This window comes from Microcaecilia unicolor, chromosome 1 (genome assembly GCF_901765095.1).
Source record: "Microcaecilia unicolor chromosome 1, aMicUni1.1, whole genome shotgun sequence".
Classification (NCBI taxonomy): Eukaryota; Metazoa; Chordata; class Amphibia; order Gymnophiona; family Siphonopidae; genus Microcaecilia; species Microcaecilia unicolor.
This window is the reverse complement of record NC_044031.1, coordinates 235,967,148-236,039,236: the sequence shown is the minus strand read 5'-3', so window position 1 is coordinate 236,039,236 and position 72,089 is coordinate 235,967,148.

The following is a 72,089-nucleotide window of genomic DNA, read 5'->3' as shown; positions in this document are numbered from 1 at the left end:
ACATTATTTGCTCTTCCTACAGGCCTGCCTATAAAGTCAATATGCATCAAAATACTTGTGCCATTTATTTCCAGCACCCTAAAATCCCTTATAGATTTTAATTATATCCCGTGCTATGCTACGTCTGGAAATGAGCTCTGTCATAGGTGTGACATTCCTGTTTTCAAGTTTCAAGTTTATTTAATATTTGGTGTACCCCCCCCCCCCCCCCCCAAGGAGGTGTCCAAGGCAAGGCATTAGTAGAATCTCTTAGTGTTATAGGTCTAATATACCCTGAAAAAGAAAGGACTAAAAACTTATCTTAAAATTCTGGGCAGAACACTCAAACTGCAGATGGGAGGGAAGAGCATTCCTTAATGAGGGACCATGACAGTAAGACCCAAATTCTATAAATGACACCTTAAAAATCGGTGCTGAAAAACCATGCTCTTAGCGCGATTCTATAAAACTTGCCTAGATAGGCATAGTTTATAGAATACGCTTAGAAGCTGTTCTTGCGCCTAAAATCTAGGTTTGGCTAAAATCTAGGCGCACCCACTTAGGCCACCTAAAACCAGGCCTACATAACTACACCTAACTTTAGGCACAGATCAGGTGTACTCTATAACAGTGCACCCATAACCTGCCCATTTCATACCCATGACCACACTCCCTTTTTGGCTGCACGCATTAGAATTGATGCACACCACTAGAATGGTTGTGCGTGAAAATTCTAATTCTTGCCAATTAGTGCCACTAATTGGTTAAGTGCCAATTATTGGTGCTGATTGGCTTGTTAATCAATTAAGTCATGTGGCCATTTATAGAATTTGGGGGTAAATACTCATGTTCTGACAGTGATTAGACAGAAAGAAAGGACTTCAAGGCAATTTTATCGTGAAGATCTAAATGCTTTGGAAGGGGTATCAGGAATTAGTAAACATGATAATTCTTCAGTAATGTACTTTATATACCAGCATAAGAATTTTAAATATGATTCTGTGTGATATAGGTAACCAGTGTTCCTCACAAAGTAAAGGGGTCCTATGGTCAAATTTCTTTGAGCCTGTTACTAGCTTTACAGTCATGTGTGGAACTATTTGCGATCTTCTAATATTTGTAACTCGTAACCCATTCAACCAGGCATTGCACTAGTGAAGGTGACTGATGATAAGGAAATAGGTAAGAATTCAAAGACTACTTGTAGTGAACAGATTTCTTACTGAATAAATCTTCAACATAATTAAACAGGGCTGATCCATGCTTGAAGTATATGGCTAGAAACTCAAGCTCTGATCCAACAAGAGATTCCCCAAATCTTTACCGAGATCCCAAAAGGTATTACAGAACCTCCAATTTGGATAGGAGTAGAAAGAGTGTGGGGGATGAAGAGGATTTTCATGGAGAGTAAAAGGCCTCTAGATTTCTCAGGCTTTCATTTCAGTCTACGATGTCCAAGCTAATCTACTACCCTCTCAAGATTGCTGTTTAACTTGAGGATATCATTTATGATTAAGACTTTATCTCCATCTCTCCCTGCCAATTTTGGGGCACAGACTGTAGAAGTCTGCCCGGCACCGATCCTACTTCCCAACTATTGGAGTTGCTGTTGAAGCCCAATTAAGGGTACCAAGTATGTTGATGTCATCCAACTTCTCTGTTATAGGCAGCCAACTCTGGAACGCCATACCTCGACATATCCGAAAAACCAGCGAACACCTACCCTTCCGAAAGCTGCTGAAGACTTACAGTACCTATTCAAACAAGCCTACCCAAACGACCTTACAAAGTCTCGAACCTAACCCACACCACAAACAATACCCACACTCCAATCCTTTCCCCACATCGCATACTATTGTCCCACTCCTTATAACTGTGTTATCTCCATGATACTTTGTACCGTACTTTGTATTATCTCCATGATACTATGCACCATACTTTGTAAGCCGCACTGAACCTGCTATTGAGCGGGAAAGAGCGGGGTATAAATGCCACAAATAAATAAATAAATTAGCATATACATAGGGGGTCAAATTGAGGGACTGAATGAGACCCAGCAGTGGGGCCATAAAGATATTAAAGAGAATTGGGGCCAATATAGAGCCCCAAGGGATTCCACATTGGACAACATATGGTTTTGAATAACATGAGTATTTTGCCAGAGAACAGTGTTTGTTTGACCTGAGAGATAAGAATAACATTATCAGTACTTTATCAGTGACATGGATGCCAACAAGATCAAACGTGGTTGAGAGATCTAATGATATGAGTACTACTGTGTTGTCCTGATCAAAGTTATAATGAATGAAAGTAGTAAGGCCAATAAGAACATTTTCGGCACGGAGGAGTCAAGATGGTGGCATGAGCGGTGTGGTGAGCATGTCTCTCAGTGCTGTCGTTTGTTTCCTGTGTACTCCACTGTATCTCATAATAAATGCAAAGGGGTGGTTAGAGCCAGTCCCTCGCTGGCTAACACCTCCTTGCCACTCCAGCTGATTTTGGACTGCTATGCCACCAGGATCCCCCAAAATAAGACCAGAGGTGAAGGTCCCACTGAGCCTGCAGTTAGAGGAATGGCTGCAGCCCTGGGCGCTGAGACATCTTTATCTCCGGTGCTTCTAATACTGCCGGGTCTGGCAATATCTTTGTCAAGAGCATTGGAGTCCTCTGGTACCAAAGGGGTTACAGGAGGAGCCTTTCTTGAGGGGCCCAATCCAAAGAAATTTGCTGTAGACAGAGAATGTAACGGCGGATTGTGAGAAGGAGAAGGTGATGTGATTCCCATGGTGGTGACTCTCAATGCGATCTGGAAGGTTCCTCAGAGGCTGGAAGGTACTGTTTCCAAATCAACTTCTGAGATGATTGCATTAGTGAGTAAAATGGATGTATTGGCAAAGACAGTCTCTGATATAAAGAAAATTTAATCTCAATTGCTGGAAGTTCATGAAGAAATTAATGCTCTGCAATCTGTGACTGCTTCATTAGTAAAAGATAACAACTTGATTCATAGGAAATGGGAATTTGTTGAGAATTACAATAGAAGGTTGAACTTGCAATATTTGAATTTACTAGACCACCTGGTATGGCCCCAATTGATGTTTTCTGCAAATATGTTACAGAAATTTAAAAAATTTCCTCACAGAATAAGGTTTATTTTTTATTTTCTTCTAAGAGTCATTCTGAGGGTCTATCTGAGAGCCAGATATAAGAAGAAAGGATAGATGTTAACAATATATCCACAATATTGGAAGATTCTATTTCACAAGTAATGGAAAGAGCTACTTTGATAGCTTCATTTGTTTTTGAGCAAGACTTGAATGCTGTTTGCAGATTATACTTCCAGAAGGCCCAGACAATGTTTTGTAGTCGACGTATATGGATATGTCCTGATGTGAATAAAAATACTCAGGAGAGAAGGAGGTCTTTCCTTGCATTAAGACAGGAAATGAAGAACATTGGAGCTACTTTCTTACTACCATATCCTTGCAAATGTTTAGCTTGTTTAGGTGGTGTTAAATATGTTTTCTTTGAGCCAGAGCAGCTGAAGGCATTCATAAATCTGAAGATCTCTATTGGGAATACTGGCTCTACAGGATAATGGGAGGATTTTGTCTCATGGTAAAGCCTGTTTTTAATTTCTAATTTCTTTATTATGGCCTCCTATCTTTTCTAGATTTCCTCTTCCCTCTCTTTTTCCTTTCTTAGTGGTCTAAGAAAAATGATAATTGTTTCTTTATTGTGATTTAATTTTCACTTTTTTTCTTTGCCCTCTGCTGAAGGAGCTCATTAACTGCAGACTGAGAACTCAAAAGTATAGCTTTATTAGCCTCCGTAGTGGCAAGACTGAACCGCCGCCTATCGGAATGCACCTGAGATTCAAGAGCTAATATAGCCTTATCCTTCTGTTTGTTTTGATGTGAATGGTAAGCAATAATTTTCCCTCTCAAGACCACTTTAGCAGCTTCCCAATAGAGAAGAGGATCATCAGCATGACTTCCATTAAACACAGTGTAGTCTGCCCACTTTTGTTTTAAAAATACTAAAAATTGGGGGTCTGTGTAGAGTTCCGGAGGAAATCTCCAAGGTCAGATCTCCCTATTGATGGAGCCAACTGTAATTGCATCCATACCATAGTGTGGTTGGACACGTCATAGGGGATAATCTCAGCAGTTAAACCTTGGCCCACAGATCATGAGATCGTAAAATATAATCTTTATGGGCTTGGGTGTTATGGGCCCTGGAAAGGTGAGAATAGTCCCAGCCATTTGGGTGTAGTATACGCCAGACATCTGTCAGATCCAACAAATCATATAGCATGGGCACCCCCTTTTGCTTGATTAATCGGAGCTATGGGAGAAGCCATGGGAGGAACATGTGGGGTCAAACACTCCATTAATGTTGCCCCCTAAAATAAGTGGGGCCTCCCCAAAGTCTTTAAGAGAATGCAAAAGATGGGCATAAAACTCTTATTATAGACATTAGTTGCATAAATATTGCAGAAAACAAAGGCTTGTTTAGCACTAGTTAGGTCAGCAATAATATATGTACCTGCCTGATCAGATAATATTCGTGTTGAGGTAGTATCTAAACCTTTACGGAGTAAGATGGCCACACTCACTTTCCCCTACAGCTGGGGATTCATAACAAGCTCTCACCCACCATCAAACCAGTTTTTGATGTTCCGCAGAGGTCACGTGTGTCTCTTGTAAAAGTACTATAGATGCCTTATGTCTGTTAAGGGCCACTAATATTTTTTGTCTCTTAACAGGAGAACCAATGCCTCCTACATTCCAATAGATCAACTTAAGATCATTAAGTAATCCCAGGCTGAGAGACATACTTGGCAGGCAAAAACAACTTATAGTCCCAGAGGGCATGTCCCAGTCACCTTGCTCCCCAACCAGATTGAGCAATGAAGATCAAAAAAATCATAACTCTATCAGAATGTCTACCCCCACTTTCCCTCCTCCCCCTCCAGAACAAAACAAGTAGCCAACCAAACCCTTACACCTCAAAGGGCCAATAACCCCCCCCCCCCCCCATCTCAAAGTACCCATAACCACACTGCCATTAACAGGGACTAGTTCGAAGAGATGCGGCACTTCCCCATCCCTCCATCTAAAAGATAAAAAATAAAAACAACCCCCACCTCATACATTCAAAACACACATCCAACCAAGCCACTCACACTACACTGGCACCAAAAGAAAGCCACCCTACTAAATGTTCCAGCCAGCTGGAAGTGGAAGTACCACAATTTAGCCTAATGTCCATAGCTGTGCAGCACCATTCCAACTAAAGGATCCCAATATGTTGCAGCTACCACGGGAAAACTAGTTGCAACATCCAGTTGTTATGAAGGGAGTAAAGCTGTGAAAAGCCCATCACTGGAGCACCAGAGAAGTAGGTCATATGGAATTAGTGTAGGTTCCAGAAGTGGTGCAGTAAGGCCTCCAACCATTCCAAGGCCATGTGTGAACACAAGCCCCTGCTGCAACAGGCTCACAAGGGCTGTGCAGCAACAAAATAGGCGTCAGCAAGGCTCCAAAGCTACCAGCACAGAAATTATGGCCAACTAGCCATAAGTAGCACAGAACTGAAGAAAGAAACTATCAGCTGACAATCCAAGAATCAGGTTGTTGGCCAAAACTGTAAGTAACAATACTGGCGGAGATAGCAGTTGCTGTTGAGTTCACATAGCAGAGTGAAAAAAGTCTGTGCCTCCGAGACAGTAGAAAAGTACTCGGTGGATCCGGCATGTACCACTCGTAGCTTTGTAGGATTCATAAGAGCAAAGGGAATGCCTTTAGAATGGAATGCGGAACATAGTGTAAAGGCCTTATGCTGAGCCTGGATGGTTGTGGAGAAATCCTGAAAACGCGTCACCTAGATAGGATTCTAGATAGTGCTGGGGAGGAGTCGGCTCTCTTGGTACATGTGGGTACCAATGACGTAGGAAAATGTGGGAGAGAGGTTCTGGAAGCCAAATTTAGGCTCTTAGGTAGAAAGCTCAAATCCAGATCCCCTAGGGTAGCATTTTCTGAAATGCTACCTGTTCCACTCGCAGGGCCCAAGAGACAGGCAGAGCTCCGGAGTCTCAATGCGTGGATGAGACAATGGTGCAGGGAGGAGGGTTTTAGATTTTTTAGGAACTGGGCAATATTCTGGGGAAGTGGGAGCCTATTCCGAAAGGATGGGCTCCACCTTAACCAGGGTGGGACCAGGCTGCTGGCATCGGCTTTTAAAAAGGAGATAGAACAGCTTTTAAACTAGAAATGGGGGGAAGGCAGACAGTCGCTCAAAAGCGCATGGTTCGGGATAAGGTATCTTGCAAAGATACCTCACAAACAGGGAAGATAGGGTATCTGGATAGTGAGGTTGCGCAACAGACCGTGGTAGGTCAGGTGCCCTTAAATACAACTAAAGATCGGACAAAAGATGGCAAATCAGTAGTGTCCAGTACTAAGCATCATGCAAATAGGAACAACAAACATACTTTGAAATGTCTATATGTAAATGCTAGGAGTCTAAGAAATAAGATGGGAGAGTTGGAATATATTGCACTAAATGAAAAATTGGATATAATAGGCATTACCGAGACCTGGTGGAAGGAGGATAACCAGTGGGACACTGTCATACCGGGGTACAAAGTATATCGTAGTGATAGGGTGGACCGGACTGGTGGAAGGGTAGCATTGTATATTAACGAGAGCCTTGACTCAGATAGATTACAAATTCAGCAGGACACAAATCACACCCTTGAATCATTGTGGGTTGAAATTCCCTGTATAAAAGGGAAAAGGACGGTGATAGGAGTGTACTACCGTCTGCCTCGCCAGGATGAGCAGGTAGACGCAGAAATGATAAAAGAAATCAGAGACGCAAACAAAATAGGCAATGTGATAATAATGGGTGACTTCAATTATCCAAATATAGACTGGGTAAATGTAACATCGGGACACACTAGAGAGGTACAATTCCTTGATGAAATCAAGGACAGCTTTATGGAGCAGCTGGTGCAGGAGCCGACGAGAGAAGGAAAAATTCTAGACTTGGTCCTTAGTGGAGCGCATGATCTGGTGAGGGACGTTATGGTACTGGGGCCGCTTGATAACAGTGACCATAATATGATCAGTTTTGATATCGACCTTGAAGTAACTATACACAGGAAGTCAAATACATTAGCGTTTAACTTTAAAAAAGGAGACTATGATAAAATGAGAAGAACGGTGGAAAAAAAACTTAGGGGGACACCTGAGAGGGTAAAAACTGTACAACAGGCATGGACGCTGTTCGAAAATACCATCCTGGAGGCCCAGGCCAAACATATTCCACAAATTAGAAAAGAAAGACGGAACTCCAAAAGACAGCCGGCCTGGTTGAAAAGTGAGGTGAAGGAAGCTATTAGGGCTAAAAGAAATGCCTTCAGAAAATGGAAGAAGGAACTGTCTGAAAATAACAAGAAGCAGCATAAGGAGTGTTAAAGCAAATGCAAGGTGCAGATAAAGAAGGCCAAGAGGGATTATGAAAAAAAGATAGCATTAGAGGCAAAAAAGCATAGTAAAAATTTTTTTTAGGTATATTAAAAGCAGGAAGGCGGCAAAAGAATCGGTTGGGCCGCTGGATGACCGAGGGGTAAAAGGGGCAATCAAGGAAGACAAAGACGTAGCGGAGAGATTGAATTAATTCTTTGCTTCGGTCTTCACCGAGGAAGATTTGGGTGGGATACAGGTGTCGGAAATGATATTTCAAGCGGACGAGTCAGAGAAACTTACTGACTTCACAGTAAACCTGGAGGATGTAATGGGGCAGTTCAGCAAACTGAAGAGTAGCAAATCTCCTGGACCGGATGGTTTTCATCCTAAAGTACTGATAGAACTGAAAAATGAGCTTGCGGAGCTACTGCTAGTGATATGCAATTTATCCTTAAAATCGAGCGTGGTACCGGAAGATTGGAGGGTGGCCAATGCAACACCCATTTTTAAAAAAGGTTCCTGGGGAGATCCGGGAAATTATAAACCGGTGAGTCTGACGTCGGTGCCAGGGAAATTGGTAGAGGCTATTATTAAAAACAAAATTACAGAGCACATCCGAGGACATGGATTACTGAGACCAAGTCAGCACGGGTTTTATGTGGGGAAATCTTGCCTGACCAATTTACTTCAATTCTTTGAAGGAGTAAACAAGCATGTGGACAAAGGGGAGCCGGTTGATATTGTGTATCTGGATTTCCAAAAGGCGTTTGACAAGGTACCTCATGAAAGGCTATAGAGGAAATTGGAGGGTCCTGGGATTAGGAGGAAAAGTCCTATTGTGGACTAAAAACTGGTCAAAGGATAGGAAACAGAGAGTGGGGTTAAATGGGCAGTAATCACAATGGAGAAGGGTAGTTAGTGGGGTTCCTCAGGGGTCTGTGCTAGGACCGCTGTAGCCTTCCCTTTCTCTTCCATTTCGGGGTTGAGAGTGTGTCTGCAGCATGTTTTTTCTAAAAACTGTAAGCTGACTTTGCTGTACCCGTTGAATACTCCCCTTTCATGCTACTGTAAAATAACCAAGTTTCTACTACTACTACTATTTAGCATTTCTATAGCGCTACAAGGCGTACACAGTGCTGCACAAACATAGAAGAAAGACAGTCCCTGCTCAAAGAGCTTAAAGCATCTACTCTTCTCAGCATTGTGCTGAGGTATCCAGGCTCCCCTGGTATACAGGGTGAGCTGGTAGAGAACAGACTCCCAGTTCTGTAAGGCAGAGACTCTTGCCCAGCACATCTAGCTGTAAGTTATTTCCCTTTGCTGAATTTGCATTAAAGAAGATTTTGGTTCAAGAGTTCTGAGTCTTCACTGTCATGTTCTATATTTTGGTTATCTGCATGCCAATCTCCTGAGTATAGAAAGCCTATCAGGAGAGAGAGCAGACTATAAATTCTAATGCGTGGATCACAAAAGGAGGCATATCCATGGGAGGGGCAAGAGCGGGTTGTGGGAGTTCCTGAAAATTACGAGCAGTGTTACAGAATATGCCCAATCCGTGCTTAAATAAGATGTAGGCATTTATACCAGGTTTTAGTTGGCATAAGTAGTCACACCTAAATTTTAGTCATGGGACGGCTGCTACATGTATTCTATAAACCATGCCTAACTTTAAGCGAGGTTTATAGAATAGCACTAAGCGTGATTTTTTTCAGCGCCAATATTTTTGGCGCCATATATAGAATCTGGTTCATTGTATGTGCAATTTGCAGAATCCCAACTAAGGTCAGCTATGTGTGTAACTGCAAATTACTGCCAATTTTCACCAATTAACACCATTTATAGCCAATTAGCAGCTAATTATATTAAGTTATGAGCATAAGTGACATTATTCTATAACTTACACACAAGATTATAGAATTAGGGGGTTAGATTATAATCTCTTTTGCACAGGGACCTATTGTACCCAAATAATTATTATGATTGTACAGTGCTGCATACATCCAGTAGTGCTATACAAATGATAAGAACAATTATTTACTTTTTGACACAGTTGTCCCTTGATAAAAACATTTGCTTAAACATAGCTATGCCACCGATTTTTGTATTTTAAATGTTGCTTTTTATGCTGAATACATGGGCTGGAGTGGGGCATCAATGGCAACTCAAGTAGTTGGGGAATAAGGCCAATGCTAGGCAGACTTCTATGGTCTGTTCTCTGATTATGGGTAGACAGATCTGGATGGGCTGATGTGGGCTTCAACAACAGCTCCAATAGTTGGGAAATAAGACCACTGCCAGGCAGACCTGTACAGTCTGTGCTCCGAAAACGGCAAGAACAGATCAAGATAAAAGTATGCATCTATTATATTGCATCATTCCGTATGCCATGTGTTTATCTTGTTGAGCAGGCTAGATGGACCCTGCAGGTTTTTATCTGCCATCATCTACTATGTTACTATGCACACAATATTCTTTACATTGATTGATGATTATGCAAATGATATGTTATTGCATCAGGTAAGCTCATTTGTTATGACTCTCACCTCTTGGCCTTTAACTAGTGAGTCTCTCATTTATGATGAAGCCAGTGGCGTACCAAGGTCAGGGAGATGGGTGCAGTCTATCCCCGTGCAGGCAGTAGGGGGTGCACTGAGCAGCTGTGTGGCTGTCGGCTCTGCCAGTCTCCAGCCCTCTCTGATGTCAACTTTCTGTTCCGGGGCAGGGGACTGGCAGAGCTGACAGCTGTGTGACTGCTCAGTGCACCACTTTACTGCTTGAAGGGAGGGAAGCGACGGGCGGCGGGACTAGGAGGAAGGTGACACATTTGGAGGAAGGGGGGATGCTTCACACCAGGTGGCAACCAAGCTAGATGCGCCGCTAAATGAAGCCATTAACCTTGTCAAGAAAAATGCTTTTTAACTAGGTATCCTGTCTGCAGTTTTTATGGACTATAATTAGACAATGGAATTCCTCTTTTAGCTTTGTATATTACAGTTAAAAATAAAAGCAAACAATAGCACATATTGACTGTACTGCCTTACAGCTCTGTTCAACTTTTCACTGGAAGCAGGGGAGGCTCAAAGAGACTGGAAAAGAGCTGGTGCAGTACTCTGTCACAAAGGAAAAAAGCAAAGGCACTGGGATACTCTGATATTAGCAGTGTGAGCAATGCCTGTTTACCATTGAAAAGTTTATTGCTATTTGTTTAATTTCTAAAATTTTCAAGAAAAAAAATGAAGTAGAAACACTACTGAAATTTTAAAGAGTAAAATAACTTAAAATGAACGGATTACAGGACCCCAGACAACATAGGTGGCCAAGTGGCTCACTTCTTTTAGAAGGCTAAAGCATAGAAACTGCGAAGGGTGACACTGGGCTACACAGAATTTCTCTTTCTTACTACTATTACTTATCATTTCTATAGCGCTACTGGACGTACGCAGCGCTGTACACTTGAACATGAAGAGACAGTCCCTGCTCCACAGAGCTTACAATCTAATTTCTTCACTCCTCAACCCTCTGTCCTTTGTCAGACTCACACAATCTCCCGATTTCTCCTTTCTGTGCCCAAGAGTAAAGGCTGACTGCTTAAGTTGGTAGTACACCAAAAAATTTGCTGCTCCTATGTGATTTGAGAACAAATTAAGCACATACTAATTATTTGAATGAGGGATAATGAGCTTCTAAGCATATATCCCCATAAGCATTAGAAAATATTGTTTCTCATAGCCATGTAACTATGTGAAAATTATTAGTATCAGGGTGGGAGAGTGAAACTCACCCAAGAGTATCTGATATCTCTAGGCAAACCTATAACCATCTACTCCCCCATCCCATTTATGAAAATTAATATAAACAATACATTTGGTCTGAATAACTTCAAAATGTTATTTTACATGACATGAAATGTTGATAATGGTTTGCATTCTTATTACATTAACTTAAACTCCCACTTGTCTGACTCAAAGCAGATTACAGAAACATTTAACAACATACACTGAGAACGTTAAATGAAAGCAATAAACATTAAACCAAGGAAAATAAATATTCAGTGAATTAATTGTTTTAACATAAGACAAAATAATACAATTTAATTTCATTTAATTGAACATGGGTATTTATATTTCACTTTACCTGATGGGTTCTCCTCCAACTGTTCACCTTCTAGTTTCCTTGCCTCTGATCATCCCTTCTCTGATCACCATCTTATAACTTTCACACTTAAATCTCCTCCCTCCCAGTCCCGTCCTATCCTATCTAATTTATCTAGGAATCTTCACGATATTGACCCTTCATCTCTATCCTCCCATGTTTCAAACCTCCTCTCTACTGTGGCACCATCCACGTCTGTCAACGAGGCTGTTTCTTCTTACAACAATACTCTATCCTCTGCCTTAGACACTCTTGCACCTTTGATGACCCGCCCTGTAAGGCGTACAAACCCCAACCTTGGCTGACTTCTAATATCCGCTACCTACGTTCCTGTACCCGCTCCGCAGAACGTCTCTGGCGGAAATCTCGGGCCCTTGCTGATTTCTTACACTTTAAGTTCATGCTGACCTCCTTCCAATCTGCTCTTTTACGTGCCAAACAGGATTATTATATCCAACTGACCAACTCTCTTGGCTCTAATCCTCGACTTCTCTTCACCACATTGAACTCTCTCCTCAAGGTGCCCCCTCCTCCAACTCCCCCCTCATTATCTCCTCAGACCCTTGCTGAATTCTTTCACAACAAGGTTCAAAAGATAAACCTTGCTTTCTCTACCTCACCAGCTCTCCCTCCACTAGTCCGTTCCCCTCTCTCTCCTTCCCCTCATTCCCTTTCCTCCTTTCCTGAAGTTACTATTGAGGAAACTACACTTCTCCTTTCTTCCTCAAAATGTACCACCTGTTCCTCTGATCCCATTCCCACCCACCTTCTTAATGCCATCTCTCCTACTCTTATTCCTTTTATCTGTCACATTCTCAACCTCTCACTTTCCACTGCGACTGTCCCTGCTGCCTTTAAACATGCTGTGGTCACACCTCTCCTTAAGAAGCCTTCACTTGACCCTACTTGTCCCTCTAATTACCGACCCATCTCCCTCCTTCCTTTTCTCTCCAAATTACTTGAGCGTGCTGTTCACCGCCGCTGCCTTGATTTTCTCTTCTCACATGCTATTCTTGACCCACTACAATCTGGTTTTCGCCCTCTCCACTCAACCGAAACTGCGCTTACTAAAGTCTCCAATGACCTATTACTGGCTAAATCCAGAGGTCAATATTCCATCCTCATTCTTCTTGATCTTTCCGCTGCTTTTGACACTGTCGATCACAGCATACTTCTCGATACCCTGTCCTCACTTGGATTCCAGGGCTCTGTCCTTTCCTGGTTCTCTTCCTACCTCTCCCTCCGCACCTTTAGTGTTCACTCTGGTGGATCCTCTTCTACCTCTATCCCTCTGCCTGTCGGCGTACCTCAGGGTTCTGTTCTTGGTCCCCTCCTCTTTTCTATCTACACTTCTTCCCTTGGTTCATTAATCTCATCCCATGGCTTTTCCTACCACCTCTATGCTGATGACTCCCAAATCTACCTTTCTACCCCTGATATCTCACCTTGCATCCAAACCAAAGTTTCAGCGTGCTTGTCTGACATTGCTGCCTGGATGTCTCAACGCCACCTGAAATTAAATATGACCAAAACCGAGCTTCTCATTTTCCCCCCCAAACCCACCTCCCCGCTCCCCCCGTTTTCTATTTCTGTTGATGGCTCTCTCATTCTCCCTGTCTCCTCAGCTCGAAACCTTGGGGTCATCTTTGACTCTTCTCTCTCCTTCTCTGCTCATATCCAGCAGACCGCCAAGACCTGTCGTTTCTTTCTTTACAACATCCGTAAAATCCGCCCCTTTCTTTCCGAGCACTCTACCAAAACCCTCATCCACACCCTTGTCACCTCTCGTTTAGACTACTGCAATCTGCTTCTTGCTGGCCTCCCACTTAGTCACCTCTCCCCTCTCCAGTCGGTTCAAAACTCTGCTGCCCGTCTCATCTTCCGCCAGGGTCGCTTTACTCATACTACCCCTCTCCTCAAGACCCTTCACTGGCTCCCTATCCGTTTTCGCATCCTGTTCAAACTTCTTCTACTAACCTATAAATGTATTCACTCTGCTGCTCCCCAGTATCTCTCCACACTCGTCCTTCCCTACACCCCTTCCCGTGCACTCCGCTCCATGGATAAATCCTTCTTATCTGTTCCCTTCTCCACTACTGCCAACTCCAGACTTCGCGCCTTCTGTCTCACTGCACCCTACGCCTGGAATAAACTTCCTGAGCCCCTACGTCTTGCCCCATCCTTGGCCACCTTTAAATCTAGACTGAAAGCCCACCTCTTTAACATTGCTTTTGACTCGTAACCACTCGCCTCCACCTACCCTCCTCTCTTCCTTCCCAATCACATTAATTGATTTGATTTGCTTACTTTATTTATTTTTTGTCTATTAGATTGTAAGCTCTTTGAGCAGGGACTGTCTTTCTTCTATGTTTGTGCAGCGCTGCGTATGCCTTGTAGCGCTATAGAAATGCTAAATAGTAGTAGTAGTGGTAGTAGGGTTCAAGATGGATTACATAAAAAAGAAACATTCAGGAATAATCCCTTATTTCATATAAAATCAAAACACTGTACAATAATCTCCTAATTCAACAGCTATACTTAGTACCATCCCCTGTTTAAATCAGTTATGCTTGATAGAGTCAAGTTTTAAGCTTTTGTCTAATATCTTATGATGCTCTTATTTGAAAGGTTGACCACAAACAGTAGTACCACAACTACTGCTAAGGGTCAGGGGCACCATTTTAGTTCCCAGGGCTGGATAGTGTGGGAGTGGAGGAGGACGACTCCCAACCCACACTACTAGACCCCCAGGATCCCCTCCTCCAGATAGGCCATGGAGGTTGATGGGGGCCTGGGGATACCCTGGGGGTGGAGGGAGGGTTCAGCACACCTGGGAGGGGCTTGCCATCAGGTAGGGGAATTGGAGTTGAGGGGGTTTTGTTTTGTGGGAGGTATCACACTGAGGGCCTGGGGGCTTGGAATGGGAGAGCAGATGCCAGGGGAATTCTGAGTGGGGGGAGCTCAGTTCGGCCCATGAATATGCTGTGGCTTGGCGTTCATTTGGGCAGGCTTATCTCCTGTGCAAAGCAGCACCTTGCACATTTATTTGTTACATTTGTATCCCACATTTTCCCACCTATTTGTAGGCTCAATGTGGCTTACATAGTACCGGAGATGCCTTTAAAGGCTCCGGTGTGAACAAATACAGGGTAATGTTGTGGTAAGATCAAGTTTATGTGAACAGCCACATTAGGGAATTGGAGAACGGAAGAGTTGTGTTATGTCCATTACGTGCTTTAGTTTGGTTGTTTTGCAGAGATTAGGCATTTAAGTTGGATCGGTAGGGTATGCCTTTCTAAACAGATTGGTTTTTAGTGATTTCCGGAAGTTTAGGTGGCCGTACGTCATTTTCAAGGCTTTTGGTAATGTGTTCCACAGTTGTGTGCTTATGTAGGAAAAACTAGATGCGTAAGTTGTTTTGTATTTAAGTCTTTTGCAGCTTGGGTAGTGCAGATTTAGATAAGATCGTGTACAAAAATACCACAGCCCCTTAAGGTGGTTGTGTGCTAGCAATTAAGGAGTGGTAAACTGGCTGAAAAACGCTGTTCTATAAGCTGCACTTAAAGTTAGACACAGTTTATAGAATAGCATTTACGCCCAGGAATCGTGCCTAACTTTAGGTGCAGCCATTTCCACCAACTGAAACGTGGTGCAAATGTATGAGCCTACGTTAGGCACATATCCCCATTATTCTATAACAACGTGTGTTAATTTTAGGAATGCCCCCGCTCTGCCCATGACCCTCCCATTTCTGCGCCCCTTTTTCAGGTCATGTGTAAACTTTAGGCTTGTATCCTGCACCTAAATTTAAGTTCAATTAAATTTTAATTAGTGGCAATAATTGCTTGTTTAAAAGCCAATTATTGGTGCTAATTAGGTTGTTATTTAATTAAATTGCTTGTGCTAATTTTGGGCGCATGCAAATTTGCATGTGTAATTTTTGGCTACTTTTACGGAATTAGGGGGAAATGCTTAATTTGGTTTAGTAAAAGGGCCCCTATATATCAAAACTCAAACAGAAGCAGCCTTACCTATCAATAGGTAGTAATACAAATATTATACCTCATTCTATAATATCAATACACCCCCTATTGGAAAAAGAATAGGCTTGATTGATCCTTACATAGAAACTTTATGTTAGAGATCTTATATTTGCCTTTTGAAGATATTCAAGTCAATATGCAAAACCATTTAAGCAGACACAAGATGCTCCTTCTCACTTAAATCATGCTCTTTGGGCTGGCTTCTGATATTCAGTGGCAAATAACTGGACAGTGTCACTGTGCCTTGTTCTATCCACTTCTCCTTATAGATGATTTTATCTCATTCTCCACTGATGCAGTCACTGTTCCCTCTAAGCTGAGTGTCTGTGTGTGTGTGTTGGTTGGTGGTGGTGGGGTAGTGTTTCAATACGGTGTTTTTAATTGCTAGGAACAAGCAAGTTCCCTGGAGTCCTGCAGAGCTTGCCTGCCCCTCACTGTTGAAAATGTGAAAGTGAAGCAGAACCCCTCCCCCTACACTGGCAGGACTGTAGGAGAAGGATTCCCGCTCAATTTAGAGGGAACAGTGGATACAGGTTTCATTCAACACGTCTCCTGCCCTACGCATTCAGAAGGTAATATCTTGAATTTCATCTTCTCTTCTTCATCCTTGGACACAGCCGTCTCTTCGCTCTCCTCTCATCCACTTCCCTGAACCGATCACCTCCTTCTCACCTTTACACTCACTCTCTCTGCCCCTTCCCATTCTCAGCCTTCCCATGCTTGCTCCTCCTGTTCTCTCCCTGAATCTACCCTTGCCCTTGCTTTGATTTGTCCTCTGATACCTCCCCACTCCATGACTTGGCTCAGTCTCTCAGTCACTTGCAGCCATCCTCGACCAGCATGCACCTTTATGTAACGTGGCCAGCAGGCGAGATCTGCCCCTATGGTCATGCCCCTTCTGGCATGCGCCCGCTGCCACATCCCACAGGCTAGATGCTCTAAAATCGATGGTCTGAGGCCTCACTCAGGTGATACAAGTGGGCAGGCATCCCCTCCAGTGCCTGCAGAAATACAGTAGCACTCTCAATGGCTCTCATGTGCTAGACTCCCTAAAATAAATGATGCAAGGCCTCACTCAGGTGACACGAGTGGACAGGCTTCTCCTCCAGTGCCTGCAGACATACCGTAGCACTCCCGATGACTCTAATGGGTCTCACAGACTAGAAGCCAGGGGCGTAGCCAGACCTCGCCAGGAGCGGGGGCCACAGCTCTAGGTGGGGGGGGCACTGTTTAGCCCCCCTCCCGCTGCCACCCCCCCACAGCCGACGCCGATGCCACATTGCACCCCCCTCCCGCCAACCCCCCCGCCGATCCCCTTGAACCCCCCTCCCGCCACCAACCCTCCCCCACCGTCGCCGCCCGCCCTGCCGCTTCAAATACCTTGTTGTTTGCTGGCCCCACCAAAGAGAATCTAGTTCTTCGGCGCCGGAGTAGCGCCTTCATTCAATGCAGTTCCTGGCGTGATCAGCTGTTTCTGACGCCGTACGGGGAGAGTTGCTGGTGGGAGGGGGGTTCAAGGGGATCGTCGGGAGGGGGCCCAGGCCCCCTCAGGCCCCACATAGCTAGCCACTGCTAGAAGCTCTAAAATAGATGGTCCAAGGCCTCACTCAAGTGACATGAGTGGGCAGGTGTCTCCTCCAGTGTCTGCAGAAACACTGCCTCACTCCTGATGACTCTCCCTTCTATCCAACTCTCTAGTCAAGGGATTTAATCAGATTCATCTGACAAGAGCTACCTCTAGCAAACCTATGCTGCCTTGGGTCTTGCAATCCAGTGAATTCCAAAAACTTTACTATTTTCTGTTTTAGAAACAGTTCCATTAATTTACTCACCATAGAGATCAGACTATCTGGCCTGTAGTTCCCAACCTCCTCCTTACTTCAGGGGACCATGTTCACCCTTCTCTAGTCCTCCAGGACTACTCCGAACTCCAGAGAAGCATTGAAAACATCAGACAGCAGAGCTGGCAGAACATCCCAAAGTTCCTTCTGTACCCTCGGATGTAACTCATCCGGCCCTTTCATTTTGTTCATTTTTAGTTTAGCCAGCACCTCATGAACATAGTCCTCTGAAAATTATTCAAGGCCTACCAAACGTCCAATCCTATTTGCGTTTGTTTTCTGCAGTCCTACTTCCAGTCCTTCATCTGTGAATACAGAATAGAAACATTTGTTAAACATTCCTTATCAGCTTCTACATATTCCCCCCTTCCCCCCTTCACACTTTTGCACTTCCTCCTATCACTAATATATCTGAAAAATATCTTTTCTCTCTTTTCTGTACTGGCTATTTTTTCTTACATTTGCATTAGTCCCACATGCATGGTGCTTATTGTTTATTTGGTACTTGATATAGCAGCGATTTACAATACATAGCAAAACTTTGCTGGGATATAGAAAAGAACTACATAGCAAGAACTGGACAGAAAAGGTAGACCGACAAAAGACTGGAGATAAAACAAATGAACAGGAGCTGCTGTCAGCCACAGACTCACCCAATACTAAGGCCCCCCTCCCCCCCCCCCAAAGTCAATATAAAAAGGTGGGCCTTCAAGGTGGCCCTAAATTTAGGATATGACTGTTCAGACTAATACTGTAAATTATGTGTGTGTCTATTACATTTACATACTCACAGTGATGCCTGGTCTATGGTTGGTGTAACCGCAAGCATGTAAATGTAAGGTGTGTCAATACTGTGCAAATTTTTCCAAAAGAATGTGCACACATACCCTCTAATTTTATAAAAGTTGCCAAAAATTGTGCACGTGCCCAATTTGTGTGCGTAATTTAATTGAATAATGAGTTAATTATCACCAATAATTGGCTTAACAAGCAATTATTGGCACTAATTAGATTTAATTGGAACTTCTGTGCATAAATTTTGGCACGGAAGCTGTACCTAAATCGTACGTGTGAGTAAAAAAAGGGGTGCGGAAATCGGAAGGTCATGGGCGGAACGAGGGCATTCCTAGCATTTGCGCATGTTGTTGTAGAATAATGGGGGATATACACCCAATTTAGGCACATACATTTACACATTTCAGTTGGTGCAAATAGCCAGGCCTAAAGTTAGGCATAATTCCCGAGCTTAAGTATTATTCTATAAACCACGCCTAACTTTAAGCATGGCTTATAGAATAGTGCTTTTTTCAGTACCATATATAGAATTCACCCCTTAATGACACTGGCCCTTAAATGAAAATGAAGACTAAAGACATAACACTAACCCCCGGATTCTATAAATAATGGTCAAATTTACACAAGCAAAATTGCACACCATCTTGAGATGTGTGTGCAACTAAATTGGCTAACGAGCCAATTATTGCCTATAATTGGTCACTAACCATGAATTATTGACATTAATTGGCAACAAGTTGCAATTGTGTGTGCATCGTACTATGCATTATTCTCTAAAGATCTGCATGCAAATCTTATAGCAAGCAACTCAAAAGGGGGCGTGGGTCGGGGGCATTCACTAAAGATGCATGCTGTATTACTGAATACCGGGGATCTGCACCTAACTTATGTGCCATGATTTACACGTTTCAGCTGGTGTAAGTCCTCGCACTCAAAGCTGGGTACAGAATTAGGTGCTCACTGCTATTTTATATAGAGGGAGCGCTTATCCTGGAGCACCCTTTATAAGACAGTGCTGGGCACCCTTTACTGAATCTAGCCCTAAACGATCAGTGGAGGGTTAACATATTACAAACAGGTACTTATTTTGTACCTGGAGCAATGGAGGGTTAAGTGACTTGCCCAGAGTCACAAGGAGCTGCAGTGGGAATCGAACCCAGTTCACCAAGATCAAAGTCCATTGCCCTAACCACTAGGCTACTCCACGGGAAACAAAACAAAATCAAATGCAAATTTTTGGGCTGTCCATCCTTGACCATTTTGCCTTTCTGCCAGCTAATTGGTTTAAGAACAGTGTAAAAGATATTTTCTCTTAGTTTAAAGCAGAGTTATTTTCTTAACGCTTTATCATCAGTCATTCACCTACAGGCAGATGTGAAAATATTGCCCTAACAATACATACTATAACTGACTTCAATGCAATTCTGCCAAAATAACAGCAGCGAGTTCCAGGACTGGCAACCAGAAGCATGAAACACATGTGAGAAGCAAATAAAATTGCCCAAATAGAATGGTTTGTACAAAAGATTTAAAGGGAAAGCAACCAATAATCTCATATCTAGGCGCCAGCTGTGCAGTTGATATCTGAACACTCCCAATATTGAGGAATATCCTTCACTGTGTCCAGTGAGGGGTATTTTGTGATGAGTATAGAAATGTCGGCTCCTGTCATCCTATACACAAAATCTGATGCAACTCAAGGTGGATTCACCAAAGGGATTGGAATGGAAGAATACTATGGAGGAAGGAAGGAAGGCGGCATTGAAACAAGTACAGTAATACAAAAAACACATTGGAAATATAACATCTATTTCCTCAACAAAACTGCCAGATCTCAGGAAGTTTCTGGTTAAAAATAGGCTTAAAGAGACTTGCATAACTTACTTATTTTTCTGCATACTAACAAACATAAGGCTTTGCAGAGTCGGTCTTCCTTTCTGGACACAAAATACCACAATGTAGTCTCAGAAACTGCCTTCAGAAAGGGGTTCACCTGGGAGTCCTGCTACACAAACTTTGAAACTGTAGTAGGAACAGCCTTAACCATTATATCCAAATAAGACACAGAGCTGGGTGAGGCTTTTCCAGTGCAATATTCAGATTCACATTCTGGTCGGCAGTTGTTACAGCTGTGTGGCTTGATGTCCCTGCTACCATGAGCTAATGTGTTTCCACTGTGGCTCCTTGTACAAAATCTCCAGTCTGGTACTGGGTAATTTGGCATGTCTAAATTTGATCTGGGAACTGTAAGTATTGTGGAGGAGGAAGGGGGGGGGGGGGGTCTTCCGCCAGGGTCTCGTCTTCCGCCAGGGTAGCATTACTCATACTACCCCTCTCCTCAAGTCGCTTCACTGGCTCCCTATCCCTTTTCGCATCCTGTTCAAACTTTTTCTACTAACCTATAAATGTACTCACTCTGCTGCTCCCCAGTATCTCTCCACACTCGTCCTTCACTACACCCTTTCCCGTGCACTCCGCTCCATGGATAAATCCTTCTTATCTGTTCCCTTCTCCACTACTGCCAACCTATAAATGTACTCACTCTACTGCTCCCCAGTATCTCTCCACACTCGTCCTTCACTACACCCTTTCCCGTGCACTCCGCTCCATGGATAAATCCTTCTTATCTGTTCCCTTCTCCACTACTGCCAACTCCAGACTTCGCGCCTTCTGTCTCGCTGCACCCTACACCTAGAATAAACTTCCTGAGCCCCTATGTCTTGCCCCATCCTTGGCCACCTTTAAATCTAGACTGAAAGCCCACCTCTTTAACATTGCTTTTGACTCGTAACTCACCTCCACCTACCTCCTCCTTCCTGTACACATTAATTGATTTGATTTGCTTACTTTATTTTTTGTCTATTAGATTGTAAGCTCTTTGAGCAGGGACTGTCTTTCTTCTAAGTTTGTGCAGCGCTGCGTACGCCTTGTAGCGCTATAGAAATGCTAAATAGTAGTAATAGTAGTAGTAGTAGGGTGTCAAGACCACTAATAGTGTGAAAACTTCAGAGAGCTCTGATCAGTTCCAACACAACTGTTTCAGCAGACTCCTTGGATACCGGAATCACATTAAAACCACAAAGAATCAAGCAGTGCACAGAAACTTCTCTCTCAGGCATGCACACATGCACCCACAGGTATGCATTCGCTTGACTGATGCCTACCCCTTCTTAGTTTAATGCCAGCAAGCAAATTAAACATAACTAATTCACCAGCAGTGCCATTTTCCAATACATGTAAACTAAAAGCAAGAGGTTTGATAGGGTAGTTGTCCATCATCATTCTTTGAAGAGCAGACTGCAGAGGCATAAATGTGCCAGTGGGTTGTGTACAAAGGCATTTCAGAGCAGCCCCTCTGGGCATCTTGTCAGGATGATGGTGATCCCAGCTTGAATACATTTTTCAGATGCAGAAAGCAAGGGTCCTTATCCTCACAACATGCCCAGAGGGCTGCATTGAAATGCCTTTGTGCACATCACTGGCACATTTCTGCCTCTGCTTTTCAAGGAATGATGATGGCGATGTCCATCGTGGCCCTGAAATATTCATAGTTTTCCATACATAACATCTTATTTTGTTTAATAAAAAAGAATGTTGAAAACTAGGGATTTTAATGTCCTTCATCTTGCTTTACAAAACACCAGCTGTAAGTACTGTCTAGTTAAAGCAAGGCTGCCAACTGGATCCAGATTCGCAGGACTGGGTTGATCCAGTCCTAGGTCACAGTTACAAGTCCCTGCATGCAAGGGGATAAACCCAGGTCTGGATCAACCCTGTCCTGCAAATTTGGACCCAGATGGCAGCCTTAAGTTAAAGCATACAAGAACTCAAACAGTAGAGATACCATTTTGCTCTTATTTTTTCAAGCCTGGCAGATACTCGTCATGCTTTTTTACCCCCTGGCATACAGGCAATTATAGTTTTGATTTCTCTATGAGAAGCAGAACTACTAGTGAACAAAATGTGTGAAATTGAAAGTTAATACAGATATGACAAGCATCCCTCACCCTCAACTCTGAAATACAAAACTATAGAACTACAGGTCGAGGCATGCAATAAAACCAGGATTGAACCAATCTGATCCTCTTAATAGCCCTAACCTGAACCAGAAAATAAATGAAAGACCTGTTGACTGCTTAAAACTAGCTTGTAAGAGGGCAAGTTATATACTGCTCACGTAACTACAAAGATTGTAGGTACCTTTACTAATAGACACCCCAGGTGCTAAAGTGGAGGTGCAACACTTCTTTGAAAATCGATTCCCTATTGATAAATTCACCTCAGTTCTGAATTTCTGACCACCCCATCCTGATGCGTTATGGGCCCTGCAGCACAGATTTCAATGGATGGAATCAGGGGCTACAAATACCACACTGCATTGTGACGTAGGCTCAAAATCAGGCCTGGCCAAAATTGGAAATGGATAACCCTGTAGTAGCTCTGGGTTGGCAATTTTCAAAAAGTTCCTTTCAACAGATACAAGAGCATTTCACCCACAGGAACCGCTTTGAATATTGCCCTCCCCATGATGATTCTTCCAGTTCAAATGTGGACACTTCCTAATTATATGATGTTTAGGAAAGCATTGAAAACCTACTTATTTAGCTATGGAAAATTTGTAGTAATTGTTTGATGCCATATTAGTTATTGCTCTATCTGGACGTAACCCGCTTTGATTCCAAGTTGATTTAGGTGGGGTAGAAAAACAGGAATAGAATAGATATTTGCTTGTGCAGGTTACCTGGTTGCTAAGGGAGGCAGCTGAAATAACACAGATTTGGTGCTTCTTTTAACACCATCATCACAGCATCAGTCTCGTTACTGTCTATTCACATACATCTCATGTGCACTCAGACATCTATTCATCTTTTTCAGATTCCCTAATGTACATGGCAGGCACTGGATATGTTTCAATAGCACATAGAATAATACAGAGAGTAATTATCCCCAAGTGCAATTTCAATAAAATTATAGCTCAAGGGTAATTCTCAGCCCAGTTGCAGTTGACAGTCTGAGTCGTGCAAGCTGGGTTTTTTTTAAAGGGGAACTCCCCCTCAGAGTGTACCCAGCCAGTGCTGCAGGGATCTTTTATTCCTCATACTTTTTAGTAAATACAGGGATCTCATTTTGGAATCCCTACACGAGATCCCAGTATTTAGTTTTGTCAGTCTATCCCAGCACTGTCACCAATTTTTTTTTCTGATAACCTGCATGCAAATTAGGTGTGAGGATATCAAAATAAAATTTCAAGCTTGCATTGCTGGGCCTGCTTTACATTGCGTCCTGTCCATGCCAGTCCTGAAAGGGGAGTTTTCCCTTTGTAAATTGCCCCATATATGACTTTATGTTGAAAGGAACATAATAAATTAGGGGTTCTTAACCCAGTCCTTGGGATACACCAACCAGTCCAGTTTTCATGATATCCACAAGGAATAAGCATGAGATAAATTTGCATGCACTGCCTCTATTGTATGTAAATCTATCTCATGTATATTCATTTTGGGTATCCTGAAAAGCTGACTGGCTTGGAGGGGCATAATCGAAAGGGACGTCCTCATTTCGATTTGGACGTCCTCGCAAAACGTCCTGATCCAGGGGTGGGGAAACCTGTATTTTCGAAACAAGATGGACATCCATCTTTTGTTTCGATAATACGGTCAGGGATGTCCAAATCCTGAAATTTGGTCGTCCCTAGACTTGGTCATTTCTGATTTTCTGTGATAATCGAAACGAAAGACGTTCATCTCAGAAACAACCAAATGCAAGCTATTTGATCGTGGAAGGAGCCAGCATTTGTAGTGCAATGGTCCCCCTGACATGCCAGGACAGCAACTAAGCACCCTAGTGGACTTCATAAATTTCTCCCAGGTACATAGCTCCCTTACTGGGTGTGCTGAGCCCCCCAAACCCCCCCAAACCCCACTACCCACAACTGTACACCACTACCATAGCCCTTACGGGTAAAGGGGGGCACCTAGGTGTGGGTACAGTGGGTTTGTGGTAGGAGGGGTATGGGCCCGGGTCTGCCTGCCTGAAGTGCACTGCACCCATGAAAACTGCTCCAGGGACCTGCATACTGCTGTGATGGACCTGAGTATGACATCTGAGGCTGGCAATCATTTTTAAAGAATGTTTTTGAGGGTGGGAGGGGGTTAGTGACCACTGAGGGAGCAAGGGGAGGTCATCCAAGATTCTCTCCAGTGGTTATCTGGTCAGTTCGGGCCTTTTTTGTGCCTTGTCGTAAGAAAAACACAACCAGGTAAAGTCTTCCAAGTGTTCGTCAGGTACATCCTTGTTTCTTTCGATTATGGGTCGAGCACGTACTAGTGTTAGGCATGCCCAAGTCCTGCCTTCGCTACACCTCCAACATGCCCCCTTGAACTTTGGCCGTCCCTGCGATGGAAAGCAGTTGGGGACATCCAAAATTGGCTTTCGATTATACCGATTTGGATGCCCCTGTGAGAAGGACGTCCATCTTCCGATTTGTGTCGAAAGATGGGCGTCCTTCTCTTTCGAAAATAAGCCCGTTGGTGTGTCCCAAGGACTGAGTTGAGAACCCCTGCAATAAATTAACAGGGAATCGCAGGTGTCCCCATACTGTTATGGCATTTTCAGTTTTAGTAACATAAGAATTCAATTTTCAAAGTTCCACTGAATAGCAAAGATATAACTTGTTAATTTTCATTTTTTTTTATTGAAAATTATTAATTTTACAAGCATTTCCATCTTGTATACAGAAATATAGAGCTAAGATATCTTCAAAACCTTTTATGCTTAGGCTTATATATAATCACTAATAGGAACCAATAATAAGGAAATTAACACAGAATTATTTCCCAAGCATTTAAACACTTATAGAAATAAGCCCTCTGCCTCAGACCACAAAAGAGCTAAGGGGGGCGAACAAAGTATAGGAGATAATAAAGCAGAAAAAATATTAAAGAGGCATTATGGCCTGGTCTAATGAACACAAGTTATCACATTACTCATATATACATTAATCTAGTTTAGGCAGATATTTTCTTTTGCTCCAAAATAGTTTTGAGCTGCGCAGGGTCGAAGAAAACATACTTATTATTAACATAGTAAATTATACATTTGCATGGATATTGAAGAAGAAACTTAGCACCGATAGATTTGGAGGGGCATAATCGAACGAAAACGTCTATCTCCATGGGCGTTTATCTCCGAGTTCGGGTCCGTGAAGGGGCGGACCGAACCGTATTTTCGCAAAAAAATAGACGTCCATGTTTTATTCGACAATGTGTGAGCTGGGCGTTTTTGTTTTTCAGCGATAATGGAAAATGAAAGCGCCCAGCTCAAAAATGAATAAATCCAAGGCATTTGTTCGTGGGAGGGGCCAGGATTCGTACTACACTGGTCCCCCTCACATGCCAGGACACCAACCGGGCACCCTAGGGGGCACTTTTACAAAAACAAAAAAAAAGGTAAAAGAGCTCCCAGGTGCATAGTACCCTTCCCTTGTGTGTTGAGCCCCCCAAATCCCCCTCAAAACCCACTGCCCACAAGTCTACACCATTACTATAGCCCTAAGGGGTGAAGGGGGGCACCTACATGTGGGTACAGTGGGTTTGGGAGGGTTGGACGACTAAGCATTAAGCAGCACAATTGTAACAGGTAGGGGGGGATGGACCTGGGTCCACCTGCCTGACGTCCACTGCACCCCCTAACAACTGCTCCAGGGACCTGCATACTGCTGCCTGGGAGGAGGGTATGACATTTGAGGGTGAAAATAAAAAGTTGTGAAACATAATTTTTTTGTGGTGGGAGGGGGTTAGTGACCACTGGGGGAGTCAGGGGAGGTCATCCCCGACTCCCTCTGGTGGTAATCTGGTCATTTAGGGCACTTTTTGGGGCCTTATTCGTGAAAAAACAGGGTCCAGGAAAAGTGCCCTAAATTCTACCTACAAACGCATACTTATTTTCCATTATCGGCGAAAGGCGCCCATCTCTGTTCGGGTGATAACCACGCCCCAGTTCCGCCTTCACCACGCCTCCGACACGCCCCCGTCAACTTTGTCCGCATCCGCGACGGAGTGCAGTTGAAAACGTCCAAGTTCGGCTTTCGATTATACCGCTTTATTCGTTTTTGTGAGATAAACGTCCATCTCCCGATTTAGGTCGGAACTTGGGCGTTTTTCTCGTTCGATTATAAGCAGGTTAGTGTCCTCTCTTAGGGCTAGGAATAATTTTCTTCTTTCTTGGGTAGTTTTAGCAACATCCGGATATATCCAAATCCTGGCCTCACAAAAAAAGAGTCAAAGAGGCATATTTTCAAAGCACTTTGGGAGGCTAAGTTCCATAGGTTTCTATGGAACTTTGGGAGGCTAAGTGCTTTGAAAATATGCCTCCAAGTATTCTTAAAATAAATTTTCATTAAAGAATTAGCATCTTGCTCAAATATAAATGACACAAGTAATGTAGCTCGAGTTTTTATATCAGTAAGAGATTGATCCAGGAGTGCAGAAACATCCAGAGTTACATTATCATCCACATGTGGTTGTATTTGAATTCCAACTCCTTCTATTACATCCTGTTTTTTTGAGGCAATCGGTAAGTAGTAAATTTTATTTATAGGAGGAATCAGAGTGGGTGAATAATGAAGAATTTCGATCAAGTATTTCTTAAATAATTCCATGGGTGAAATTGCTGTAGCTACTGGGAAGTTTAGAACTCGTAAATTCAGCCTCCTGTTATAATTCTGCATCTGTTCAATTTTCTGAGCAGTTATTAAACTATCTTTGACCAATGCAACCGATGTAGCCTTTAAATTCGATATGTCTGTTTGTACTTGAGTCATTTGATTCGACAATTCATTTTTCAGTTTATCAAAAGCTAAGCTTAAAGATTCAAGCTTACTTACTATGGCAGTAGTTTCTTGAGCCGTTTTCTCCGTTACCTTGGTCAGCTCTTTGATAGCTTGCCAAATCAGATTTAATGTCACCACCTCGGGAACCGCTTGTTCCACGTTGGAACTCTCAGCTAACTGAGATACGCCACCGCCAACTGAGGAACCTGTAGCACCGCCTTCCGATACCTTTGGGTCCTCTGGCTGACTTCTCACGAGAGCTGGACAAGGTGGTGGATAGAGCTCAGGCGAGGAAAGAGATGTTTCCAACCCTGAGGGCGTCAGCGCTCCTCCGCCAGCGTCCTTCACTGGGTCCACTACACCTGATTCTTGTGTTCGACTCATAACAAACCGGTCCAGGGTAAGTTGCACAGGCGTAGAGGTGAGAGTTTTCGGCGGTTGTACTCTCACCAAGCCTTTGTATGGGGCATCATGGAAATATATTTTGAAGCAAAAGCAGCTTAGCTGTCCGGTCTAGTAACGAGTACCGACCGCCATCTTGACACGCCCCCCTAGATCCTCCTCAATTTTCAAAGTTCCACTGAATAGCAAAAATATAACTTGTTAATTTTCATTTTAACCAGTTATTATTAATTAGACACATTTTCATTCAAACCCAGGCACCTTGTTGCTGAAAATATGTTCAACACAGAATTGGGAAAGGGAGGTGGAGGACTCTTATGACATTCATCTGCACCATCAAAACATTGCCGGCCCAAGTTGGGGCCCATCATCAAATATTGTTATGGCCAGGATCTCATAATTTTCCCAGCCACAGCAGTACTTGAAGAATTACCGCAGGTTTCCCTAACCTGTGGAACTGAGGTTGGTGGCAGAGAGTGACATGGTAATGGCTACTGCAGTAATAGGGAATAATGAAAAATAATTACGAGGTAATACCACGGATACAGTAAAGGGTTATATGGTAGTGCTGTGAGAATGGGGAGCATCATAGCGGTAATTCTGTGGTAATGGGGACAAGCCAGACCAACATGCACAGCCTGGCAAACTTTCAGCCTCTATTTCCTCATTCTGGGCTACAATTTTTGCTTGTAGACCAATGGGAAAGCATGTAGACGTGTCACAGTGGCCAAAAGAGGGAAGGCACTTGTCAGTCAACATTTCAGCCAATCAGGTGCAGCACTGTGCGGCCAATGGCATGAAGCGCAGTCCGGGACAGGACTGCGTGTATCTGTTGTCTGTGAAGAGCTACTGTTTGGTGGTTGGTGATTCAGCAAGGCCAGGACGGGGCTGTGCGTGTCTTTTGGCTGTGGAGAACTAATGTTTGGTGGTTGGTGTGAATAATAGAGCATGGCTACTCTTGAGATGTGGAGAGCTACTGTTGGATGGGGAGCAAAGGGAAACAAAAGTGAGGGTGGGCCCTGCTGGGTTCAGGTGAGTTTTGGGAGGAGCATACTTTAGTGAATTTTACCATTAGCCATTAGAATAGAGTCAAGTTACTTAACATTTTGCAAAAGATTGGTGTATTTTTTTGTCCTCTTTCTTGTTATTCTTGATGGACTCATATGTTACCCCCCCTGTTTACTACGCCGCACTAGTGACTGGCAGTGCAGTAATGTCGACACAGCCAATTCTTGGCTTAGTAAACAGGGAGGTTAGTCTTTATTCCTGACTTGTGATTTTTTTTTAATTCCCCTAATAGGGGATATAGCAGTAAATAAGAGCTATATTGACATTGACATACTGACAAAATTAGATTTCTATCTTGGTGTTTAAATTCATGCTAAAATATGTTTGTTTGTTTTTTTAACAGACCCCTGACACATACAATGTCAAAAAACTACCAAAATTCAAAAAGTGAATGCGCCTTGTTTACCAAATGTGAAGGCCAAATCGATGTGTGGCCTCACTATGAAAAGATCAACATTGACGGCGGATTTTGCTGTCACGTGGTCTGTGTGTAGAGACGTGGTGTGCTGAAGTGGAAGTCACAGGATTACTTGAGTGGTCTGACAGCTCATCTGAATTCATGCCATGAACAAAAGAACAAGATCAAAGGGACACAGTCTATAACTTCAGAGCTAGGCTTTGAAAACATGCCGGATAGACTGAAGCCTACAATTTTAGATAACATAGTAAAATAGTAAATGATGGCAAATAAAGATCTATACGGTCTATCCAGTCTGCCCAACAAGATAAACCAAATCTTTGGTTGCGGGAAGGGAATGGAAATGAATCTTTGTCCCCCATGTCACTCTCTAGTTGGTGGATCTTATGTATACCCGAGTTTGCTTTGACCTTGGCATTTTCAGGGCAGAGACCCATGGGTGTAGTTTTGGGGGGGCATTGACCCCCCAAACGCAGGGCCAGCGCAGCACAACACAGCAGACAGCAGGCAGCTCTCAGACGGTCCCTCCTTCCCACCCTCAGCTCCCCAACCGACAGCCCTCCTCTCCGTTCCTTCCCCTCCGCCCGCGCATTTAACCCTTTTACTTTCAGTCGCAGTGACGGCAATGAAGAAGACACCACAGCAGGCTTACCTCCAGCTTCTCCTTTCCCTCACACAGTGTCCCGCCCTCGCAGAAACAGGAAATACATCATCGCAGAAGGCAGGACACTGTGTGAGGGAAGGGAGAAGCTGGAGGCAAGCCCGCTGTGTTGTCTTCTTCACTGCCGTCACTGCGGCTGAAAGTAAAAGGGTTAAATGTGTGTGTGTGTGGGGGGGGGGGGGGGAACAGGAAGGAATGGAGAGGAGGGCTGTCGGAGAGCTGAGGGAGGACAGGGAGAATCACTGGACATGGATGAGAGGAGGGCAGAAGGAGAGAAGAGATCGTTGGACAGGAGAGGAGGGGAGGGCAGGGGAGAGAGGAGAATTGCTGGACGGATGGATGGAGGGGGCAGAGGAGAGAGCAAATTTGCTGGATATGGATAGATGGAGGAGATGGCAGGGGAGAGAGGAGAATTGCTGGATATGGGTGGATGAATAGGGGCAGAGGAGAGAGGAAATATGCTGGATATGGGTGGATGGAGGAGAGGGTAGGGGACAATGGAGAGTTGCTGGACATGGATGGATGGAGGGGAGGGAAGTCAGGAAGGAGATGCACATGGATGGAGGGGAAGGAAGAGAGGAGAAATGCTTGATATGGATGGAGTGGAGGGCAGGGAAGAGAGGAGAAATGCTGGACAAGGATGGAGTGGAGGGCAGGGAAGAGAGGAGAAATGTTGGACAAGGATGGAGGGAAGGAAAGACAAAGGAAGGAGATGCACATGGATGGAGGGGAAGGGAGAGAGGAGAAATGCTGGACATGGATGGAGGGAAGGGAAGACAGAGGAAGTAGATGCACATGGATGGAGGGGAGGAGAGTTAGGAAAAATGCTGGATATGGATGGAGGAGAAATTGCTGAATTTAAGGGCTGGATCAGAACAGGTAGTCAGGACGCATAAAGACACAGAAGGATGGTGACATGGTGAGTGAAAATATATCAAATGGAAAGAAGACACTGCATAAGACAGAAGACACTGGGACCAAAGTGAATAGAAAAACTAAACGCTCAGACAACAAAGGTAGAAAAAAGTATTTTATTCAGAATTTATTAATTGGAATATGTCTTTTGGAAATGTGCATTTGTGATATTTTGCATGTAAGTTTCAATTTTTCTAGTATTGCTGCATGCTGAGTCTGACTTCTTGTGGTAACTTTCCAGTTCTGTATTTTGCCTTTATATTTTTTTTATTTCTAGTTCCTTGTGTCATGTCTGTTGTGTCATGTGTTTTTCATGTGTGATCAAGGTGCAGTATTCTGCTAGTGTGTAGTATTTGCAGCCCTTTTTTGTTTTTGTTTTTTTGTCACTAGGTAGTGTACTGGTGTTTTAGAGCCCAGTGTAATTACAGTGCTGCCTTTCCACGTATAGTTGTAGCTCGTTCTGTCCTTGGAATTAGTGCTGTTATGGTTTGGTAAGGTTATGAGTGGATTTTTGCATAAGTTTGTGTATAGTGTTTTGAAGTGGAGAGATTGTGTGTTGACCTTACTGAGATGGCACCAAAACATCAGAAAGGGTATAGAGCCTAAATCATGACACACACTACCTCTTGAAGGATCTACATATAGAGCTTATGCATTTCTAAAGTCTACACTGGCATGGTATGGGAAAAGGGGTGGAGAAATACTACTGGAGAGGAAGAGAGAGTTCTGGATAAGGAGGAAGGAAGGGAGAAAGAGCCGGCTTTTATGGGAATAACCATAATGAATATATATATATATATATATATATATATATATGCTAATATGCCCTGTCCCATCCTTTGCCCCCCCCCCCCCAAATGAAACAGTCAAACTACGCCCATGCAGAGACCGTAGAAATCTGCCCAGCACTGTTCTTGCACTAAAATTTCTGAAGTTAATGTTGAAGAACTCTATTGTTGATGCCTGTGCTGAAATGTGCACCAAAGATATTAGGCCTTTCTTCATTATTAAAGGCATGGGTTTTAAAGCTTTGGTGTCAAAGTTGATTTTGTTGGGGGCAAAATATGGAAAGGGACCAATTGATGACTTTTTTCCTATTGCTCAAACCAGTGACATAGTTATGGTGGGCCATGAGGGCCTGGGCCCCCCCAAGATTGGCTCAGGGGTGACTGAGAAGAGCAGACAATGCAGCGTGGGACAAACGCTTCAGCTGGCAGAAGTTGGGGATTCCCGCCAGCCAAGGTATGATGCGGCGGCGGTGTGTAGTGGCAGGGGTTGTGGAGGAGAGGCAGGCCAAAATATGCCCCCCCCCCACTTTGCGCTCTGCCACCCCCCCCTGTCAAGTTCTGGCTTTGCAACTGCCTCAAACTGTCTCATCATTTATCCATCTTGACTGACACTGAGAAAATGAAGGTAAAGGAGCAATTGATTGGACTTCATAGATCATCAGTGACAACTGATATGTGGACCCATGAATCAAACAACACCAGCTACATTACTGTAATTGTACATTATGTTAATTCGAATTGGGAGCTTTCGGCAAACGTCTTGGCTATGAAATACATGGAGGAAGTGAAGACGGCTAACATTAGGTCAGTCGTACATAAAATTCTGATTGATTTTGATGCAGACTGTCAAAACAATTTGGAATGAACATTAAAGCAGGTTGTTTCTACTAGATGGAATAGCACATTGATGATGCTAAAATCTGTCTCAGAAAATCTGAAACATTTGACGTTACTAGCTGACAATGCAAAAGATTGCATACTTACCAAACATCTCTTGGATGTTAATGAGGACCTTCTTTCAGATGTAATTAAGGCACTTGCACTATTTAGTGATGCAACAAGACTCGTTTCATCAGATCAGACACCAACGCTGCATCCAGTAGTCGTTGTTCATGTGAAGGTGGCAAAAAGCCTTTCAATTCTTGGTGATGAAGTTGAACCAATTTGGCATCTCAACTGAAACTGCATCATTTTCTTGACAGCCATTTTCCTTTGCATGAATCCACTATATGGCTGCCCTTATGGATCCTCGCCTAAACCGTAATATTAACTTCATGGAATCTGAGAAATGACAGGCTGCCATTGAGGGCATCCATAAGATGGTCTCAGACATTCCTGATCATCCTGTGACTAATTTGATGGACAACTCCTTAACTGTTGATGAAGAAGTCAAACCACCTCCTTCCAAAAAATCAAAGCAAAATGTTGATAATTTTCTTGGCGACTTCTTTGTTACTTCTGTGGAGCCAGAATCTGATGAGTTGGATTTGTATTTGCCTTCCATAGATTCATTAGATGACTTGTTAAGCTTTTGGCGTCTGAAATCTGATGTCTGGCCAAAGCTTTCATCTGTTGCCAAAATTACCTTGGCAATTCTAGCCACAGAAACATCATCTGAACGTGTGTTCTCATTAACTGGTCGTACAATCGAGGATTGATGGACTCAGTTAAACATGGAGACCGTGGATGATTTACTGTTTCTTCATGGATTGAAAAAATGAGCTATTTCATTATTATTATTGTTATTTTATTATCAGTATTAAATATTGTTTCACATTCACTATTAAATATTGTTATTTGTCTTTTAAACTATAGGCCTAAGTTGTCTATTTACAATGCCTGCTAGGCCCATAAAATTGCAGAAAAACTTCCTTTCAGCTTCGAGTGGGGAGATGCAGGGAAGAAAATTGTGGAAATGGTGAGGGGATGTGGATGGTGAATGCAGGAACAGTGAGGCGATGGGGTTACAAAGTCTGCTTGACTGTGGGGATGGGAAAAAAATCTTTGGTTGCGGGAAGGGAATGTAATGAATCTTTGTCCCCCATGTCACTCTCTAGTTGGTGGATCTTATGGTCATTTTACAGAGGTAGAATGTAACACAAATGTGCTATTTTATTGTGGGTTAGTATGTGATGGGATATATATCCTGTCACTGAGACCTAGGAAGCCCAGGATAGAGGACTTGCTAACAAGAGAATTTAATCTCAAGAAGAAAGACCAAGGAAAGGTCAGGAGGGAGGCAGGAATCACAGAATTAAAGCCTCAGCAGGGAGGGCAGGTGGGGACAAATTCCTTGCCAGTTAGAGAGGGTAGGAACAGGGAAAGAAGGAGTCAACAGTGCTATAAAAATAGAAGACAGGAGCAGTCTGTTTTGGAGAGTGTGGAGCTCCTGAACGGATAACAAAAGTCTAGTCCAATAAAGTTCAGAACTATCTTAGTATTTATGCCAGTTTTGGGACTGCTGTGTAACATTATGAGAAATTCAGCAGTATAAAGCTGTCTGAATTCTTAGTGCTTTTCCCAATTTCATTCCTGTGTCAGTGTCTCCACTGCTGGTCCCATTTAGTATGACAGCAGAAACAAACAGGAGACAGTCCTGCAGAAGCATAACAGACAACCAAACAGCAGCAGCGATCCAAGGAAGGACAAACACTTGATGGTTACTGACTTTTGGAATTGAACCAAAGCATTTTCTCTTCAGGTATTACAGTACATGTGGAAACTTATGTGACCCCTGACGAAGGTTTTTCCGAAACTTGGTCAGTTTGGGTCCTGTTTCCATTAAAGCTGACATTTGGATAAACTCTTGCAGTGTTTGTCCTTCCTTGGATCGCTGCTGCTGTTTGGTTGCCCATTTAGTATGAGCCAGCCAATAGTAAGAAGCTATCTGATTTTTCATCAGCAGCAGATAAGCAGCCCTGAGGTCCATCCTAGCAGTAACCTCTCATTGAACATATATGCTTCCTGCATCTGTCAGAAAGGAGTAGAACTGTGTAGAACAGTTGGGAAGTCTCTGGAAACTGAGGAAAGGATAGGAGAGCACTATGATAAACAGGGGAGAGGGTCTGGTGGTAGCAGTAGCCACCCCACTTGATTATGTAAGCTCACTCCAGGCACATTAATTTGTCTTAGATCCTATCTCCCACCTCTGACCTATAGTTTACAGGGAGATCCCTTCTTGCCAAGCCTGCAGCAGAGGACTTGAATGAAGAATCAACCTGCTGTATCCTCATGGGTTAGAATTATCAAGGCACTTACTTATAGAGCAAGGACTTACCAGGGACAAGCATCAGAACTAGAGAAGTTGCTGGCTTGTGTAGTGTGGAGGTAAGGGGAACCTCTACACTCCTATAGTCCAGAGAAGAGAGCAAGGAGTCAATTTAAGGCATCTGTTAAGTCAACCAGATGCCCTGCACCTAATCTTAAGAGAGCAGGTACCAACCAGAGCAGAAGGAAATAACTGCTGACATAAACTGACAACATTATTCTTTCAGAGCCACAGAGTTTGTCATCAAGCTGTCTGAGAAGCTATAGGTGTTTACTATCTGTTTCAGCACTGATAACATTTATCATATGGCTATTGAGAACAACATGATGGGAACTATATCTACCTATCTGGTGAGTCAGTCTGAAAATGTAAGAGGAGTAAGGCGGTACAACAAACTTGTATATGCTGTTAGAAGAGAGAAGATAAGACTATATATAGTTGTCCAAATGTTAAAGCATTTGTCCCAAGCTCTCTTGAATTCAGATACCGTTTTCATCTCCACCACTTCCACTGGGAGGCTGTTTCATGAATTCACTACCCTTTCCAATAAGAAGTATTTCCTCAGGTTACTTCTGAGTCTATCACCATTCTCCCTCAATCCTATGCCCCCCTCGTTCCAGAGCTTCCTTTCAATTGAAAGAGATTTGCCTCCTGTGCATTTATGCTGCATAGGTAATTAAATGTCTCTATCATACCTCCCCTCTCCTGCCTTTCTTCCAAAGTACCAAAGTAATCATATTGAGATCTTTGTCTGTCCCATATGCTTTATGACAAAGACCACTGACCATTTTAGTAGATGCCCTCTAGAATGACTCCATCCTGTTTATATCTTTTTGAAAGTGTGGTCTCAAGAACTGTACATAATATTCTAAATGAGATCTCATTAGAGTCAGGGGCATCATCACCTCCTTTTCCCTACTGGCCATTCCCCTCCCTATGCACCCAAGCATCCTTCTAGCTTTCGCCGTCACCTTAAGATCATCACATACGATCACACCCAAGTCCCGATCCTCTTTCATGCACAAACATTTTTCACCCCCTAAACTATACCTTCCCTCAGTTTTTTTGCAGCCCAAATGCATGACCCTGCATTTTTTAGCATTACATCTAAGCTGCCAAATTCCAGACCATTCCTCTACTTTCGCTAAGGAGTGTCTACCATATTGCAGATTTTAGTATTATCCGCAAAGAGGCAAACCTTACCAGACAGCCCTTCAGCAATACTGCTTACAAAAATGTTAAAAAGAACCTGACCAAGAACCGAACCTTGCAGCATACCACTGGTAACATCCTTTTCCTCAGAATGAGCTCCATTTACCATTACCCTCTGTCACCTTCCACTCAACCAGTCAGTGACAAACCAGTTAGTCACTTTAGGGCCCATACCAAGGGCACTCAGTTTATTTATTAGTTGTCTGTGTGGAACCATGTCAAAGGTGTCACGTCTGTGGCCGTGACCACCCTCTTACTTACCCTGTTTCTGGGAGTCAGTGGCTGTGCTGGCTTCTGCTTGTCTCTGTGTCTGTCTCTGTCTTAGTTTCTCTCTGGCTCTGTGTGCTGATTGCCCTACTGAATCTCACCTGTGTGGGCTTTGCCTCTTCCAAGATGGCTGCCGCTTCCTCCTCCTTGCCAGTATCCAAGATGGCTCCCGCTGTTCCTTCCTATGGGATGACTGCTTTGTGTGTCAAGCCTCTGTTTGGTTGCAAGGTGATTGCTGCACCTGTGGCTCTGGTATTGATGAGCTTTATTAGTGACTTGGAGACTACAGTCCTGGCCTTTGCATTGCCATTTCCTCCGCAGTGCCTTAGGTCCCGAGGTTAGTGTGCTGTTAGCACCGTTTGCTTTCCTTGTCTTTTGCTCTGTGGGTTTTCAGCCCTTCTGTGTTTATTGTTCTGTGGGCTTCCTACCCTTCTGTGTTATTTGCTCTGTGGGTTTTCAGCCCTTCTGTGTTTATTGCTCTGTGGGTTTTCAGCCCTTCTGTGTTTATTGCTCTGTGGGTTTCCTACCCTTCTGTGTTTATTGCTTTGTGGGTTTCCAGCCCTTCTGTGTTTATTGCTTTGTGGGTTTCCAGCCCTTCTGTGTTTATTGCTCTGTGGGTTTTCTGCCCTTCTGTGTTTATTGCTTTGTGGGTTTTCTGCCCTTCTGTGTTTATTGCTCTGTGGGTTTTCAGCCCTTCTGTGTTTATTGCTCTGTGGGTTTTCAGCCCTTCTGTGTTTATTGCTCTGTGGGTTTTCAGCCCTTCTGTGTTTATCGCTTTGTGGGTTTCCAGCCCTTCTGTGTTTATTGCGCTGGGGGTTTTCTGCCCTTCTGTGTTTATCGCTTGTGGGTTTCCAGCCCTTCTGTGTTTATTGCTCTGTGGGTTTACTGCCCTTCTGTGTTTATTGCTTTGTGGGTTTCCAGCCCTTCTGTGTTCTTGCTCTGTGGGTTTCCAGCCCTTCTGTGACCATTGCTTTGAACCTGCCTACTGCCAGAACCCGGACATTCCCTGCCTGTCTGCCTTGCCTGCGCCTAGGGGCCAGGGGGCACTCCTGGACCTTCATTCCTGCGGTTCCTGTAAGTCCTACCGGCTGCCAGAACCCGAGGGCTCAACCTGAGGGGGAAGGCAGTCAAGTGTAGGTGAAGCCTAGGTCCAGTGGGTTCCAGTCCAGCGGGTTTCACTCCTGTATGTTCCTGTCCAGTGGGGCCACTCCAGGGTGTCCAGTCCAGCGGGCCCCACTCCAGTGCGCACCCGTCCGGTGCGTTCCAGTTCCAAGTGTTCCGGTGTAGAACTCCAGTCCGGAGTTCCGGTCCAGTCTTGTCTCATCTCTACCTCGTAGGTGATCTTGCCTGCCACTGCCGCTCCACGGTAGTGGCCCAAGGACTCACGAAACCAGTGCTCCTGGGGAAGAAGCCTGACAGTGTGCCAAGGTCCTCGGGCACGCGACAAAGGCTTTGCTAAAATCTAAATACACCACATCTAGTGGTCTCTCCCTCAATCCAACACCCTGGTCACCCAGTCATTAAAATTAATCAAATTTGTCTGATAAGACCTTCCTCTGGTGAAACCATGTTGCCTCGGGTCCTGTAATCCATTGGATTCCAAAAACTTTACTATTCTTTGTTTTAAAAGTGTTTCCATTAATTTACTTACCACAGAAGTCAGACTTACTAGGCTGTAGTTCCCAACCTCTTCCTTCTGCTTTTGTGGAGAGGGACCACATCTGCTCTTCTCCAGTCCTGTGAGACCCCTTCCAACTCTAGAGAAGCATTGAAAAGGTCAGCCAGCAGAGCTGATAGAACTTCCCTATGTTCCATCACTACCCTCGGATGTATGCTTTGTCCACCTTTAGTTTAGGTAGCTCCTCAAGAACACAGTCCTCTGAAAATCATTCAGGGACTACCAAACCCATTCTTATTTGTGTTTGTCTTCTGTGGTCCTGCTCCTGGTCCTTTAGATGTGAACACAGAACAGAAATATTTGTTAAGCAATTCCACCTTATCTTTATCAGTTTCTACATATTCTTCCCCTTCATCTTTGAGTGTTACAGTGTCCCTTTGCACTTCCTCCTATCACTAACATATCTAAAAAATGTCTTGTCTCCCCATTTTACTGTATTGGCAATTTTTCTTCCATTTGCTTCTTTGCTTTCCCGACTACTGTGCCACTTAGCTTTTCCAGATATTGTCGCCTGTCTTCCTCTTTCTGCAGTTTCTTGTAGTTTATTAGTAGCACTCTAGAAATGTTAAGTAGTAGTAGTAGTTTATGAAGGCTAATCCCTTTTTACTTACCTTTTCAGCTACTACTTTTGAGAACCAAAGTAGCCTTTTTTCCTCTTACTTTTATTTACTTTCCTTACAAAAATGTTTGTTGCCCTTACAATAGCTCCTTTCAGTTTTGCCTACTGCTTTCCTACTTCTTCCAGATGTTCCCATCAAGAAAAAAATTCCTTGAGGTAATCCGCCATCTGAACAAATTTAGGGCCTCTTTTACAAAGCCATGCTACCGATTCTCGGTGCAGCAAATGAGAGGAAGCCCATTGAATTCCTATGAGCTTCCTCTCATTTGTCACGTGGGAATCACTAGTGTGGCTTTGTAAAAGAAGTCCTTAGTTTTTTGAAGTCTAGAACCTTCTTAACCTAGTCTAGAACCTATCTTAATATTAAACCACACCATGCGGTGATCATTGGATGCCAGATGATCACTCACTAAAACATCATAAACACTCTCCCCATTCGTAAGCACTAAGTCCAGTATGGCTCCACACCTCATGGGTTCCATTACCAACTGCTGGAATAGTTCTCCCTACTTCCAGATGATCTTGCAAAAAGGGATACTCCAATCAACATCTGGAATATTAAAATCACTGATTAGTAGTACCTGTACTTCCCATTTCACAGCTATATTTTGAATGTCTTCAATTAAGTCTCTGTCTATTTCTTATATCTATGAAGGAGACCTGTATACCACAGCAATGTATAGACACTTGCCATTCCCTCTTTCCAGATTGACCCATAGTGCCTCTTCCTTACCCGGTATGTCCTGCAATTATGTAACTTTAATATTATCTTTAACATATAATGCCCCTCCCCCTCCCTTCCTTCCTACCCTGTCTTTCCTGAACATATTATAGCCCAGTATAACTATATCCCAGTCATGGGTCTCTGTGATCACCATTACATCCAAATCAGCCTCTTTCATCACAGCCTCAAGATCTACACCTTATTTCCCATACTTCAGGCATTAGTATATACTGCTTTCCAGATGTTGCCCCTTTCCCCCCATTTGTGTAGACATATTTAATGCTTCACTTATCTGAGGGGTTATACTTACCTGGGGGATTTGATCACCAATGATTCTAATTTAAAGCCCTATTCAGTAGGTTAGCTAGTCTGCTGCTGAAAACTCTTCTTCGATAGATGGACAACATCTCTGCTCAGCAGCCTTTTAAAAAGCATCCCATCATCCAGGAAGCCAAAATGCTCTCTCTTCTGAGGTCTACAAATGAAATAAGCCCAACACTGGCCATGTTTCGCCCAAGCAAGGGCTGTGTCAGGTGCTGTAAATAACTACTGGCAATAAAACAAAACATGTGTTATTTTATTTCTAGACCTCACAAGAATAAAGTTTTTTGAAAGAATTTCTTTTATTGAGAGCTGCTCCTTTTCATCGCCAGTTTAGATCGTGTGGATCGGTTGCCCTATTGTTTCTTTGGATCTTTCATACACATTAGGCTTACAATATTAAAGAAGTATAAACAACAAAATTGACATCTTTGTGGATATATACAAAAAACATATATTTAAACTAAATTAATAATGTAAATACAATTTAACTAACAATAGGGCAAGAATAAGCACAGGACTATAAAGAAAGTCATATCATTCAGCCACAATTGAAGTGTAGTGGCAATGAATGGATCACCCCACAGATTTTATGTATGGTGGCAAACATTGTGCACATGTACAAATTGAGTAATGAGCCAATTAGCTCCAATAATTGGCCACTAACAATCAATTATTGTCATTAATTGGCAACAACTTGGATTTACACACGCATCTTGCTAAGCATTATTCTATAAAGATGCACGTGTAAATTTTTTAGTGTGCAACTGAAAATGGTGCTGTGGCCAAGGGAAGAACATGGGTGGGTCAAGGGCATTCAGTACAGGTGCACACACTATTATAGATTTTGGGGGATCTGCCGAGGATTTACACCAAGTTTTGGCCTTTCCTCCATCCCCCAGAAGCTCTCTCTTCTTCATTTTGCACATGGCAGACACTTTGAGCCCACTTATTTCCTTCCTCTCTCTCCTCCCACTTTAATACCCTTTCTCTCTCACTGAATTCTTACTGCTTTACAGGCACCTCCATCCACTATTCCACCTTTATCATCCCTTCTTTTTCTTCCTTCAAAGATCCCCTCCCCATCCTTCCTTCCCCCTCATGCCAGACACTCCTTAACCCTTCACACTCAAATCTTCCTCCTGGGGATATTACCGTCTATCCCTTTCTCCAGGCTCTTCTTCCCCTTCCCATCCCATCCCACCCAATCTTGACACTCTTCCTCTATTCGCACCTGTTTCTTTCCTCTCCCCTCCAAACATTTTTGTCACATATTCCATCCTGATGTTTTTCTACCCTCCCCAGTCCCTTGATTTTGGAACTCTCTCCCCCCTTTTTATCTATCCCTTCAACCGGAGGTTATTCCAGCCTTCTTACTTTCTCCCTCCAGAGATTTTCTTTACCCCCCCTCCTCTGTATTTTCTCCTTTTCTATCCCCATTTCCCTCCAGCATATATTCTCCACCCACTGACTCACTCAGATGTTTTTCACCCCCTCCCTTCTAATGCATAGCTGCAAAGTCCTGGTCCCAGTCTTCATTGTCAGCACATTCTTCATGATTCCTGGGCTGGCAGCAGGAGACATGTTTGATGTGGACATTTTGTATTGCCATGAGGTCAAATCTGACAGTAAGATTGCAAAATTTCACAGTTTTTATTGTGAGATTAGCTTTGTGGCAGCAGGAGATGAGATCAGATCCAACACATCTCCTCCTGCTAGCCCAGGAATTATCAAGAATGCACTGACAAAGAAGAGCAAAGGGCAGAAGAGGTCAGTGCAACATGGCACCAGATTAGGCAAAGATTTTAGGCTCAATTCAATTTCTGGGATTGGGGAGACAAACCATTTTTTGGGGTGCCACTTGCCACCCTATAGCAACACCTTGAGCTGTGAAGAGCTACTGTTTGGTGGCTGGTGATTCAGAAAGGCCGGGGTGGGGCTGTGTGTGTCTTTTGGCTGAGCTACTGTTTGGTGGTTGGTGTGAGTAATAGAACAAGGGTACTTGAGCTGTGGAGAGCTACAGTTTGGTGATTGGTGATTCAGCAGGGCTGAAAACACCGTCGTCAAAAGGGGAACAAAAGTGAGGGTGGGCCCTGGAGGATGCAGGCGAGTTTTGTGAGGAGCATACTTAAATGAATTTTACCATTAGTATATTGGATCCAACAAATGCTCCCAAATTCTTTGTTACATTCCTGGCAACATGAATGGCAACAGTGAAGAAAAGATAGTGGCCATTCTGTGGGAATGAAGCAGATATGTATATGTCCCTTTGGCTTGCCCTCTTCATGCCCAATCCATCTGATGTATTTCTGAGGTTGTGCCCAGAATTCATCATGGTATCTTGCTTTCATGGAAGAGGATCCAGCGGAGGGAGAACGTGAAAGAAAGTCTGCAAAGAAAAAAAAGAAATCCAAACAAAACTGAAAGTGGGAGCATTATTGTGATTTTCTGTGACTTTGAGGGAGAGGGCACAAATGCAAGGTGCAAGATACCCATGGAAGCTCCAGCTTTCTCTCTCCTGCATTCAGTGGCATAAGGGCTAAGTGGAGGATTTCAGGAGTTCGGGTCCTTGGTCTCACAAAAGGCTCCCTCTGTACTTCTAGCAACTTCACCGATACTGTTTAAATTGCTGCTAAGCAATTTTATCATTTTAAAAATTGCATAATTTTTTTCACAATAATTGCCAGTGTTTTCTATATGATTGATTGTTTTCATATTAGAATGCATAGCAGACCTATCTTATCTTTTCTAAAAGTATGGAGGATTTTGCCACCTTTGTCATTTGCTCCTTGTGAAAGAGATTCTCCAGGGCATATGTAAATAATTCAGTAGTTATTCGTACTTCTGTGGACTACAATAGGAACCAATTACATGTTACCATAGACCAACGCCAAGAGCCAAAGGTAAGCACGATTTCAGGGGTCAAGACAATAAGTCTAGTTTTAGATACAGATGAAAAGCAGGCTATTTGTTAATTATCTGTACATATCCTGGGGCATATAATGACAAAACCATTTTGAAAGTTATTTTATGTGATAGTTTCTATGGAAACCAATGCCACTGTCTCTCTGAATGTTTCAACCAGTTTCTATTCATCTAAGTTAGAGAAAAGTAACTTAGTTAATTGGTGGCTGCTGATCTGTTTCCTAAAATAGGAGTTTTGAATAGATAACAGTACCAACACAGCTAGAAGGGTCGCACTGTTGCCTTCCAACGTCCCTGAGGGGTCTTTTCCTCAGCAGGTAGCATCTCCAGGTCTTCATCCAAGAAATTCTTTCTGCATATGATGATTCGTTTGTTATACAATTTCTAAGACAATTTTTAGTTCTCTTGCAGAGTTTGTAGGCCATGGGTACTTTATATCTAAAGCCTTGCAAGCTCATTTTCAAGAGGAAACTACTTGTAGAATTTTCCTTTTAAAAATCTTCAGCCCTGTGAAGATGGTGGATATTAGTTCTTTGGATTTAGTTCACACCTTTTTCAGTGGTAGTTTAAGTTGTGTTTCATTCAGGTACAGTAGATATTTCCTGTCTGCAGAAGGCTTATAATTTTGGGCCCTGTGAGGTAGTGACTATCCTGGGGGCCTTTCAGGATTGAATGGTTCTGGTGTTAATGTGCCTGGAACCTTGAACTCACACAATAGAGGGGTACAAACAGTCACGCAACTCTCCAAATTCGGAGTCAAACTTTCCTCTTGCTTTAAGTGTTTCACTTCTCTGCTCTTCCTGAAAAAAGCTCCTGTGGAATGGTGGAAAAGTCCCAGTCCTTGCTCTACTCAGGTTGTATCAATGTCCAAAATCCGAGTCAACAATCTTGTTGAATAGCTTTGTTCAAAAAGTTTTCAATCACATGAAAAGAAAAAGAAAAGCCAGGCTCACTACCTGCACTCTTAAGATTAGGTACAGGGTGCCTGGTTGACATGACAAATACATTAAATGGACTTCTTTTTAGAGAGTTGCATGGGGATAGAAATTTCATCCTTCCCTGTCTGTCCCCATCTTCTGTTCAGTGTGCGGTGGCGGCAGACAAAAAAGCAAACAGGATGCTAGGAATTATTAGGAAAGGGATGGTAAATAAAAACAAAAATACTATAATGTCTTTGTATCGCTCCGTGGTGAGTCCACACCTTGAGAATTGCGTTCAGTTCTGGTCACCGTATCTCAAAAAAGACATAGCGGAATTAGAAAAGGTTCAAAGAAGAGCGACCAAAATGATATAGGGGATGGAACTCCTCTCGTATGAGGAAAGGCTAAAGAGCTCTTCAGCTTGGAAAAGAGACGGATGAGGGGAGATCTGATTGATGTCTACAAAATCTTGAGTGGCGTAGAACAAGTAGAAGTGAATCGATTTTTTACTCTTTCATAAAGTACAAAGACTAGGGGACACTCAATGAAGTTACATGGAAATACTTTAAAAACAAATAGGAGGAAATATTTTTTCACTCAACGAATAGTTAATTTCTGGAACTCTTGCCGGAGGATGTGGTAACAGTGGTTAGAGTATCTGGGTTTTAAAAATGTTTGGAAAAATTCTTGGAGAAAAAGTCCATAGTCTGCTATTGAGGCAGACATGGGAAGCAACTGCTTGCCCTGGGATTTCTAGTATGGAGTGTTGCCACAATTTGGGTTTCTGCCAGGTACTTGTGACCTGGCTTGGCCACTGTTCAGAAAACAGGATACTGGGCTAGATGGACCATTGGTCTGACCCAGTACGACTACTCTTATGTTTTTATGTTCCCCAGTGGAATCTAACCCATGCCCAACTGTACCTGCTAAGATTCATTCCATCCCCACAATTAATCTCCTCAATCCCCACCTGTACCCACAGGAGTTGACACTATTATCTACTTGCTTGCAGCCCTCTGTTTCCTCTCAACCTCAACAGCCTCCCATAATTTTTTTTGGATGGTATTCACTATTCAACCAATGAATGTTCCAGGCCTCAGTCTGGTGTTCCAGTTGCCTCTCTGGGCATTCAAAGCCTCATTCTGGTGCTCCAAATGCCTCTCTCCTTACATGCCTCACTTTGGTACTCCAATTGCCTCTCTCGGTGCATTCCAAGCCTCATTCTGGAAACACTAGAGATTTTGACTACACTCCTGTGGGAATCCCATGGCAACTTCTTCCATCCCCACGAGAATCTCATGGTAACTTTTTCCATCCCTGCGGGAATCCCATGGCAACTTCTTACATACTTCAGGATTCCCGCCAACCCTATTCCAAAGCAGCTCTCTACTCCTTTTTCCCTTCTCTGGACTGTAGAGATTCCCCATCACTAAGCTGAGTGGGAGTCCTCCACCTACAGTCCTACCAATGAGGGGTGCTGTTTCATTATCACATTTTCAATAGTGATTGACAGGCAAGTTCTGCAGGACTCCAGGGTAGGGTTAAGCTATGGCCCCAGGTCATGGAGGACAGATTGAGCCAGACCTGTTTTAGTTCCATTTCTTTCAATGTCCCTAGTGATTGAAAACACAACATTGAAGCACCACCTGTCACTGGAAGCAATGCATTTGGAGGACTACTGCTCAGCTTAGACAGAGCATTGTTCCCCTTACCTCCACACTACACAAGCCAGCAGTGCCGTAGCGAGGGCGGCTGACACCTGGGGCGGGTCGCAGCTGCACACCCCCCTCTGGGTGCAGCACGGCGCACCCCCCCCTCGGCGTGTGCATCCCCCCCGGAGCACATTTTTACCACTGACGTAGGAAAAGAGACGGGTGGGAGGGCCGCTCCGCCCCGAGTGCACGTCGCTGGGAGCTGCGTCGGCTCTGCTGGTTCCCTGCTCTCTCTGCCCTGGAATAGGAAGTAACCTGTTCCGGCGCAGAGAGAGCAGGGAACCAGCGGAGCTGACACCCCCCCCCCCCCCAGTGGTGTGCACCCGAGGCGGACCGCCCCACCGCCCCCCCCCTTCCTACGCCACTGCAAGCCAGCAATTTCTGTGGCTCTGATACTTGTGTCAGGTCCATAAAACCTTGATCTATAAGCAAGTGTCCTGATAATACACTGGTGCGCAAATAACAATCCATTTAGCGTGTGCATATATAACACCTGACCCCATCATCCCTCAGGAAAGAGCCCTGAATTTTTGACTATGGTTCTTTTATCATTTTTTCTGTAATCAATATTTTCATAAACACTGTACAGACTGATAGAATGCAGTTATATAAGATATATACATTCTATATGTTGTCTGACTACCTTTCCGTTACATCACTTGGTTTTTTTTAATAAAGCTGTTTTTTTATTGTCTTTTCATTATGTTTTGTTATGTTAAGACACATATTTCAACACTGCATAAAAATAGTGGAATGACCCTCAGACTTCAAAATGTTTATTACTAAATACAACACTGCAAAACAAATTGTAATCATTAGTCAAAAATTCTCCCAAATCTTCACACACTAAATAACATTCCAAACTTCCCAAAGAAATTTTTTTTGAAAAATTGATTCCAATATCAAAAATATAAATAGTAATTGACAAAAGTAGTAGCAGAAAAGGTAAAGAAAACTACACGAGATCACAGAAAGAGGATATCTGGAAAAGCTAAGAGAAGCTGGTAGAGTGGTCAGGAAAGCAAAGATGCAAATGGAAGAAAAAATAGCAAATACAGTAAAATGGGGGGGACAAGATATTTTTTTAGATATGTTAGTGATAGGAGGAAGTGCAAAAGTGGCATTGTGAAACTCGAAGGGGCTGGATGGCTTACATCCAAGGGTACTGAAGGAACTTAGGGATGTTCTGACGGCTCCACTGGCTAACCTTTTCAATGCTTCTCTAGAATCAGGAGCGGACCCAGAAGACTGGAAAAGGGCAACTGTGGTCCCTCACTACAAAAGCAGAAGTAAAGAAGAGGTTGGGAGCTACAGGCCGGTATATCTGACTTCTGTGTAAATTCATGAAAACACTTTTAAAACAGAGAATAGTACAGGCAAGTCCTTGGGAGCCATGCACCCTTCTCTCCCCCCCCCCCCCCCCCAACGGGCATGCTACTGCCTTCCTCACTTTACCAGTTGGTTAGGTTAAGGAATGTTATCATTTTAGGATGATCAATATTTTTCCAGTGATCTCTCTGTGGGGCAGAGCTACACAACCACCCCTCAGATGTGTCATTAAAATGAAATAGGCCGATATAGCAGTTGAAATTTTAATATATGGAATGCAGGCAAACAAAATTTTACATTTACTTTTATATTATTGTGACAGGGCATATATCCCATCACTGCAGGACAAGGGAAAAGGAAATAGTGAAGTCACATCTTTAGAATCAACACAGCAGGAGAAGGGAGGAGGAAAATTCAGGATAAAATTACCAACTCCAGCAAAGAGCTGGGGAGAGTAGGTTATCTGGGTAATCAGGAAGAGTGGATCAAGGAGGCATCAACAGCACTAAAAAGAGAAGTCAACAACAGATTTCAGTCTTTGCTATCAATAGAAATCAAACAAAATAAAACATGGAAAAGAAAATAAGATGATACCTTTTTTATTGGACATAACTTAATACATTTCTTGATTAGCTTTCGAAGGTTGTCCTTCGTCAGATCGGAAATAAGCAAATGTGGTAGCAGATAGTATATATAAGAGAAACATCAAAGCATTACTTTGACAGTCTGACAGAGTGAGAGGGTGGGGGTATGCATGGGGACATCAAAGCATTTCATTGATATTCTAACAGAATGGGTGTTGGTAGAATGGGTCTTTGCTAGAAACTGAAGAGTGAGGCGCTCAAGACTGGACTGCCCAAGCCAAGTCAAAGGTACTATTTTGAACTATTGTTTGAAACATATCTAAGGAATTATGACCTCATTAGAAAGAGGGTGAATAGTGGAGTGTCGCAGGGATCTGAACTGGGACCGGTGCTATTTAACATATTTATAAATGATCTGGAAATCGGAATGACAAGTGAGATGATTAAATTTGCAGATGACACAGAACTATTCAATATTGTTAAAACATCTAGACACATGCAGACTGTGAAAAATCAGGTAGACCTTAGGAAATTGGAAGACTGGGCATCCAAACGGCAGATGAAATTTAATGTGGACAAATGCAAAGTGATGCACATTGGGAAGAACAATCCAAATCATAATTACCTGATGCTAGGGTCCAACATGGGGGTCAGCACCCAAGAAAAAGAACTAGGTGGCACTGTAGACACAATATGCTGAAATCTGCCTAGTGTGTGGCAGTGGCCAAAAAAGCAAACAGGGGATGCTAGGAATTATTAGGAAAGGGATGGTAAACAAGACTGAGAATACTGTAATGCCTCTGTATCGCTCCTTGGTGAGACTTCATCTTGAGTTTTGCGTCCAGTTATAGTTCCAAAGAACAAAACACAAAAGGATAGCAAAAATATAACTACTACTACTACTATATATCATTTCTGTAGCGCTACCAGTCATACGCAGCGCTTCACAATTGAACATGAAGAAAAAGACAGTCCCTGCTCAAAGATAACCTATAATATCAAAAAACAATATTTGCAATAATGTGCTGATGGATGTTAGTTAGTGCACTGTAAAAAAACTCACAAATTTAAATAAATGAAACCTCAACTGCCCCAGGAGACACTAAACAGTAGTCATCTTGAAATGGGCTACTATTGCAGGTTCCCGTTGGTGTTTATTAGAAAAAAGAAACACAGAAAACAACTCTCAACAATCAGAGAGAAAAAACTGTGTTCCCAAAAAACCACAACAGCCAACTAAACTTTAATACAGATGAACTAACATACCAAAAGGCACAAAGTGGGAACACAGTTTTTTTTCTCTGATTGTTGAGAATTGTTTTCTGTGTTCCTTTTTTGTAACAAACACCAGGGCTTTTTTTGAGGGGGTACTTGGTGGTACTGAGTACCGGCACCTTTTCCATTGTCTGCTAAAATTGACCCATGATCCCCAAGTTTTAATGAAAGAGCTCAGGCTCTACACACCAATTCTGCCTTGTCATAGATTCTGTGACTGGTTGCAGGGGGCCTGGTTATTGTGGGGTGGGTCCCTCAATGATTACCTCACCCCTGAAGGGTGGCCTGGCATTTGAGTACTGGCACCTTTTTCACTAGAAAAAATGCACTGACAAACGCCAATGGGAAACTGTAATAGTAGCCTATTTCAGGATGACTACTATTTAATGTCTCCTGGGGCAGTTGAGGTTTCATTTGTCTAGTTATGGTTGCCATATCTGAAAAAAAAAGATATAGCAGAAATACAAAAGGTTCAAAGAAGAGCAACCAAAATTAAAAGGGGGATGAAACTCCTCTCATATGAGGAAAGGCTAAAGAGGTTAGGGCTCTTCAGCTTGGAAAAGAGACAGTTGAGGGGAGATATGATTGAAGCCTACAGAATCTTGAGTGGTGTAGAGCGAGTAGAAGTGAATTGATTTTTTACTCTTTCATAAAGTACAAAGACTAGGGGACACTCAATGAAGTTACATGGAAATACTTTTAAAACAAATAGGAGGAAATATTTTTTCACTCAGTGAATAGTTAAGCTCTGAAACTCTTTGCTGAAGGATGTAGAAATAGTGGTTAGTGTATTTGGGTTTTAAAAAGGTTTGGACAAGTTCCTACTACTACTGAAAAGTCCATAGTCTGCTATTGAGATAGACATTGGGGAAAACCACTGCTTGCCCTGGGATTGGTAACGTGGAATGTAGCTACTATGTAGGTTTCTGTGACCTGGATTAGCCACTGTTGGAAACAGGATACTGGGCTAGATGGACCATTGTGACCCAGTATGGCCATTCTTATATTCTGATGTAACTACCTGACACCAGGAGGATGTAGCACTGAGAAGAAAATTAGAGGGAGGTAGCAGGCAGACTTCAAGCCTGACCTTTTTTATTTTTGATTCTTTCTGGAATTGAGTTAAGCCTGATGATTGTTGAATATATTTATGGGCTATTGCCTTGAACTGATGGTTGAGGATTCATATGGAGCTTTGTTGATTTAAGGAGGATTGAGAGCCTCCAACCAGGAGGTCAATGAACTGAGAGACAGGAACTCCAGGGAGGACATAAGGGTCAGGGTGACATTCCAGATTTGTTGTATGAGTCCAGAGACTCAAGGGGGACAAACCACTAACCAGCGGGTACACTTTACATTTCACATTTCAATGAAATGACAATGTGATATAAAGTCTTGCTGAATGGAGCAATAAGAAAAGGAGAGGTTCCTTTGGGCACAGGAATGCTTTTGAGAGAAAAAAGGTTTTCAAAATAGTTTAAATTTCATGAGTTCTAACTGTAAATCAAGAGGGATACTGTTTCAAAGAATAGGGGAGACAGATGAAAAAGTGCATGATCTAGCAAAGTGAAAGCGGATTTTAAAAAAGTAGGTACCGCCAAGATTTTGGTGGGAAGAATGTAAGAACAGATGGGGAATATGGTATAAGGTACCTGATTTTTAAAAAAGTGATAAACCATAATGAAGAATCTGAAAGGTCTTCAGGAAGGTGTCATTAGAGTTCAATTGCCAGCAAACCCAGATGGATTGGATCTCTCCAATCCATTGAGCCACTACCTCACAATTAGGCATTTCAGATTCATTAATTGTATTGTCTCGTTCTTTAATAAAGCTTTAATTCTGTCATAAATGTGCTAACTTCTTAACTTGTTATCTGCCTTGAATCATGGCTGAAATAAGGTGGAATATAAATACCAGATTGGATTGGACTGGATTGGAATCAGCTTGCAGGCAATTTCACACTGACACACTGTAAGGAACTGGTTCCTTACAATTGACCAGGCTGATGTTCTAGACCAGTGTTTCTCAAGTCAGTCCTGCAATGCCCCTTTGCCAGTCAGGTTTTCAGGATATCCACCATAAATATGCATAAAAGATTTGCATATAATGGAGGCAGTGTATGCAAATCAAGTTCATGCATATTTATTGTAGATATCCTGAAAACCTGACTGGCAAGGGAGTACTCCAGGATCGAGTTGAGAAGCATTGGTCTAGACAGAGGCAGAATATTAACAGTTGTGACAGCTTTGGTGACACAATGCTTCCCAAACAGCCTTTTGCTTATCAGAGTGGAGGAGTAGCCTAGTGGTTTGTGCAGCAGACTTTGCTCCTGGGGAACTGAGTTCAATTCCTACTGCACGTCCTTGTGACTCTGGGCAAGTCACTTAACCCTCTATTGCCCCTGGTACAAATAAGTATCTGTATATACTATGTAAGCCACTTTGAATGTAGTTGCAAAAAAACCACAGAAAGGTGGTATATCAAGTCCCATTGCCCCCAGAGCTCTTGTAACTATTGAAAAATATATCACAATAAAGGATTTGAGCGAGTATGACCTCTAATATTTCTCTCATATATTGGCACCAAAGTATCTTTCTATATGTATGACTGGTTCTGTGAAGTGTATTGCAGAATATTTTAGCTATAAGGTTCAATATTTCCTTTTGAAGGCTTGGTGATCCCATTATACTAAGGCTAATGTGCCTCATATCAATGGTCCTCTATGCCTTGAGACAGCTGATTGCGAAGGGGATCCACTTGAATTCAGTTCTGTGAAGTCAGCATTTTTACACTACAGTTTTGGAGTTAGAAGGGGTTTTTTTGGAGCCCACGAAGATTAAACAGCCTGTTGATTTCTTTCCACCCACGTTGTTTTTCAACGTTGTTTGTGGGTGGGTGGTTGGTTGGGCTTTCTTTCCCTTTTCTTCAAAAGGAAATATTGAACCTTATAGCTAAAATATTCTGCAATGCACTTCACAGAACCAGTCATACATATAGAAAAATACTATTGAAAAATATGACAGAAAATCACCCACCAAAGGCCCTACAGTTTTTCTCTATGTCCTGCAAATAACAATCAACTAACCTCTTCTCTGTGAGATCCAACCCCAACACTGATTCCCTTCGTAAAGTCCTGTTTACTTGCTCACCTCTTGTATGGAATATTCTTATCTGTTCAGATTTTGAAATGTGTTTTTGTATCCAAGAGGTGTATATAACAAGAGTGAAAGATGGGTTGGGAATTACTAGGAGAGTGCAGCCAGAACATTTTCATTTCATGTAGTTTCCTGTGCAGCATGTCTTATTTGTCAAGTGTTCAGGTTTGACAGTGCTTTGCCCTTGCTGGCAAAATTGCATTGGTTTCTAGTAGAGGCCAGGGTGATATTTAAAATGTGTACACCTGTATTTTTGATCTTGAATGGTCAAGCCCCTGAATATATGTTGAACTTAATTAATATTTTAGACAAAAATTGTGATGCTTCTTCTAAACATTTTTTAATGTTGCAGCATCCTAGTAGTATAAAAATTAAGTACAAGCAGCTATTCTCTACATCGTTTATATTTTTAGCTGTAACGAATTGGAATGCTTTACCTTAGACTAAGAAGCATATCGGATTATAAAAATTCATGAAAGGTTTTGAAAGCTTTCCTATTCCAGAGACTTGTGTTAACTAATTAAGGGGTCCTTTTACTAGGGTGTGAGAAAAAGGGTCCTGTGGTAGCAGCCGGGGTCATTTTTCCCATTTGCTAGGGCCCTTTTTACCGCAGTGGGTAAACCCCCCCCCCCCCCCAAAATGATCATGTGGTAAGATAACCCATATGGCAGGGAGCCCTTACCACCATCCATTGAGGTGTCAGTAAGGGCTCCTGCAGTAACCCAGCAGTAACTGGGCAGCCCACACCGATGCCTGATTACTGCTGGGTTAGCACTGCGCTAGGGAAAAAAAATTCACAGAGAGCCAGAACAGCACTTAAATTTCATGCAAGACATGTTCGCTAATGGCCATGCACAGCTAGATCCACCCTTAAAAGAAAATGAAGAGTATTGTACCTACCTACCTTCAGTGTGTATCACCCACAGAAACCAGGCCAGATCAGAACTGTGTTCAATTCTAGTGCTCAGTTCCAAGGAATCTCACTCAATAATGTACTTCTCACCAAACCTGACATGATCAACAGCTTATTAAGGGTTTTGATCCGTTCAGAAAAGAATCAGTCACCATAACAGCTGACATACAGGAAATGTTCTACTGTTTTGTGGTATATTGAGACTACAGAAACTATTTAAGATTCTTGTGGTTTCGTGATGATGACAGCAAAGAGATTGTGGACTACAGAATAAGAGTCTACGTCTTTGGTAATAATCCAGCACCAGCAGTGGCTACTTTTGTGGAAAGAGACTTTTACATGGACAATGGATTGAAGTCCTTATCTGCTGTTGAAGAAGCTATTGACTTGTTAAAGAAAACACAAGCAGTGCTAGCAGAGGCCAATGAGATTTCAGAAAATTGCCTCTAACAGTGCAGAAGTAATGAAAGCATTTCCTGGAGAGAATCATGTCAAAGACCTGAAAGATCTAGATTTAACAGTTTGATACACCTCCACTTCAGAGATGCCTTGGCTTAAGTTGGTACTTAAACAGAGATGTCTTCATCTTTCAAGTCTCTACCAAAGAGAAACCATATACTTGTTGAGATGTCTTGTTGACAGTCAATAGTCTGTATGATCTACTGGGGTTTGTGGCTCCATTCAATGGAGAACTTTGATAAGAGAACTTTCTGAGAGTACTGATGTATGGGATGCCCCTTACTATAAGAAATGAGATAAAAGTGGGATAAGTGAAAAGATTCTCTAAATATACTTGAACAACTCCATATTCTATGCACTTATATTCCTGTGCCACTCAGTACTGCCAGATGCAAGGAAATTTGTATCCTCTCAGATGCTTCTTATGAGTCTTTACTTCCTGGTTGCTGCACTTCCCTTTTATACCCCTAGATGGGGCACTTCCTGGCTAAGGGATATTTAAGGAAGTATTCTATACTATACCAGTGCTTTGGCAACAGACATCTAGAGTTGTGCCTACTCCAGTGTTCATTGCCTTGCCAGTTCCTGCTTCCAGCCCTGCTAGTTCCTGCTTCCAGCTTTGCTTGTTCCTGCATCCAGTCCTGCTTGTACCCAATTCCAGCTCTCCAGCCCGGCCTGTATCTGCTTCCAGCCGGTGTTCCTGCTTTCCTGCCCTGTCCTGTTCCTGAAGTCCTGCCCGTCTGTTCCTGTATTGTCTGGTCCTGTGTACATTCCTGTCCTCCTATCCAAGGGCTCTTTTAAGAGCCAACCTCCTAAAGGTCCCAGTCCTCCAGGAAGTCGCCGCTGCTCCTCTCGCCCTTTAACACTTTAGTTCAACTTGATAGAAAACATGGATGGCCTTGGCAAAGCCTCTGATGGAAAACTGAAGAAACCAGCTCTGAGTGGATGAGTAATGGCCCAATCTGAATGGCATCACGAGAATCTCAATTTAAATCCCCTTCAGTGATGTCACCAAAGTGCGACCAGGAAGTCACTGCTGCTCCTCTCATCCTTTCAAACTTCAGTTCAACTGGATGATGACCTCGGTAAAGCCTCTCATGGAAAACTGAAGAAACCAGCTTTGCAATGGGTGGATAATGGCCCAATCTCAATGGCCTCAGGAGCATGCATGCATAGATTTGCAGAACCTCTACTGAAAGCAGTACAATCTTACTTCATGTATGACATCAGTAGTTTCTCACTAAGGGTGAGAAAACAATAAGGCAACTGGTCCACCAAATCCAACATGGAGGATAAAAGCAAGAGGCAGATGTTATGAGAGCCTTTGAATTTTAAATAAAGACTGTTTGCCTTCTTATAACATCTGCCCCTTGCTTTTATCCTCCAGGTACAGCACTATTGCAACATTTAGACTTTCCAGCTTATTCCAGAAGAAATGAGGATCTAGAGTCTTGACATGACAAATAGAGGGAGGGAGCTGTTGTAAGAGAAACCCATCCTCAGTATAAACCTTTGTGTTATGTTTCCATGACTGTCTTTGTTTCTTTGCTTCCCTAGCCTCTGACCATACACACAAGGGAAAGCCCTTCAAACAGGGGGGTAGACAGAAGTTCATTTTTGGGGGTTCCCAAAGGTGGACTGAGGGACCCAATATTCTCTTCCCCTTCTCTGTCCCTCTTCATAGCTAAAGCTGCTGCTTCCGCAATAAAATATTATCTTTTGTGGCGGGGATGCCAAACTACACCAGCTGAAGACTTCTCCTGCCTGAGTTGTGCCTTTGCACAGCACTTAATTCATTAGGTGCTCTTTGGCTGCTAACGCCAGAGCATGTGCATGAGAGCTGGTGTTAGCAGCCGAAGCGCGCCTGCTGATTTAAGTGCTGCTCGTTTAGCACAGGTGTGACTCAGGCAGGAGATGTCTTTATCTGGCTGGTCTTGGCATCCCTGCTAGCCTTGAAAGCAGAGGCGGTCTGAGCTGAAGGTGAGGGGGCCTAGGGCCCAGAGGCCCCTCCATAGCTACGCCACTGCCTTCAAACCTTAGCCATATGTACCCAGAAGTTCTACAGACTGTATATTTTGCTATACCTTCCCTAGCTGGTATAATAAGTCAAGGAGTGATTTGTGAGTATACAGGAGACAGAAACCTCATAAGAATCTACTCAGCTGGATGCAGGAAACCCTCTACATCCCTTCTGATAGAACCAAGGCGAATGAGACTGGGCTACATGTGTATTTTCTAGCAGGGCAACCCGGACCATTTCCATTCACTAGAGGTCCAGGAACATCTGAAGGAACTGAACTGAAGGAATTTTTACCATCTGTATACAGGGTTCCTGAAGATCCAAATCCAACTTAGCTGGTCTTGATTGCATGGAACTGCATGTGACTAAAATGTGAACTCTGAGCATTGAAAGGAACTGTACTGCACCACTACCAATAGCAGTAGGATTTAGGAAGTAGAGGAGTTTGGACTTTCTCTGGAATTGGGAGTTGGTCATATCCAGTATCAGAGACATTAAAAATAATTTAGTTGCCACCTGCTGCCTTTGCCTTATATCTGCCTCTGCCACACTGTATATGTCTTCAAGGAACAGCATTCGGTAAACATTTGGTTCATAACATAGCTTTGGAGTTCGCTGAATTATGATGAGAGTGGAGAGAAAGGAGTGTGAGAAGCTGCTTACAGCCTCCTGGAGAATTCCAGTCCTGTCCCTAGTCTACTACTACTAGTACTACTACTATTTAGCGTTTTTATAGTGCTACAAAGCGTACACAGTGCTGCACAAACATAGAAGAAAGACAGTCCCAACCAAATAAATACTGTGTAGGTAAAGGGGTTATCCAGACTCTGGGTACACTTCAGGCAGCTGCCTATCAACTCTGCCCCTTACACAGGGAAGGGAATATGGATTTAGGTCATGCTTTCTTTTTCAGTTGTAGCTTAGTTTGAGTTACATTCAGGTACAGTAGGTATTTTCCTGTCCCCAGAGAGATTACAGTCTATGGGGCCTGTTTGCTAAAGTACAGTAGATGTTCACACTTACTGTGCGTTAGGCTGTGTAGCAACTGTTGGGACTGTGTCTAGATGTTACTTTCAAGCTCAACTAGCGCTGATGCACCTGATGCCACCTGTTGAGCTACTTACTTATTGCAATGTGCGGAATATGCCCAGTCCCCACCACATCCCACGCTAAGCACTTAGCATGAGCTATTTATCACATTGACTGTTTTAGCACACAGTAGCTACTGTTAATGCATGGTAAAACCTACGCTAACCCACACTAACTTTAGTAAATATGCATTTAAGTTTGTACCTGAGGCATTGGAGGATTAAGGGACTTGTCCATTTTATAGTTTTGCAACCCTCTGTCCTGCCTTTCCCTCCCTCGCTTCTACTGTCCAACATTGTCTTATAGATATAATTTGAGTAGAAGCATTAATAATCAGACTTGCAGATCTGAGGTCTCTATTTAAAATGAGTCACAAGATTCATATTCACCCGAACCAAAATGCAGTGTGTCCTGAAGTAACTCCAATGATCTAAACTCATTCAGTTGGTGCAAAGTTTAGATTTTATCCAAACTTGTTCACCCGTCCATAATACTTTCATACAAAACTCTCTCATCGTTCATTCTTTCTGGCTAATTATGCTGTGATAGGATTTCAAAATTATAATCGCTGACTGTGATGACTTTTTCTTCAAACGATTAAGGCAGTTGGCAAACCATGAATACCTGCCAATTACTTCAAATCCTATTTTACTGCAACTCTGTGAACAGCTTTATGGAATTAAGCAGAGAAGTGAAGCTGTCTGAGAAAACTGCTCCTGCAGCGTCAGACCTTGGACAGCTCTTGGAAGTTGTTTAAGTGAAGAAACAGCTACTTGCACTTGTGCTGGCCGAATACCAAGGACACGAGGATGCATTTAATAGCAAGACCTGCAAAATCTAATTGATTTTGTGGCAGGAGGGAGTTATCCTATGCATAAAGCAGAAAATCAATCCAAAGCAGGCACATAGATAATGAAAACGTAGGCAATAGTTGAACTACTAACAATCCGGATGCAGATACATCAAATATTAATTTGTTCACAATGAGATCTGTCAAAATGTTGTGTATAATCTAAAGACTGTCACATCACATCTGATGTATTTTTGGGTGAAATGGACCTCGTTGGGCTATGTTCAAGATAAGTGCAGTTCATGAAGAAATATATTTTGAATTTTAAGAGATGTCTTTGCACCTATTGACATTGAGTATAATAATTCATTCACTGATGTATTGATATTTTTGCATTATAAGATGCTTCTAAAAATGTTTTAGGGTTTTTTATTGACTGATGAAGATAGATGGAGCCTTGAAATAGCAGATTGGAAATATAATCTGCAGTTGTGGCATCTGAGGTCATTTCCCCTTATAAAAATATACATAAATGTAGATGTGATGTGACAGTCTTTAGATTATACACATTTTGATAGATCTAAATAGTTGAACTACCCACAGATTGTGATTGGAGTTTGAACAAACTAAGGGTCCTGTTAAGGTGCACTAGCATTTTTAGAGCGCGCTAAACACAAAAGACACTCACATATTCCTATGGGTTTCTCTAGCGTTTAGCGCACGCTAACAATGCTAGGACACCTATAGCACAGCTTAGTAAACAGGGCCCTAACATCACTTTATAATTATGCATATAGCCAAACAAAGAGTTTTGGGGTATAACTGTACTAGAAGCCAAGAGAGAGAACAAGTAAAATTCCTGTTGAACTAACTGATAAAAGATCTGGAAGCAACTCGGCTGAAAGCTAGCTATAATATCTGATAAAAGGCCAACCAGGAAACTGGCCAGAGAAGGCCTGACATTGAGAAGTTTTTCATGAGTACAAATTTCAGTAAAGTGGTAACTTATGGGCTGATGATCAGAAGCAAATGCAGGCGCTAGAGGCTGTTTCTGCCCCATGATCAGAGCCCCCGAGCACATGAAACAATGCGCTTGCGGGCTCTGAATGCAACTAGCAGGCAAAACAAGGCTCTTAGTGCAAGTAGCTTGCAAATGCATGCTAAATGTATTCCTCCCCAATGATCAGCAAGCAGCATGCCAAACATTGGCGCACTGTCCACGGCAAACCCAACGCCAGCTCAGAGCTGGTATTAGGGTTTGCAGACCATTGGGGAGGAATGGTGAGCCCTGTCCAGCATGCATTTGAATGCTAGCGAGCCCCCCATTCCCCCCCAATGCTGCAGCCCCCCCACAGGAGTAGGAGCAGAAACCCCGACACAGACCCCCTCCCCTAGCAACATGAGGGCTGGAGGTCCATGGACCTCCAGTCCCCATGACCCCTCCCCCCACCATTCCCTCAAATGGAGCCCTGGTGGCCCAGTGGGCCCTGAGTCAATCCCCCTCCCGACCTGGGCAGGGCTGTGAACTGCCATTTTCTATCAATTTCTCAATAGCAGACTATGGACTTTTCCTCCAGGAAATTCCTGTAAATGTAAATTCCAATGGAAAATAATCTGAGAGCAAGGGAAGAGAAAAGGGGTCAATTTGTCGAAGACCTCATGATTGACAGGTGAAGGAAGTATTTTTCTGTTTTGGACTTGGCAATGTTGGTTTAAAAGAAAGCAAACAGTGATTCAACCAAAAGACAGGAACAACTTGGAGAGCAGAGAACTGAAGTGAAATAGAATAGTTAGTCATGACAAAGTCAAAAGTATGTCCGGGTGCATGTGTAGGGACTGAAATGTGCTGGGTTAAACTGATATCATTTCCTCTGGAGTCTTTCATGAGGTACTTTGTCAAATGCCTTTTGAAAATCCAGATACACACCAACCGGCTCCCCTTTATCCACATGTTTATTCACCCCTTCAAAGAAATGTAGTAGATTGGTGAGGCAAGATTTCCCTTCACTAAATCCATGTTGACTTTGTCTCATTAATCCATGCTTTTGAATATGCTCTGTAATTTTGTTCTTAATAATAGTCTCTACCATTTTGCCTGGCACCGACATCAGACTCACCGGTCTATAATTTCCCGGATCTCCTCTGGAACCTTTTTTAAAAATCAGCATTACATTGGCCACCCTCCAGTCTTCCGGTACCACACTTGATTTTAAGGATAAATTACATATTTCTAACAATAGCTCCGCAAGCTCATTTTTCAGTTCTATCAGTACTCTGAGATGAATACCATCCGGTCCAGGAGATTTGCTACTCTTCAGTTTGTAGAACTGCCCCATTACATCCTCCAGATTTATAGAGAATTCATTAAGTTTCTCCGACTCATCAGTTTCGAATACCATTTCCGTCACCGGTATCACTCCCAAATCTTCCTTAGTGAAGACCAAAGCAAAGCAGTCATTTAATTTCTCCGCTATGGCTTTGTCTTCCCTGATTGCCCCTTTTACTCCTCGGTCATCTAGTGGTCTAACCGATTCTTTTGCCGGCTTCCTGCTTTTAATATACCTAAAAACATTTTACTATATGTTTTTGCCTCCAACGCAATCTTTTTTTCAAAGTCCCTCTTAGCCTTCCTTATCAGCGCTTTACATTTGACTTGACATTCCTTATGCCGTTTCTTATTATTTTCATCTAACCCAGTATCTTGTTTTCCAAACAGTGGCCAAGCCAGGTCACAAGTACCTGGCAGAAACTCAATTAGCAGCAACATTTCATACTACAAATCCTGGGGGCAAGCAATTGCTTCCCCATGTCTGTCTCAATAGCAGACCATGGACTTTTCCTCCAGGAATTTGTCCAAACCTTTTAACCCAGATACGAAAACTGCTGTTACTACATCTTCCAGCAAAAAGTTCCAGAGCTTAACTATTTTGTTTCTTCATTAGGATCTTTTTTTTCCATATTCTAAAAGATATTCTTTTAGCTCTAATAGCCTCTTTCATTTCACCCTTTAAACATGCTGGCTGTCATTTGCTCTTCTTTCCACCTTTATTAATATGTGGAATACATCTTGTCTGGGCTTCCAAAATGGTATTGTTAAACAATGTCCATGCTCAATTTAAAGTCCTAACCTTTGCAGGTGAGCCTTTCAGCTTTTTAAAAACCATTTTTCTCATTTTCTCATAGTTATACTTTTGAAAATTAAATGCTGCTACAGTAGATTTCCTTATTGATTGCACTCCAGTTATTAAGTCAAATTTGATCATGTTATGATCACTCTATTCCAGCAGAATCAACACCATTATTTCTTGTACTTAGTCCTGTGTTTTACTAAGGACTAGATCTAAAATAGTGCCCCCTCTTGTTGGTTTCTGGACCAGTTGTTCCAAGAAGAAGTCATTTATTATATCTAGGAATTTTACCACCCTGGCACACCCTGATATAGCATTTAACCAGTCAATATTGGGGTAATTGAAATCACATTCAAAACAGATTTCTTTAAATGTATTTTGGGGTCTATATATGTGGAGTTTTTTTTAATGACTGGTGATTATAGTGAGCCACCTATATAATGTAGGCTTGTCTTACAATTAGGTGTGTCTCTTTTTTTTACTGAGATCTTTTTTCTCGACTTTAGATTTCTGAGGCAATCCTTCTGATACAGAATATTACTGTAGAAGTATTTGTTTTGGATGTGAAGTCTGAATTCTACGGATTCTTTGTGTTTGTGGATTTACGTAATTGAAATCACCCATTATTATAGTGTTGCCAAATTTGCAAGCTTTTCTAATTTCTATTAACATATCTTCATCAGTCTGTCTGTTCTGTCCTGGCAGATGGTAGTACAGCCCTACCAGTATACTCTTTCCCTTCACATTTAGAATTTCTATCCATAATGATTCCACTTTGCTGTCTGTTTCATGCAGAAATTTTATTTTGTTTGACTCAATTCCTTCTTTAGCATATAGTGCAATCCAATTTGATCCACATTATCATTGTGATATAATTTATACCCTGATAACACACCAGCCAATATTCAGCCCAGGTGAGGCAGTCTGGCTAAGTGCCGTCATCTGCGCTGAGCCTAGGTATTCAATGCAGGGCCATTTCTGGCGACCAGCATTGAATATCCATTTTTTTTTGTAGCTGGCTTAAACTTAACTGGCCAAGTTAATATTCAGCGCTGGCTGGTTAAGTTTATAAAGGCCAAAGATAGGACTGCCATTTATGCAGTCTGATTTGGCAGCTAAACTTAGCTGGCAAAGTGATGAACATTTGTGGCTAGCCAGTTATATTGCATGATATAGCCAGTTAGCTGCTATGCACTAAGCACTAATATTCAGTGGAGATAACGGCTATCTGATGCTGAATGTTAGCGCTTAGCCAGCTTAGCTCTATTTAACTGAGCAGAAGCCATTCCTGGCTGGTTAAATAGCACTGATTATGGTGGGGTGTGTGTGGGGGGGGGGGGGGGGGGGGGACAGTGTACCTTTGATTGTCCTCCTTCCATCAGGTCTCAGAGATCCTATTGTATCTACCCCTTCATTTAGTGCTATATACTCTAACTCTCCAATCTTATTTTTTAGGCTTCTAGCATTTGTATACAGACACTTCAAAATGTGGTTTTTCCTTGCATCTACTAGGTGCTTAGAAGTTGACAGGGATAATTTGCAACCTTTTCCCTGTTCTACCGTAAACAGTCCCGGCTTTCTTTCACCTTCGTTGAAACCTCTTCATTGAGATTCCCTAAATGTCCTGTTACAATAGTACCTTTAAGGATGCCTCACTCCAAGCCATTCGCTCCTCAGTGACTGTTGGCTTTTCTCTCGTTCTAATTTAAAAGCTGCTCTATCTCCTTTTTAAATGTTAGTGGCAGCAGCTTGGTTTCTTCCTGGTTAAGGTTGAGTCCAACCTTTCTGAATAGGTTCCCCCTTTCCCAGAATGTTGCCTAGTTCGTAACAAATCTAAATCCCTCCTCACTGCACCACCACCTTTGCACCAGGCAAGTAACCAAGCGATCCTCATGTCCACCAGCTACTGTGAAAATGATGAGGCTATTGTGAAGATGAAGCTCCCACCTCTTTCACTCAGGGTGAGCTGGTTCTCAGTTTGCAGATTTTATGCAAATTAGTCTATTACCCCTTTCTGCTCAGGGTGACCTGCTTCTCAAAAGGCAAACACAGTCAGGTCTCACCAACAGGATTTTCTCATACCAATCTTTATTCCAGCCTCTGGGGCACACTTCTTTTAGCTTAAAACACTTTCACAAGCTTAAACAGTTCTTCCAGCTTAACCATTTCTTCCTACTCAGTGCAATCTTCCAGCTTAAACATTTCTTCTTGCACAGTTCAATACCCAACAGATTTCTTCACCCTGAGCCCTCTCACACAGGCATTTGGGCTCAGTACTAACTCAGTCCTGGACACACAGTCCCTCCTTGTAGCACACAGCTCTAGACACCCAGTCTTTTCATCTTGGACACACAGTCCCTCTTTGAACACACAGTTCTTATACTTGGTACTCTAGGGCCTTCTTACCCCAGCCAGCTTCCTTCTTGGGAACACACAGTTCTAGACTCCCAGTCTTTTCATCTGACACACAGTCTTTTCACCACCAGGCCCTAGGGCTCAGCCAGTCCTTCTCATGGGGATCCTCCTGCTTCAGCTACCAGCTCTCTTCTTCAGCTGCTAGCTCTCCTCTCTCCCTCACAACTCAGGTGGGGTATTAAGTGGTTAATGGCCAAACAGGACCCAGCCCATAACCTGCTGCACCTGTTTCCACCCCCAGGACTCTCCCCGGTCCTAGTGACCTCCAGCTATACATCCCCTTACTGGCTCCATTTAGTGACTCACCCAGCCCTTCTCCCTGGACATTTTAGGGGAACAGCGCCCTCTAGGGGCCTAACCAGGGTAGGATAGCCTCTTCCTTATCACACTACCCAGCAGCTATCTACATGTCTAATGATTGAATCTCCATCTTATATGGCGGTTTTAATCCTTCCCTCCTGGGCAGAAGCCACTGGAGATACATCCTTAGTGCAAGAGGATATTGCATCCTGGGGGGGGGGGGGGGGGAGCAAGTCCTGGCTACAGGATCACTTCCTGTCTCTCCAAGGTGATACTTTCTCTACAGGTGAACTTTTCCCTCCATGATAGTGCAGAAGTTGCCAGACTGGAGGTGGGACTTCTCTACTATGTCTCTGTAGGCCTCCTCCATATACTTCTCTGACTGATTCAGCTCTTCCAAATCTGCTACTCAAGCCTCCAGGGACTGGATACTTTCTCTGAGTGCTAGGAGCTCTTTGCACTGGGTACACACAAATGACCTCTCACCAAACATGTGACAGTGCAAAAGACTGGATAGCTCCCATCTCGCTGCTGGACTGTTGTCTGCATCTTATTATTGATCATTTCTTAAGTTGCTAATGGAGTAGGAATTTGTAGACTGAAGTCCCCTACAACTGTTAGTTATATTCTAGGCTATGCTAATATTTAGGGTTTTCTAAGTGTCTATATTGTGATCCTGCCCCACATGTATCCTGTAGAACACCTGCTACAAATACATCTAAAAGTATACACATTGTAGAATGCCATATTACTATTATTACTGAGGGAGGATAATTTTCAGACAGCCAGTTTATATAAACTTCTATTTACCTGCATAAATGGCTTAGAAAACTGTCCTTTCTATTTAATTCCTCTTTTGTGACATTGAGTTGGTTTTGATTTTTCTTTCATTGTGGGCTTTGTTCAATAGTACAGCCTGGCAGTTTAATTACAGTACATACTGCTCCGGGCTTGCTTCCTAATAATTCTTGATGGCTGAGCATAAGTTTATTTCATTACATTTATTTTAAGGAATCTAGAAGCTGAAGGCATAGGCACTGTATGAATCACTGTGGGTAATTAAATAAATGGCTCACATCGCTGATAGACTATTACACCAGTTTCTTCTTGTGCACTAATTGGTCAAAACAAATGTGATAACTGCTTTCTACTACTTTTCAGTAATTATTTTTTCAGGATGTTCTCCTAGCATTATCTTGAGTATATGTTGCTTTGCTGCTAATTTCTTTTTTGGATCTGAATTATTAGCCTACATATCACATAATATAAGGATGCAATGGTAAATGATGCAGGTCAGTGTAACAAAGGAGGTTTTCTTTAGAAGATGCTGCTTAATTTCAGAGAGGAATTCTTTAAGCACAGCCATTCCATTTCCCTCTGACAAAAGGCAGATTTGATTTATATTTATCCAAGATTACTGAGGCCATGACTACAGAAAGGTACGTTTAGAAAATATCATAATCCAGGCCCATTGTAAGTAGTGTCGTGCAGATGGCCACTTTATGCAGTGCTGCCAGCTGAGCATGTTTTACGGGAGAAACGGGCAAGATTAAAGTCCAAGCACAGAATAATATCTTGAGTTTCTCTCTGCCTGCTTCTAGAACTTTGAGAAAATGTTAAATCCCAATTAACATAAGACTCTTCAAGAGAAAAAGTACTACAGTATTATCTATCTGCAATGTCTTGGTTACATTCTTAAGATGAGTTTTAAGGTGTACTCAAGAAGATAAAAATAACTGTTTGCTTTCAAAAGATAAAAGGATAGCGATGGGCATTCATTTTAAAACTCATAATTAGATGTGTTTAATGAGGCCATGTTCAGTTTCTGTACCTTGTACGTGAACTAAATGACTGCAGCTCTCAAAATAGCTGAATTCTCATTTGTGCCATTTGTGCTTGGCAACAGGACAGTCGATGTGGCCAGATATAGGGTGTAAGAGCACCAGAAACGTTTAATGGGACCCATTAAACTTTTCTGGTGCTCTTACTCCTTATGGTTTTTCTGGTCTGTTTTGGTTCATCTTCCGCTATTTTTTGTGGTTTGGGTTTGATTTTACGGGAGATTCTGACCTTCCTTTTGTGTGTTCAGATATAGGGTGTCCCAAATCCCATGGTTGATGGTGTCAGCAGTCCAGCACCATTTTTCCTTTTGCATTCAGAGAAAAAGTGGCAGAAAATTGATTGCTGAAGCCCAAAACATATATTTAAAAAAATGGTAAAATCATTCCAAGATCATTCAAGGCAGGGGCGTATCTGAGGTTCGGCGGTAGGGGGGGCAGGGGCTAGAGTGAGGGGGCACATTATAGCCCCCTCCCCACCGCCGTCAACCCCCCCTCCACCGCCGTCAACCCCCCCTACTGCCGTTAACACTCCCTCCCTCCCTCCCCCGCCTACCGCCGTCACCTACCCCGAGGTCCGCTTCCTCCGGCTTTTTAAAATATTGCTTCAGCTGGTGGGGGACCCCAACCCCCTGCCAGCCCAGCCGCGATCTTTAACTTTTTCATCCTCGTCGTGCAGCGCGCTGTGAAAGCTGCATGCATCTTTAGATCCAGTTGGATGGAGTCTGACGTCGCAGCACGTTGTAATGTCAACGTGCTGCGACGTCAGACTTCATCCAACTGGAACTAAAGATGCATGCAGCTTTCACAGCGCGCTGCACGACGAGGATGAAAAAGTTAAAGATCGCGGCTGGGCTGGCGGGGGGTTGGGGTCCCCCGCCAGCTGAAGCAATATTTTAAAAAGCCGGAGGAAGCGGACCTCGGGGTAGGTGACGGCAGTAGGCGGGGGAGGGAGGGACTGTTAACGGCGATAGGGGGGGTTGACGGCGGTGGGGGGGGCTATAATGTGCCCCCTCACTCTAGCCCCTGCCCCCCCTACCGCCGAACCTCAGATACGCCCCTGCCTTGAATGATCTTGGAATGATTTTACCATTTTTTAAAATATATGTTTTGGGCTTCAGCAATCAATTTTCTGCCACTTTTTCTCTGAATGCAAAAGGAAAACTGGTGCTGGACTGCTGACACCATCAACCATGGGATTTGGGACCTCGGGGTAGGTGACGGCGGTAGGCGGTGGAGGGAGGGTTAACGGCAGTATGGGGGTCCGGGGCAAAATCTGCGGGGGCCCAGGCCCCTGTGGTCCCATGCAGATACGCCCCTGATTCAAGGGCTCTGAGAGAATGAGAAAGAGAGACCACTGTTCCTGTTTTAGTGCCAGAGACAGAAACAGTGGCCAAAAGCCTCTAGAGCCAGAGAGATACTGACTAAATAGTCAGAAAAACATTGAGACAGAGCTCAGAGTAGCAGCACTATTTCTAGCTCAGTGATGGAGATAAGTGAGTTTTAAAGATTGCTCAGGCTTTGTGCTCTAGAGTCAGAGATTGATGGCATAGTCAAAGATAAAAAGCAAAGAGAGTTCTGAGAATCAAGCAGTACTGTTTTTTGCCACAGTGGTGTGGACTTTAGCATTCTTTCAGATTCTCTGCTACAGAGTCAGATGCAGCATAGATGTCCGAAAAAAGAATTAAAAGAGAGCACGGACAGCACAGATAGTAGATGATGAGTGCCTGTCTATCTCTGCCTACCTTTTTCTTTATTAAAAATGTATATACCAGCTTATGAACAATACTGCTCATTCAAAGCTGTTTACAAAATGTACTCATAAAATTAGTAAATACAGACAGAATCATATAAAACAATTCCATTCATAACACAATCCTAGTGTCATTATGATTCTAAAACAGTCTATTGCACAGGAAACAACCAGGTTTTCAGCAACTTTTTAAATGTCTTCAGTCTCCTGTTTTAATTCCAGTGGCAAGCTGCCCCACCAAATTGGAGCCATAACATAAAACATTCTTAATCCAATACTACTACTTATCATTTCTAAAGCACTCCTAGTCATATACAGTGCTGTACAGGCATATGAGAAAGACTGCTGCTGATCCAAACAGCTTACAATCTAGTTTGATTGAATCATAATGTGTGGAAGTGGTAAGTATGGAAATGGTGGTAGAAGCAGAGATCAAGGACCAGCAGCAGACCTAAAGTAAAATTGTCATCATTTAGAATACAAAGAATACAAAGAAACTTGTGAATGACATTACCAACTACCATCCAATTGCATCCATACCTCCAATCACCAAATTATTGGAAAACAGAGTGACCTCACAACTTAATGAATATATTCAGAAATTCTCGATCTTCCACAAGTCCCAGTCGGGATTCCGACCTGCCCACAGCACTGAAACGGTTCTTCTAACCTTAATATCTAAATTCAAACTTGAAATAGCAAACGGATACAACATCATCCTCTTACAATTTGACTTATCCAGCGCTTTTGACATGGTTGACCATTCAATCCTTACCAAACTCTTGGACAAACTTGGGATCGGTGGAAACATTATCAACTGGATTAATAACTTCATTACTACCAGATCCTATCAAGTCAAAGGAGCTACAAATCTATCATCCCCATGGTCATCAGAATGTGGAGTACCACAAGGATCTCCACTCTCCCCGATACTTTTCAACCCTATGATGATCCCCTTGGCCAGAATACTAACCAAACATGGTCTAAATGCTTTCATTTACGCTGATGATGTCACCACATATATCCCCTTTAAATTCAATCTATCTGAAATCCACGACAAAATCAATACTGCCATTACCACTCTAACCTCCTGGGCTAATGCTTTTAAAATGAAATTAAAGAAAGAAAAAACGCAGTGCCTGGTTCTCTCTTCCCAATACTCCCCTTATCTCCCGACTACTCTCAACACCCCTGATGTCAAACTCCTCATATCTGACAACTTAAAGATACTGGGAGTAACGATAGACAACCATTTATCTTTTGATAACCATGCTAAGCTCACCACAAAGAAAATGTTTAATATGATGTGGATATTGAAACGAGTGAAGCCTTATCTCCCACTCAACACTTTCCAGAACCTGATACAGTCTACTGTTACTACCTACGCCGACTACTGCAACAGTGTCTTTTTAGGATGCAAAACCCAAATACTGAAGAGACTCCAAACTGCCCAGAACACGGCTGCCAGACTTATTTTTGGCAAAACAAAATTTGAAAGTGCATCACCTCTTCGAGCAAAGCTTCACTGGCTCCCCATCAAAGAAAGAATAAATTTTAAGATCAACACAATGACCCACAAGATTATCCACGGCGAATCCCCTGGCTACATGAATGAATTGATCGACCTCCATGCTAGAAATAGATCTATTTGTTCACAAACTTATCTTAACCTACACCTTGCCAATTGTAGAGGAATTAAGTACAAGACCTACTACGCATCCAGTTTCTCCTTTTTGGGCAGCCAGCTTTGGAATGCTATACCCAGACCAATCCAATTAATAAACGACTTCTTGCCCTTTAGAAAAATGCTGAAAGCTCATCTCTTTAAGCAAGCCTACCCAAATGCCCCAACCTAATCTCGCCAGCTTCCACTCCCAATTCTGTTCTGACTTAAATACCAACCTCCCATCCTTCTCTTTCCATCTCTCCTTAATTTTATCCCTCCTTGCTCCTTTTCTCCCAAATTACACTATCCTATCCTGTCTACCCTTTTTTATCCTAGTCATATTTTATCTAGCTCAACTTATCATACACTACTAAGCCCAACTTTACATTGTTTTACTACTGTTTTATTAAAATTCTATTAACTTTGTATTTCAAATTACTATGTAAGCTGCATTGAGCCTGCATTATGTGGGAAAGCGCGGGGTACAAATGTAATAATAATAATAATAGAGAAGCAGTGATGTCAACCAAATTGCTAGAAGATAAACTTTCTTGGAAAGTTGCTTCTAGCCAGTTAAAAGTGCAACTTCAATTGCTAGGAAAACTTATTAGGCAATTTGGTTGGTTTGGTATCTATTTGACAGTAAAAAACTCTTTGGACTTGTTAATAGTTAAACCGTACCTCCAACCTCTCATTCTGATTCCCAGTGCTCTTTGCCATTGGCTCAAGATTTGGCCAATTTGTTTCTCTAATAAACTTGCTAAATTTGCAGGGAACTAGATAAAGCTCCATCTGCCTCCTGCCAACCTACTATAGCTATAGAAATGATTTATAGTAGTAGTAGTAGTATTGCATGAGCCTATGTATGCAGACCGAACATGGGCCTCTTTTCAACTGATTTCTACTGCTGAGGTCCTTTCCTTATTGTGGAAATGCTCTCATTCTCAATGACCTCTTGACAGTTGTCCTGTTTCATTATTCTCTTCAATACCTTTGACTGTTTTGCAATTTATGGTTTAATGCATTGTTATGTTCTGGTTCTTTACCTCTTGATACGAGACAGGTTATTCTTACCCCTCTGTTCAAGGATAAAGGACTTGATCAATCCTCACCCTTCATGTACCCTCCGAGAACGGGTACATGAAGAGGCGGGAAAGACCGTATTTTCAAAAAAGATGGGCGTCCATCTTTTGTTTCGATAATACGGTTTGTGCCGGGCAAATGCACCAGATTGGTGCGGATTTGAGCTGGGCGGTATCGTTTTTCAGCGATAATGGAAACCAAAGGCGCCCAGCTCAAAAACGAACAAATCCAAGGCATTGGGTTGTGGGAGGGGCCAGGATTCGTAGTGCACTGGTCCCCCCTGACATGCCAGGACACCAACTGGGCACCCTAGGGGGCACTTGTAACAATTAAAAAAACAAAGCAAACTACCTCTGACGTCCATAGCTCCCTTCCCTTGGGTGCTGAGCCCCACAACTCCCCCCCAAAACCCACTCCCCACAACTTTACACCATTACCATAGCACTTATAGCTGAAGGGGGGCACCTAAATGTGGGTACAGTGGGTTTTGGGGGCAGTTTGGAGGGCTCCCATTTACCACCACAAGTGTAACAGGTAGGGGGGGATGGGCCTGGGTCCACCTGCCTGAAGTCCACTGCACCCACTAACAACTGCTCCAGGGACCTGCATACTGCTGTGATGGAGCTGGGTATGACATTTGAGGCTGGCATACAGGCTGGAAAAAAAGTTTTTAAAGTTGTGTTTTTTGGGTGGGAGGGGGTTAGTGACCACTGGGGGAGTCAGGGGTGGTCATCGGCCGAGGACGCCCATCTCTCCTCAGCCGATAAACACGCCCCAGTCCTGCCTTCACCACGCCTCCGACACCCCCCCGTCAACTTTGGCCGTTTCTGCAACAGATTGCAGTTGAAGACGCCCAAAATCGGCTTTCGATTATACTGATTTAGACGCCCATGGGAGAAAGACACCCATCTCCCGATTTGGGTCGAAATATGGGCGTTTTTCTCTTTCGAAAATAAGCAGTGAAAGCAGTGTATGCATTTTCATTATGGATATCCTAAAACTCTAGCTAGTTATGGGGTCCCCAGGACAGTCTGGAAAACAGTAATGATCATATCACAATTAAAGTTGACTTGATAAAACATGCAAAAGAGAGTTTAACAAAAAGCTTTCCATGGAAGCACATACGGGTTGTGCGCATGTACTATTGCTTGTGACCACCTTGAAAGCAATTATGATTTACATCTGAACCATATGATGATCAATGCAGAGAAACCATCAGTTAAACAGTTAAATAAATGTTCCAGTTACTTTTAATCCTCTGAGTGTTGTGTGCAGTGCAATTTTTCTAGCAAAAAAGGTGCTGGTACTCAAATGCCAGGCCACCCTTCAGGGGTGGGGTGATCACTGAGGGACTCACTCCACAATAGCCAGGCCCCCTGCAACCAGTCACAGAATCTATAACAAGGCAGAATTGGTGTCTTGAGACTGAGCTCTTTCATTAAAACTTGTGGTCCATGGGTCAATTTTAGAAGACACTGGAAAAGGTGCCGGTACTCAGTACCCCCGAGTACCCCCTCAAAAAAAGCCCTGGTTGTGTGGTTCCTGAGCGGATGAGCTGATGGGAACTGGACCTAAGTAAGTGACTGCTAGCCTCTTGAACCCCCCTCAAACCCAGGATAGCAGGACCGGTTTACCCCAAGCAAGTAAAAATGGTAAAATAAAGCAGCTGTCCTCCTATCCTCCAAATTCAGTTATGTGGGTCGGGGCTCCCTGATGTCCCTGATTTATCCAGACTGCAGGACAGCATCTGTGTGATGACTGAAACTTGACAACCAATGTCAGCTATTTTTAAGATTTACTGTGAAGCAGAACCCAGCTAACAATTTACTGTACTGCTGGCTATTAAGGCATTAGGTCTGAGGACCTCTCTAACTACAAGTGTCCTTTCGGAAGGGTCAATCCAAGAGACAAAAGGTTTGAATTTTGTTCTAGGCTTTATAGCCCTGCAAAGGTTCCTTCAAGAAAAACTCCTCCTTTATTATAATAACTGACCCTTTTATTCCTCCCCCCCTAATAGGAAAGGAATAAAGATAATCAGAGCTGTAATTCTGCCAGTGACAGGTGATGTCACTGCTTACACAATTTGTTCTCTAATTGGCTGTGTCTGTGAGGATTTTTCCAGCATCAACAAGAATGGTGTAGAAAACCCCCACAGTCAACACTAACATATAGGCATGTATGTACATTGTACATACATACATGTAATATGTCAGCATGCTGCCTAAGCGCTGTACTGTAGATACCTGCTTAGCACACAGGCAAGCGGTCTTGCAAGACCCAAAACAGCAGAAAAGAAAAGCTGCTGAATATCAGTGATTGGGACGCTTAAATCGCTTTCAATATTTGGCAGATTCCTACTTTAATCCCAGGAATGTTGCCATGAAAATGACCATACTTTCATTCACATACAGGATAGACAATTTTTAAATAGCATTTGTATTCACTTCGTTAAATGGCTCTTGAAAATTGCTCAGTAAAGAGGGCAGGTTCGAGAGATCATGTAGAACTTGCTGGCTTTTGGGCACATTGTACCAATATATTTGAAAGCACATTTTAGAATGGAAAATTCCACAGAGTTTACCTTTGAAAATTCAGGGGCTATCTGTGCCACTAGTACATGAGCACCCACTGATTTTGTACCAGTTTTGGAGTAGAAGTCTGCCACTTGAACCATGTGTGGAGATTTGAAAAGGAAACTTCAGCGTGCACTGTCAACTGGCTCTATCCAATCCCCTTTTTGGGGTGTGTACTTGGTAGCTATTACTACTGCCGCATTGATCTTGTCACCCACATTTTTGGGATGAGGAATATGCTGGGGTTTCAAAATGCTTCAGGCATGGCCTTGCCCCTTTTCCCTGCAGAAGGGGAGGGTAATTTGGAAAGGAACTTTTTCTGCAGTTCAGTCCCTATATACCCACTGCACACCCTTTAAAATATTGCTACCAGTATGTACAAAATGCAGCCACATGGCTAAGCAGGTGCAGATGGTGAGATTCCTGATGTTATATATATAAATCGGCAGCTAGTGTCAAAATGTGTACGTAGGGATTTTGTCTTTAATTGTTTCTACAGTGTCTTTTTCCTACCAGCAATTTAGACCAAGCTGATTTTAAAAAATGATTCATGTTGTCTGATTATGTAGGTGTTTAACAATGGTTTTAGAATTCCTAAAGTGCTTATTAGTTCCCACACAGCCTCTAGTATGACTATTTGTTTACCATCACTTCTGACAGTGAGTTTTTCTAGGCATCTATTTGCTTGTGTGCTCTTTCTCTTATT